The 72,089-nt window shown below is 42.0% G+C and overlaps 1 protein-coding gene across 3 annotated transcripts; it reads left to right on the top strand.

Annotated features, from left to right (window-relative positions):
- Positions 1-36,070: 36,070 nt before the first annotated feature.
- ssuh2 (ssu-2 homolog) lies at positions 36,071-70,451 on the top strand. 3 transcript variants are annotated; one of them, XM_004914134.4, is made up of 13 exons: positions 36,071-36,373; positions 54,331-54,416; positions 55,860-56,093; positions 56,680-56,758; positions 58,558-58,687; positions 59,191-59,251; positions 62,478-62,602; positions 62,729-62,791; positions 64,034-64,116; positions 65,165-65,254; positions 66,940-67,045; positions 67,514-67,621; positions 69,800-70,445. In XM_004914134.4, exons 2-13 carry the CDS (start codon positions 54,335-54,337, stop codon positions 69,938-69,940), a joined length of 1,302 nt encoding a protein of 433 aa, XP_004914191.1. In that variant the 5' UTR covers positions 36,071-36,373; positions 54,331-54,334; the 3' UTR covers positions 69,941-70,445. The 3 variants fall into 3 exon arrangements, with proteins under 3 accessions (XP_004914191.1, XP_002936286.2, XP_031757018.1); XM_002936240.5 differs by lacking the exon at positions 36,071-36,373 and adding an exon at positions 49,291-49,376 and having other exon boundaries at positions 69,800-70,451; XM_031901158.1 differs by lacking the exon at positions 36,071-36,373 and adding an exon at positions 53,111-53,174 and having other exon boundaries at positions 69,800-70,451.
- The last annotated feature ends 1,638 nt before the right edge of the window (positions 70,452-72,089 follow it).

The following is a 72,089-nucleotide window of genomic DNA, read 5'->3' as shown; positions in this document are numbered from 1 at the left end:
TGGTTGGCACATCACATTGAAGTTGAGCATTTGCGAGGGAAGGGACCTTTATTTAAGGGAAAACAGCTTTAGGCTGTAGTTTTGAGTTAAACTGCACTACAATGTAGTGGCCTTTTCACATGCACTATTTATCTGTGAAGCCAAAGCAGATTTGATGAGTACTCATGGGCAAATTAACTTCAATCAGAATGCAATTTAATTTCACCTTTAATGTCTTCCTCCTTGGAGCACAGAGAGCACCAACAGCCAAGCCATAAGCCCCAGCTCCTGCGTAGCACATACATATACACCTGTCAGGCTTCATAAATATCTTATATAGACAGCCCAGTGGGACCAATTTCCAAATGTAAAACAGGAGTGATGGGGGGGGGGGGGGTCTAAAACAATGTGGGACACACATTTGTAAATGTCATTCTATGAAATTTGCTGGAGAGAATAATGAAGTCCTAAAAGGTTTATGAAATTAGTGAAGCGTGTGTGGAAATTTCACGTCAAAGAACAGGATCTGGTAACCTTTAGCCAGTGTGAAACTGTGGGGTGTTTCCCCAGGTACCAGGTTCGGACTCGGAGTGGGGATTATCATGCACAAAGGACATTAACACCTTACTGAAAATCCTAATTACATGAATTTCCAGTGTGTGTGTGTGTCTACGTATTGGGTTATGTACACATACTGTGAGGTGACAGAAATTGTATCTGCCAGATGAAAACGTACAGAGGGCCTTCCCTTCCTAGAGTCCAGTTACTCCTGTCAGGGGCAAACAGTTGTTGTTGCTGTGGGAACCACACATGACTGTGCATCGTCAATTGAGTCGGCTTTTTCTTTTAACCTGAAAGGGTTCCCAAACTACCCCGGGAGGCAATAAGGACAATCAGGTTGGGATAAAAACAGGCCACAGCTTCATTAACAAATTACTGTTAAGATATTACAATAACAATCAACATTGTATCAACATTATATCAACATTATATCCCCACTGGGAATGCTTGCCCACCGGTTGATCACCACCAACTGGGCTACCTGCCATGCCGGGATAGAACTACCTTTTCCCACATTCCCTATACCCCATTGTCTCCTCCTTCTGCCTGCTAACTTCCTATTCCGGCCATCCAGCAGTTATGTCTGACCTTCCGCACCCAGTCAAGGCCCTTCCTGAGCCCCATTCTATCCATTTCATATGTAAATATTCCCCACCATTTGGCTACAATGATTTGGAGTTAATTATGATATTCTGGAGTGATATCACCTCTGATAATTGATGGTTTCTCCACTTATTGGGTAATGTCATCAGATTTGCAAATTATGTAACAGATTCAATTTAATGAGAAAAACTTATGTCCTACTTCTGTTCCAGATTCTCCCATAGAGCCAGATGCAATTCAGTAGAAAACTTATCTCACTGTGTATTACATAAAAAAAAAACTGGACCTGAATTAGAAGAAAAGTTTTTTCTCAAATTGAATTTTGTCCACAAGTTTTTAAAAGATAACCCATAATATAACTTTTAATCCTTGACTTAAATCTGGCCCAAAATGTGCTAAACTACACCAGTGCAGTTACCTGTAGCAACAAATCAGATCTTTACTTTAATTTTCTACTTTGTAGTAGACTGCAAGTGAATCGGTTGCTATTGGCAACTGCACTTGTGCAATTTAGCAGCTTTTGTCTTAAATTAGCATTTAGGTCTAATAACCAATTAGCAGGTGTAATTTACTAATCACAATCAGATGTGCAAGTGGTTGTTATTGGTTGCTAAATCTAGCCCAGTGCATTTCTTATTTGTGGTTTACTCTTTCAAATCAACTAAGGAAACCTGTACTGTACCTTTAAACCCATGAATGATGAATTTGAAAAGGGTAAACAGATATCTTTAATATCGATCCCACTGGTTTCAGGATGTCATTTCCCCTTTAACTGGGAAGCAGACTCACGTCATCAGCAATTTGCTTTGATTTGGTCAGGTAAAGGGCAATAGCTGTAATAAAGAGCTCAGTGCTGGATAATGGCCCATTGATCAGAGAAGGGGTCAGGCTCTGCTCGGAGAGTCACTTGGTATTAACGATAGAGCAATAATTATTTGCAGGTCTACATGGTGTTATTATGAACCATAGGAGAAGCTTCAGAGCCTCGCGGATAATTACTCTGTGAATGTGATTTTCTGGCTAAAAGAATATCCGTGGAAAGTATTGGTGATACTTTCTTTCCTTTAATCTATTTCCACCTGCATATTATGTTCCCCCCTCCTGAGATGGGATCACATAGAGATTGAACGCCCTTAAAGCAACATGCAAACCAGGAAGCATTACATTTTCCTGAAATAGCCATAATTTTAATTCCACTCCAAGTCCTAAGTGATAATTGTAGTGCCTATCTGCTCTCTAACTAGGAAAGATCTGTAGGGATGTGGGAATAGAGACACCCAATGAAAGTGACGTAGGCCATCTTTTTTCTAGTGCCTCTTGGTGGGTACAGGTATTTTTTCAGTTGAATGTTTCCCTAGGATGTGATAGTGGTACAGACTGTATGGGAGTGCACAGGGCGGCATTACACACCAACAGAACCACTAGTATATAAAGGATTGGTTGTGAAACGTTGGTCTTTGATATCTTGTGTAGGGGTTTATAAAAATTGGGCCCCTAGGATGTTACCCCAGGATAGACCCCAAGGTTGGATGGTACTTTATTAGTGCAATACCTTTGGTGCTTGGCACTTAAATAGTTACAGGGAGTATCCCTGCAGTTCAAGGTTATGGCCACAGGGTGGTATAATCGGTATAAAAGGCTGTGCAGCCATGTGCTGACAGGTCTTCCTGCCTGGGACCCTCTGGCTAGAGGCTAGTGACAGGCCAGGGCATAGTTAGGGAGCTAACTGGTATATGCCGCTCTAGGAGTGGTAGACAGGATTATCTAGTTGGGCAGCTGAGCCCCACCAGGAGATACCGAGATTAAGATCTCCCAGCACTAATAGCTGGAGTCAGGGACTAAAGAGACAGGAATAGGAGTTTGCCTAATCCGGGGGATAGCCGGGTGATATTTCCGGAGTGAGGTCTCCAGGGGGTGTCCGCTCGGCGTGAGTACCGGGGATAGCCCTAGAGAGGGTATTCAGGCGTGAGTACCGGAGGGAACCCCAAAGGGAGGGTCATTTGGCTGGAGTGTTGCCGGTATCCCAGGAGAGAGGGACTCCTAAGGGAATAGAAGGTCTCCTGAAATATCCTATGTCTCCTGTATGCAAAAGCTGTCTGCCACTCTTCAAATAAACACAACACTTGGTTCAGCATACTTCAGAGTGTGTGTGTATTACTCCTGGAGGATCTACACTACCTGGTAAGGATATACCCCAGTGAGGGGGCAAGGTACTAGGAGTGCTGGGAGTCCCCAAGGAGGAGTACTATATTAAGTTCTCAGGAGGGGAGTTATAGTTCTTTCTATCCCTATCCTGGGTGGAGGCACGCCCAAGTATAAAGAAATATCTGTTCCCCCACAGTAAGCGGGGCTCAGGACTCCTGAAAGCGCCAAGTATAGTGACATATCAGCAGGTAGTGCCACAACTAATTAAAAAGTGGGCTACACTTGGTATCAAAAAGGATGGTTGATGCAGGTTTAGAGCTTGAGACATTGCCTTGCAAGTAATAGGTCTAGTTGACCTTTGATTCTGTAGAACATATGCAGTCAGGATTGTGTGGCAAGTAGCCAAGAATATAACAAGTAGTGGTGGCTGGGCCAGTGCCCTGAGAATACACAAATCAAAAAGAAATAGTTGTGGGGTAGAACATGAATAGCTAAGAGAGGGGTAGGGTATTATAATAGTAGACTATTTAAGACCTCAGATGCAAGTTCTATAGCACTGAGGGGTGAATAATCCTGACTGTTAGTGCTGCCAAGAAGCACTTACGCACGGGGGCAGTAGTGGGCCAAGACCTTTCCACCCTGTGCCAGTTTGTTTAGAAAAACACAGACCTGGCAAATTCTCCTAAAGAAACGTCAGTTGACTCTTTTCTGCTCCCTAGTTTAATTTTCTGAGCAACATGCCTAGACTTTCCTTTTTTCACTAACTTTATTTTCTTTCTCTTCTAGCCTGAACAGCAAGTGGCGCTGATGTTTCAAATTAATGATATCAGCTGTGCAAATATTAAAAACTAGAACAAAATAATTCATGTTCTCAGTAAACAGGTTTTTTTTTAAAAAAAATTTCAAGACCTAACATGGCCTTAAATAAAGCAATTATGGAGTCTTCACTACTGTTTTCTAGTAGCAATATATCTCTTTAACTGCCCAACACAAAAATCCATCTGTCATATTTGAGCTTTGCCAACCCCCTTTCTATGGAATTTCCAAATGCAATCTATACAAACACACAGAAAAGAATGTTCTATGACGCTCTGCCCATATAGTATACTGTCTATTTAAGGGGTTGATACATTGAAGTCACAACATACTTATAAACAGCATAGAGTTACCCTTTAATAACAATGACATGACATTTATAAATATTTATTTAGCGGACTGGAAAATTAGTCACAAGAGAGGAGTATAACTACAAACCAAGAAGATGTTATTCTCTGCAGCACAGGGCCAGGGCCCAGAGCATCTCAGTATTGTTCTACTCCCAGCATATTATGTGAGGTGTATTAGCTGAATATTACATATAAGGAAATGAACATGTGATTAATTGTTAATTTTTGTATTAGGAATCAGTGACATAAAATGAGAGCGTTCTACTAATCTCTGATATAAATGTGCCTGGCAACTTTGTACATTGATCAGATATCAGTATTTAGGGCATCATTTATTGATCTAGAACCAGCAAGTTTTGCAGCACCTTATGATGATTTCTAAGAAACAGAATATATATATATATATATTATTTACAGAAATAGGATTGGATAGATGTACTCACAAGAATTTACAATCTAAAGGCAAGAAAAATTACTTTAAAAAGTTTTCAGTTTAATCAGTTATAGAAACACCTCAAACTCCAGCCACATTAAGCAGCAATATCAAGCCATGAAAAAAATTAACGATCAAAAACAATTCCTGAATTGCAGCAAAAAGTTACACTGACCCCTAGTGTTATACTGAAGAATTGCCCAAGCCCCAAAGCTTTCAACATGGAGTTGACAGTCACATACAAAGCGGGGCCAAGTTCCAAACCTTTAAAAAAAGGGAAAAAGAAATACATGAAAATGCCTGCAAGAGTTGGTTCCATACGTTTGTCTTTATTAACAGCCAGCAAACCACAAAGTCAAGGCTAAAAGTTATAGACTAATGGCTGGGCTTTCCTTAGTAGTAATGAACCTTAGCGGGGACACATAATTAAAAAAATTGCACTGTAGCTCCCTATTTGTTGACTGCAGGATACTGAAATAATATTCTAGTCCAACGCTAACAACCTCGCCTTCATCTTGCTTGTCCCCCCGCTGCCACTCTTCCCATCACCCTGCTGGGCCTCCTGCTACCCTCTCCATCACCCTACTGGCCTGGGCCCCCGCAGATCTTCTGCTTGTGCAGTGGGTAATGCTTTCAATCTACTCATTATCTGCAGTGCTTAAACTGGCATGAGGAGTTCATTTGTTTATTGTCCATTTTTTGCAGTGATCTGGCTTTTCTGGGGTTAATGTGCTCATTACAGACGTGTCTAAAATTAATATACTGGCATGTCTGTGGTTAATGCTTATTGTCCATTTCTGCAGTGATCTTACTTGCATGTCTGGGTCGTTATGCCTACAGGGTGTGGCAAAGAGCTAATCACAGAGCGTTTTTTGGGGCCTCAAGATTCACTTTCACTTAGGCCCCATATTTTGATGAGTGGGTGTGGGGTGGCATAGGTGGGTGTGCTTATGTGTTTGGTGGGCCTCTGGGGTGAGATCCTCTGGTGGGCCCCAGGTACCCCAGTCTTGCCCTTATACTGTACACACTATTTTACACTTGCAGCCCCCCACATTACTAGGACTGATGCCAAAAAATGATACTTAATGCCAATGTTATTTATAGGAAAGACAGATCACAGATATAGGAAGATGGTATGTACAGTCCTTCCAGCATCATTGATAGCCTTAAAAAGATACATTTCTGGGGCAAAGAGGAGAATGGAGGCTTTGGTCTCCATAAATTGTGACACTCAGGAAACTCCTAAAGGCAACTGTGTCTATGATTCATATAGGAGATTCCTTTATTAAACTCATACATACATGACAGTAGTGGGCTCCAATGCTTTCAGATCCCTGAGACCCGCAATGCTGTGGGATATACCGGAAGCACAGGACATGTGTTAATCCACAACCCTCATATTCATAAAGTTTTCTGAGAAAATCTTCAGTCGTTGTTTATTCGTTTCTGGGAGGGGACCAGCCGTCTCCCTGTTACACCAAGCTGGAAATAACAAAATATTCCGACACAATCACAAAATGTTACTTTGGGCTGTGATGAAATTAGCCTGGGCCTGCGTTCCCGCAATGCCCCGGAGAGTCCTTGGGCAGTGTTTGTTTATTTACACGGGAAACATATTAATCCTGGGATAATTGGGAAAGGATCCAATGTGCAGAGGTCCTTACAGCGTCCGTCAGCTCTCTGTGCTGTGCCCAAATATTGCAACAGGACATTTGATTTATTCCTACTAATTTTATGACTTGGCATAGGGAGCAGAACACTGATAAGTACTCATTGCAAAATCCAAGGGTATATGAAACAAGCATATATATTCAAGGCTGTTTGTAGGGTAAGTGAAAGTAGCGGCCCCTGCGGTGCAATGTAGAGAAAAGCACAAATGACATTTAGATTGTGTTAGATATCAGTTCAACAACAGCTGGTAGTATTTGTATTAGTTCATCAACAGCTGGAGGGGCTGCTGGTTAGATATCTATAATTATGTATAGTCCCGCATTGGGGATTACACAGGGATGTACAACCTGCAGCCTTCCAGCTGCAATTCTCAGCACAAACACGCAGCTGGATCATGTAAGTTGCAATGCAGCAACAGCTGGAGGGACACAGACTGCACAACCCCAATGTATAGACCTAAATACAAAATAATGTTTTCTTTACCAGGGACCCTTGCTCTTTCTGCCGTATCCTGATACTGGCCCTTGAGACAGTTTTTCTATTGCATTGATTCTGGCTTTCATTATATAAACACTTGTGTTTAGACATAATGGGCCAGATTCAATTTGATGCGAAAAGAGTAAATTCCAGATTTTCCCATACAGCCAGATGCAATTCAGTGAGAAAAACCCATCTTACTATTACATGGACCTGGACCTGAATTAGAAGAAGACCTGAATTCTCAAATTGAATCTCCCCATAATTTTCATGTGATAAACTATAAAATAACATTTTCTTATGGAACTGAATCAGGCCCAACATGAGCTAATATTATCATCCATATAGTATTATAGCACAGGGGAAAAGGGACTGTGGCTGTGGGATAGCAGGTATAGTAGGGAGAGATGGAGCCTATAGTAGCAGTGGGGGGATAATAGCCTCTGGGAAGGGACTGGGGCTGTGGGATAGCAGGTATAGTAGGGAGAGATGGTGCCTATAGTAGCAGTGGGATAATAGCCTCTGGGAAGGGACTATGGCTGTGGGATAGCAGGTATAGTAGGGAGAGATGGTGCCTATAGTAACAGTGGGGGGATAATAGCCCCTGGGAAGGGACTGGGGCTGTGGGATAGCAGGTATAGTAGGGAGAGATGGTGCCTATAGTAGCAGTGGGGGGATGATAGTCTCTGGGAAGGGACTGTGGCTATGGGATAGCAGGTATAGTAGGGAGAGATGGTGCCTATAGTAGCAGTGGGGGGATAATAGCCTCTGGGAAGGGACTGTGGCTGTGGGATAGCAGGTATAGTAGGGAGAGATGGTGCCTATAGTAGCAGTGGGGGGATGATAGTCTCTGGGAAGGGACTGTGGCTATGGGATAGCAGGTATAGTAGGGAGAGATGGTGCCTATAGTAGCAGTGGGGGGATAATAGCCTCTGGGAAGGGACTGTGGCTGTGGGATAGCAGGTATAGTAGGGAGAGATGGTGCCTATAGTAGCAGTGGGGGGATAATAGCCTCTGGGAAGAGACTGGGGCTGTGGGATAGCAGGTATAGTAGGGAGAGATGGTGCCTATAGTAGCAGTGGGGGGATAATAGCCTCTGGGAAGGGACTGGGGCTGTGGGATAGCAGGTATAGTAGGGAGAGATGGTGCCTATAGTAACAGTGGGGGGATAATAGCCTCTGGGAAGGGACTGGGGCTGTGGGATAGCAGGTATAGTAGGGAGAGATGGTGCCTATAGTAGCAGTGGGGGGATGATAGTCTCTGGGAAGGGACTGTGGCTGTGGGATAGCAGGTATAGTAGGGAGAGATGGTGCCTATAGTAACAGTGGGGGGGGATAATAGCCTCTGGGAAGGGACTGGGGCTGTGGGATAGCAGGTATAGTAGGGAGAGATGGTGCCTATAGTAGCAGTGGGGATGCTAGCTGTACATCTAAAATGGGCATAGTTGTTTAGTAGTAATGCATTAAAAGTGACAATTTCCATAGCAGTGTAGAATTTAATGTGGCACATTGTGATGATATACAGTAGTTTTAGTAAATGTAGACCTTCCCTCCACATTATTAATGTTTGTACACCCCGAGGTCAAACAGCCCTACTAAGTTTGGAAAAGGCAGGCAAAGGTCGGGGGAACCTCAGTGCTCCCATGCTGTGTTTGCTGCCCAAGGCCTGAGGCAACATTACAACATTTGGGACTGCTTCATATGCCTGACCCTTAGATTTGTTATTCACACTCATTGTATACATTGTACTATAACATACCAAAAGCAATATATATATATAAACACACTTGTGTATACATTCCTCTGGGGAGTTCAGTGAGCTTCTTCACTTTTAGACTAATCCAGGATATGGTATTCCCCCAGAGGAAAATGGGTCATATTTCTTTTATTACTTTGTGGATGTTTCAGAGACTAAACTGCAGAAACCTTGAACTTATGCACCCCTTCCAGCTGTTCTAAAAAGGGTTTAGCACCCCCTTTCTGCTTCTAAAGCTGCCTATACATGCGCCAATATAATCATGAGAAACAAAGTTTCTTACAATTTTCAGATTGTGTGTGGGCTCTGAATAATCTGACTATGAAGGTTTTTAATACATAATACATAGTAACATAGTAACATAGTAAGTTGGGTTGAAAAAAGACATACGTCCATCAAGTTCAACCATAATGCCTATATATAACCTGCCTAACTACTAGTTGATCCAGAGGAAATACATTTAAGCCCTACGCGTTTCATGCCTATACCTGGCAATTATAAACCAAATGATTAAGTGCCCAGTATAGGTACGAAACGCATAGGGCTTAAATGTACTATGATGTTTTAAATTCTTAATAAACAGCACATTTTTAAGCAGCATATCTACGTCAGTCTGGTTTTGTTTCCAGCCCGCTTGTCAAGTTGTGAAACTGCCGGGTACAACAGCATTGTATGTACAGACAGGTGGTGTCGGAGTTCTGAATAATCGTTCAGCCATTTTTCTTATCATGATGCTATTTAGGCTTCTATTGGTACCATGTTCAGAAATACACCAAATTTGAGACTTCTGCAGTAGCAAAGTGCAAGGGTGGGCTGGGGGATGGCTGGGAATATAGGAAATGACCTGATACACCAGTAGGCCAAGACACTCAGTGCTGGGGCCAAGGGAGATACACTCAATGGGTGAAACACCCGGCACTCTGCTCAATTGTCTTATGCTTACAATATAAAGATACTCTGGAGCCATCAATTAAATAATCAAGATTTCAAAGTTGCCTTTCAACGTTTTTTACAGGGCTTGATGACACCTTTTTAATGGTGTGTAAGCAAGCTTTGCCCAACTGGTTTAAGGACGTGCAAAGGCTTTGCACACTCAAATAAATAAGCAAAATTGGCCAATTAAGCTATTTGCATTAAACTACAATGTAATAAAACTTACTTCATGAAATCTCACGGAAAACCTGAATTTCTTGCTTGTCCCACCTGCTATGTCACCAACTTTGTGTAATTCACATGATGAGATGCCACACATGGCCACGCCCCTTATGCCAATGTGCTGCGTACTTGGAAACTAGGGGCATCACAGACATGCCTTTACTTCATAAACACACTCATTTACTGCTGTCTTGGTTATTGCTGTCCCTTACTAATTGTTTTTCATGTGACCAAATGGTCCGTCCATTCAGAATAAGGCAGCTAGGCACATTGTTTTCCAACTAATCACTTTACCAGTGCTTTAAACCTCAACCACTTTCTTGTTTCAGAACTAAAATTAAAATGTTTAGCACAAACTTATAAAGCTGTCACTAAGGAAGCCCTTAGCAACATCGCTTCATTTATCTCCAGATATCTTCACTTGGCATACTCCTGCTTCACCACTCCCCAAACCCATGGCCTGTGCCACGCCTGCACTTTGGAATTCCATACATTGCTCATTCTGACTCTTCCCCAGATCTCCAGGTGTTCCCTTAAAACATACATATTCCTGGAAACTTATCAGATTCCCTAATTGCCCTTCTTCCCTAGTTGTATAGATGATTCCTCCTCTAGCTGACAAGTATCTGGACTATTTCACTGCCCCATGTAATATCTCATTACATACCCGTAACATCCTTTCTACCACACTCCCAAATGGAATTCCAGTTTTGTTCATGACTTGTCAATGCATCCCTCCCATCTCTTGCACATTCTGTACTGTACCTTTGCCTTGCTCATGTGATGTTAAGCCAATATGGGCCCATGTGTTTTTATCTTTACAAGCAAGCTAGAATGTGGGTTATAAATAGCAACAAGCAACAGGCTCTTTCTATTAGTGTAATAAGTAAAATCAAATTACTAGTTGGTTGCTATGGGTTACTAGATGCAGCAATCCTAAAGGAGATGGGAGCTGATTAATTCCTGTCTGAGTTTCCTGAGTATTTAATTCAGCAGTAATATGTGTTCACTCTGTTAACTTTTCATGGGGAATTGGATTGTTTATCATGGTACAGTTCATTGCACACAGATAAAATATTTTTCTGTAAAATGTCATAGATATAAGCAAGTGACATGTTCAAACATATACGTTGGAAGCTAAAATATACATGTTATCATATTTCTACTTTACTACTATTCTAAGGCAAAGCAGAAAATGCATTGAATTTATGGGAGAGACTAAATTATGGGTAGAAAGAGTCTTGGAAAGCTCAATAACATAACACACGACATGATGCTGCAGGTAGAAGGAGAGATGGTGCCTATAGTAGCAGTGGGATAATAGCCTCTGGGAAGGGACTGGGGCTGTGGGATAGCAGGTATAGTAGGGAGAGATGGTGCCTATAGTAACAGTGGGGATAATAGCCTCTGGGAAGGGACTGGGGCTGTGGGATAGTAGGGAGAGATGGTGCCTATAGTCGCAGTGGGGATAATAGCCTCTGGGAAGGGACTGGGGCTGTGGGATAGCAGGTATAGTAGGGAGAGATGGTGCCTATAGTAGCAGTGGGGGGATAATAGCCTCTGGGAAGGGACTGGGGCTGTGGGATAGCAGGTATAGTAGGGAGAGATGGTGCCTATAGTAGCCGTGGGGGGATAATAGCCTCTGGGAAGGGACTGTGGCTGTGGGATAGCAGGTATAGTAGGGAGAGATGGTGCCTATAGTAGCAGTGGGGGGATAATAGACTCTGGGAAGGGACTGGGGCTGTGGGATAGCAGGTATAGTAGGGAGAGATGGTGCCTATAGTAGCCGTGGGGGGATAATAGCCTCTGGGAAGGGACTGTGGCTGTGGGATAGCAGGTATAGTAGGGAGAGATGGTGCCTATAGTAGCAGAGGGGGGATAATAGCCTCTGGGAAGGGACTGGGGCTGTGGGATAGCAGGTATAGTAGGGAGAGATGGTGCCTATAGTAGCAGTGGGGGGATAATAGCCTCTGGGAAGGGACTGGGGCTGTGGGATAGCAGGTATAGTAGGGAGAGATGGTGCCTATAGTAGCAGTGGGGGGATAATAGCCTCTGGGAAGGGACTGTGGCTGTGGGATAGTAGGTATAGTAGGGAGAGATGGTGCCTATAGTAGCAGTAGGGGGGGGGATAATAGCCTCTGGGAAGGGACTGGGGCTGTGGGATAGCAGGTATAGTAGGGAGAGATGGTGCCTATAGTAGCAGTGGGGGGATGATAGTCTCTGGGAAGGGACTGTGGCTGTGGGATAGCAGGTATAGTAGGGAGAGATGGTGCCTATAGTAGCAGTAGGGCGGGGGGTAATAGCCTCTGGGAAGGGACTGGGGCTGTGGGATAGCAGGTATAGTAGGGAGAGATGGTGCCTATAGTAACAGTGGGGGGATAATAGCCTCTGGGAAGGGACTGTGGCTGTGGGATAGCAGGTATAGTAGGGAGAGATGGTGCCTATAGTAGCAGTGGGATAATAGCCTCTGGGAAGGGACTGTGGCTGTGGGATAGCAGGTATAGTAGGGAGAGATGGTGCCTATAGTAGCAGTGGGATAATAGCCTCTGGGAAGGGACTGTGGATGTGGGATAGCAGGTATAGTAGGGAGAGATGGTGCCTATAGTAGCAGTGGGGGGATAATAGCCTCTGGGAAGGGACTGGGGCTGTGGGATAGCAGGTATAGTAGGGAGAGATGGTGCCTATAGTAGCAGTGGGGATAATAGCCTCTGGGAAGGGACTGTGGCTGTGGGATAATAACCTCTGGGAACCATGATTTTGTGAATGCATTTAGTACAAGTTTCAACTATGATGCCTTTTAGTGCTCTCCTTGCTTCCTACAACAGTTGAGAGGTCATACAAGGTTTTGCCATGACCCTGCCATTATCAAATGTTACACTTTACAGACACACAAGGCTGCTCACCATTGTGCCACCTTGCTGTCCATAGGACATGTCCCACTTCCCTTCCACACAGACACAGAGAAAAGCCCAGACCAATATTAATGAAGTACTAAACCCTAAAAATTAGTATAGCTAAAATGCCATATTCCATATAATGAACTTACTGCACCAGCCTAAAGTTTCAGCATCTCAATAGCAACAATGATCCAGGCCTTCACAGTTTTCACAGGAGCTCCCCATTCTGCAAAGTGTCTGTGACACTGCACATGCTCAGTGTGCTCTGAGCAGCTGTTAAGAAGCTTAGCTTAGGGGTTATTGCAAATTATCAAGAAGAAAATGAGGTTTGTCCGTAACCTAAGCAGGTGTTACAGGGCTGATTATTAAATTCTGATTTGCACTGGCCTCAGAGCTGCCATTTGTATTCTATATATACAGTTTAGTGTGAGTGGGTCCCTAAGCTCAGGTAAGTGCCAGCAGCACACAACATGTGCAGGGAATCAGCAGAAAAGAAGATGGGGGGCTACTGGGGGCATCTTTGTGGGCACAGATCTTCCCTGCTAAAGGGCATGAACCTCAGACATGAAACAATCTCCATGACTGAAGACATAGAAGGGATAAATAACCTGTAAATTAAAGAGAAATACTGTGGAGGTGGTGGGGAAACAAAAGCAGAAAAGAAGACATGATGTTAACAGCAAAAGTAAGATGAACAAGGTAGGCTGAAAATGATAACAGGTAGTGGCCAATAGGGAGAAGAAGAAGAAAGTGGAGATAAAAAATGGAAGACATGAGAAATTGTTATAAAAAGGTCCTAACAATGGCTGTCAGGCCAGGAAAGAAAGAAAAAGCTGAAGAGAAGGAAGATGAAGCACAAGAACAAGAACAATAAATAATTTGAAAGCAAACGGGAAAGCATGAAAAATTCTAAGTGGAAGACAGGACACAAGGTGATAGGAAAAGATAAGGTAAAGAAGCAAATGGAACAGAAAATGAAATATCCAAATGAAAACGAGTGAGTACATGGGAATAAAATATAATTATAAGTAAAAAGAAAAACACTTCAATAAGAAAATATACGATGAAGATATTCTCTGTTTCATGAGCTTGTCATAGTTGTATTGAGATAAAGCATAGTTAGGGCACCTTCATTGTATTATATTCTTACAATCCCTATCTAATCATTTCCCACAGACAAGACAATAACAGGACTAAAGGGAGACAAGGCCTTGATTAATTACACAGCCTAATCCCACATAACTGCCCACTCTGTTTCCGCCCCTGCACCATCTCGGTACATTGGTGACAGCACATAATTATAAAAAGTTAGCTAAGCATGAAAAGGAAAGATTTCCCATCCCTAGCACTTCATAGAATTAACATCTAACCTGCACAAGTATATGGCACAGTGACAGGCAGCAACCTAAAGTAACATTCTGTCAGTCTAAATGAAGTTGGGCAAAATGGCCAACAATACCTTGGTAGTTATGGTGGCAATGGGAAACCTCTGTCCCTCCAGTTGTGTAAATAAAAATTGTACGAGCAATCAAAATGAACATACTAGGATGATGGGACTGTGCAGAATAATGTGACACCATCTCAAATAATGTGTACGTTGACTTGGAATAAGCCATTTTCAAATAAGGGATAGCAGTCCTCCAAACTTCTTGTTTCCAACCATTGGCAGGGGGCATGAAAGTTGTCCTACTAAACCAGGGATCCCCAACCTTTCTTACTCGTGAGCCAAAGTCAAATGTAAAAAGACTTGGAGAGCAACACAAGCACCATACAAATTCATGGAGGTGCCAAATAAGGGCTAAGATTGGCTATTAGGGGCCTCTATGCATCCTATCAGCTTACAGGGGCTTTATTTGGTAGGAAATCTTGTTTTTATTCAACCAAAACTTGCCCCCAAGTCAGGAATTCAAAAATAACTCCCTGGTTTGGGGGCACTGAGAGCAACATCCAAGGGGTTGGGGAGCAACATTTTGCCCCCGAGCCACTGGTTGGGGATCACTGTACTAAACAGACCCTAGGGTTATGGTTAATGGACACAAGAATGCCTTTGTGGTTCAACATATGGTTAAGGTCCATTTACCCATAAGCATTTACCCATTGTTGTATAAGTCACACTGCTACACTCCCAACAATAATTTGGGCTGAAAACCAGTGTTCCCCCAAGTTTGGCCCTAATTCATTTTCAAGACTTCCAGGACTATGCACAATAGCATGTAAATGTTCTCCCCAAATCTCACTCCAATCATCTTCCAAACTGCTCCTCTACTGAGCCATTACTTTGAGCCCCCCAAGGGGCTTAGCCTACTTTTTGGGAACCATTTGGCTTGTAAAAAAGTTGGGAGAGTAATAGCCCTTCACACTGCTATATTCATAACAATCCATGCAATTTCAAAATCCTTTGACTGACTTGTGTCCAAGCTCTGAGCCCACCTTGATAAAAGGAACGGCCAGGGCCGCCGCTCCCTATAAGCAGAGTACTCAGTCTGCATAGGGCACCAACTCCCAGGGGGGCACCATCCCAGCTGCTCAAAAAAATCTTTTTATATATTATAACATACCCCCAAACACTGTCCCGCCGTTTTTTATAGCGCATCCCGCTGTCCCAGATAGTTCAATCAATGTCCCGCATTTCCGGGACATTCATTGAACTATCAAGCACAGCGAATTGCGCTGGCTGTACCCTACCATCGGCTTCTTCTGCTGCTCTGCAACTTGTGCGGCAGTGACAGGCCCTTATATAAGGTTGTGCTCCGTGGTACGTGTGACGTCATACGCATGGGGCACAACCTTATAAAAGGGCCTGTGCCTGTCGCTGCCGCAGAAGAAGGAGCGGCTGTGTATGGCGGGGGTTATTGTGTAAGGGGGGCTACTGTGTACGGGGGGCTACTGTTTATGGGGCTACTGTCTATGGGGGCAATTGGGGGCACTTACTATGGGGGCTATTGGGGGCACTGTGTGTGGGGCCCCTATAGTAGGTGTTTTTTTATTATTTTATTTTTACTTCCGTAATATTTGGGGGAGGGGGCACAAAAGTAAATTTCTGCTTAGGGCACCCATTTGGCCAGCAGCGGCCCTGGGAACAGCCAAATAAAAGAACTGTATTTTTGGGGGGAAGTAATGGGGGCAAACTGGACTCTGTGGGGGGGTCCAACTGCGGCCAACATAAGCAGTGTAATAAAAATATAGGGTAGCTTATCCTGCCCAAAAGGTGACCAGTGCTATGTATTCAAATATAATTATGAGTTCTCCATAAAGCCTTCTATTAATAGCCTCCTCATACAAAAAAAATCCCTCTAGCCCTCTGGTTACTAACGGGACAATGTTTTATTAAAAGTCAATTTAAACCTAAATGCTTCTCCCCCATATTTGTATTATTAAGACACTAGAGTATTATTGCCTGGTGCTAAGTTGCCCTTAAATATTTCATATATATATATGTACCTAAGGTTAATTTTAAAGGGTAATCACCTACCGTACTGTTCCATTCTCATAATCTGTTTAAAGGGCAATCTAGTTACTTAATTTCTTCCTCCCCTGGGGTCCAACATTTTAATCTTGGAGTGTCTTTTTTTCATGAATTTAGAAGGCTGTGCCGGCGGATCAAATGCCGATGATTGCTCCTGTATAAATATTCGCCGACGCGCAGGGTTTTGCATAAGGAGTTTACAAAGTTGGGAATAGCAGGGAAGCAGCTGTGACATTTGCAGTATTAATGTTCTCGTATCACTGCTGATTTAACTTCAAAATGAAATGAAACATCACTATTAAAGGGAAAGTATCTTAAAAAGAACATACAAATGCTAAAGTTTCTATTTACTTTCTATCTCCCAGATGTAAGAGACAACTGGATACAGATCGTTTGTAGTGATGAGTGAATCTGTGGTTAACGCATGACTTTCTTTATGTGTGCAACTTTTGTGACACAACTGCAACTTTTTTTAATGGGCCGTGACTTTTCTGCGAATTTTTTTCTAGCCAAATTTTTGTGACTGTTTCACGAAAAAATACACCAATGGCAACATGGGGAATCCATGCAGCGAATCTATGGCATCACTAATCCATTACAGTACAGGTATGGCATCCCTTATCCGGAAACCCATTTTCCGGAAAGTTCATAATTACGGGAAGGCTTCACCCATCATAAGCAAATAATTCTAATTTTTAAAAATGATTTCCTTTTTCTCTGTAATAATAAAACAGTACCTGTACTTGATCCCAACTAAGATATAATTACCCCTTATTGGGGGCAGAACAGCCCTATTGGGTTTATTTAATGGTTAAATGATTCCCTTTTCTCTGTAATAATAAAACAGTACCTGTACTTGATCCCAACTAAGATATAATTACCCCTTATTGGGGGCAGAACAGCCCTATTGGGTTTATTTAATGGTTAAATGATTCCCTTTTCTCTGTAATAATAAAACAGTACCTGTACTTGATCCCAACTAAGATATAATTACCCCTTATTGGGGGCAGAACAGCCCTATTGGGTTTATTTAATGGTTAAATGATTCACTTTTCTCTGTAATAATAAAACAGTACCTGTACTTGATCCCAACTAAGATATAATTACCCCTTATTGGGGCAGAACAGCCCTATTGGGTTTATTTAATGGTTAAATGATTCACTTTTCTCTGTAATAATAAAACAGTACCTGTACTTGATCCCAACTAAGATATAATGAATCCTTATTGGAGGCAAAACAATCCTATTGGGTTTATTTAATTATTAAATCATTTTTAACAGACTTAAGTTATGGAGATCCAAATTATGGAAAGATCTTTTATCCGGAAATCTTATCCCAAGCATTCTGGATAACAGTAGTGATACCTGTACTATCATCCCTATAAGCAAGGGTTACAGCCATTCAGGACAATGTTCAACAGAGGAAAATATCATTCTACAGGTTCATTGGTTTTTAAATTATTGTTAAATGTAAAAACGATTGTTTCAGGAGAAGCAGCAGAGCATGGAATATAAACAGCCATACGGATTCTGCTTTCAGTTGCGATTGCAAATTACAGATTTATGTTGTTATGCAAAGAAACTGGATTGAGATCCTTTTAAAGGAAATAGAAACCCTCCAAACAAGTTGATGTAAGATTGCTCATAGTGCCCAGCTGAGCATATTAGTTATACTTTGAAGTACAGAAAAGGAATTTGTATATTTTCTTCTTTCTATTTTATAATAAAATCAATCCTTCCTGCCCTTCTTCTGCCCTCCCTCTCTCTCTCCTCCTCCTGCTCTCCCTCCCTCTCTCTCTCCTCCTCCTGCCCTTCCTCTCTCCTCCTCCTGCCCTCCCTCTCTCTCTCCTCCTCCTGCTCTCCCTCCCTCTCTCTCTCCTCCTCCTGCTCTCCCTCCCTCTCTCTCTCCTCCTCCTGCTCTCCCTCCCTCTCTCTCTCCTCCTCCTGCCCTTCCTTCTGCCCTCCCTCTCTCTCCTTCTCCTGCCCTTCCTCTCTCTCTCCTCCTTTTGCCCTCCCTCCCTCTCTCTCTCCTCCTCCTGCCCTTCCTTCTGCCCTCCCTCTCGCTCTCTCCTCCTCCTGCCCTTCCTCTCTCCTCCTCCTGCCCTTCCTTCTGCCCTCCCTCTCTCTTTCTCCTCCTCCTGCCCTTCCTCTCTCCTCCTCCTGCCCTTCCTCTCTCCTCCTCCTGCCCTTCCTTCTGCCCTCCCTCTCTCTTTCTCCTCCTCCTGCCCTTCCTCTCTCCTCCTCCTGCCCTTCCTCTCTCCTCCTCCTGCCCTTCCTTCTGCCCTCCCTCTATCTCTCTTTCTCCTCCTCCTGCCCTTCCTTCTGCCCTCCCTCTCTCTCTCAGTCTTCCTTCTGCCCCTCCTTCCTCTCTCTCCTTCTCCTGCCCTTCCTTCTGCCCTCCCCTCTCTCCTCCTCCTGCCCTCCCTCTCTCTCCTCCTCCTGCCCTCCCTCTCTCTCCTCCTTCTGCCCTCTCTCTCTCTCTCCTCCTGCTCTTCCTCTCTCTCCTCCTCCTGCCCTCCCTCTCTCTCTTCTCCTCCCCATGCCCTTCCTTCTGCCCTTCCCCTCTCTGCTCCTCCTGCCCTTCCTCTCTCTCCTCCTTCTGCCCTCCCTCTCTCTCTCCTCCTGCCCTTCCTTCTGTCCTCCCTCTCTCTCCTCCTCCTGTCCTCCTTCTCTCTCATCTCCTCCCCCTGCCCTTCCTTCTGCCCTGCCTCTCTCTCTGCATCCTCCTGCCCTTCCTTCCCTCTGCCCTCCCTCTCTCTCCTCCTCCCTCCCTCCCTCCCTTCCTCCCTCCCTTTCTCTCCTCCTTCCGCCCTCCCTCTCTCTCCTCCTCCCTCCCTTTCTCTCCTACTTCTGCCCTCCCTTTCTTTCTTCTCCTCCTCCTGCCCTTTCTTCTGCCCTCCCTCTCTCTCCTCCTCCCGCCCTTCCTTCTGCCCTCCCTCTCTCTCCTCCTCTTCCTGCCCTTCCTTCCTTCCACCCTCCCTCCCAATCTCTCTCCTCCTCCCCCTTTTATTAATTTTTCTTTCTATAAATGAAACCTGCATTGGCATATCTTGGAACAGCTATTTTAGCCTAGTAGACCAATGTATAGATTGGAAAGCAGCCAGAAACACGGCATTGTCGAGATGTCAGTCATTGAAAGTGGTTTTGAGAATGGGGAGAGCCTTGCGCTGTACCCCTGTTCCTTAGAATAGACAATTGCTGTTGGATGTTCCTACCACATACCTGAATGCTGCTATTTCCCCTAATGTATCACACTATGTTTCTCTTAAATTGGGGAAAGACTGACTTCCATTACTTGGGAATGAAGATATGTGCGGCTTGTAGCATATAGATTATTTTAGCAGCTTATTAATAACTTCCATCTTGTAATTATCTCTGCCTAAATTACTGTTTCTGTTTTGTTAACAATTTCCTTCTTGCTAAATGAATGTATTGACTTGAATGCTCTAGTGCCATATGTCCCTAAAGCGTTGCTTCCACCCTTATGCACCCCTATCATAACTCCCTGAGCGCTCTGATAAGCACTTGTGCAATTTGCATTAATTATCTATTTTTGTAGATTCCAGGATATTAAAGGCATACTGTCACAGGAAAACATGTTTTTTTTCACAACCCATCAGTTAATAGAGCTTCTCCAGCAGAATCCTGCATTGGAATCTGTTTTAGCCAGTTAGTGGAATGTGACAGAATAAGGAAGAATTCTCTGCATAAGAAAAGAGATCAGAATCTCAGATAATTTTTTTAAGTCTTCCCTGAGCAGAGCGACAGTTCTAATAACAAATAGAAATTAGCAATAAAATGTTGGTTTTTGGTTGCTATGGTCCAACAGCCAGATGCATTTTAAACTGTATGCTAATTAACTTACATTAATTGTTTTTTTCACAGTTTCAAGAAATTTGCAGTTGTTGCAATGCTAATATAATGAGTTTGAAATACAAGAACCAACTGTTGTTCTCTTCAGCCAACCGCAAACTTTGGCAGTATAAGGGCGTCTCTAATATATTAAATGGGAAAGACTTTTCACCGGGTTAAACATAGAAGGGTAATGGAAAATCTTAAAAATTCTGTATAAAAAATAACTGTAAGCGTATACCCCTTGTATAGAATGCAAGGTGTCGCAAAGCAAAACCCTTATGGTTTGATAGAAGGTTTTAGTGTCGAGGTTGGTAGGAAAAAATGTGCAGTGAGATTAAAGTTTTGGTTGAATAAAAACAAGATTTCCTACTAAATAAAGCATAGAGGCTGCCTAATAGCCAATCACAGCCCTTATTTGGCACCTCCATGAACTTTTATGGTGCTTGTGTTGCTCCCCAAGTTTCTACATTTGACTGTGGCTCACGAGTAAGAAAGGTTGGGGACCCTGGTCTATGTCATCTGAGACAGGAACCTCAGGCATTTGCCTGAATCCACAGATTGCCAATCCGGGCCCGGGAACCAGCAAGTAAATGCTTCCTTTTTAATAGGCTTAATTCTAATAATTTAACAATTGATGGCCACTATAGCGGAAATGTGAAACAGATTTAAACATTAAGTAAACAAGGGGCCTGGACCAGATGGAATTTGTCCAAGTGTACTCCATGATTATTAATTTTCCGGGATTCTCATCTGGCATAGTGCTACAAGATTTGCAAATTGCTAATGTGGTGCCTTTATTCAAAAGTGGGATCCCCCTCTCAGCCTGAAAACTATAGGCCTGTTAGTCTGAAAGATAGGAAAGCTTTTCGAAAGGGGCATTATGAGATATATTACATGGAAACATTGCAAATCACCATACTATGAGTTTGTGCCAGCATGGATCTTGCCACACACACTTAATTGCCTTTTACAAGTAGCTGAGCAAAAGCCTAGACATTGAGGCAGGGAATGTCATTTATTTTTGCTTAAATAAAAATAAAAAAAAGAGGACCAAAGAAATTTTCATTTAGCGAACAATCCATATAGAGTAGGTATCAGAAGGACCCCCTAGTGACCAAAATAGGGTAATACATGTACCAATTATAAACTTATGTGCTACTCAAAACAGGGTAAAACTTTATTCCAGTCCATTAAAACAACCCCATGTGGATAGCCTAGCGCGTTTCATGCTTACCCAGCACTTAATCATAGGCTCCTGTGGGAGGGAGGCTTTTTTCGAGTACCACAGAAGTTTCTAATTGGTACTTTTGCTAAAGCATTTGATATATTACTACACAAAAGGTTATTGAATAAATTAAGGAATATTTGTCTGGAACATAATATTTGTATTTGGACAGAGAACTGTCTGACTGATAGATAACAGAATTGGTGATAAATGGACATCTTCTGATTGAACCAGTATTGTTACTGGAGTATTGCAGCAATTTCTTCCTGGCCCTGGCTTTTTAACTTGTTAATAAATGACCTTGCGATGCCCATTGTTATTACTGTCTCTGTTATCACTGATGATAGTAAATTGTGCAAAACTATAGGTTCCATGCAGGATGCTGCCGCTTGTACTTAGACAGAGAACTGGCTGAAGGATAGATTGCAAAGAGTGGCGATAAATGGAACATTTTCTGATAGTCAGTGATGTTAGCGGAGTCCCTCCGAGGTCCCAATTATTGTTGATGATAGTAAATTGGGCAAAACTATAGGTTCCATGCAGAATGCTGCCACTTTGCAGTGAGGTTTGGTTAAATTGGAGAATTGGGCAGCAGACTGGCAAATAAAGTTCCATGTAGATAAATAAAAGATTATGCACTGTGGCAATGCTTATTGGTAAGAGGGCACTCAAGTGATTTTTATTTGAATTAGTTTCCTTTAGGCTGGTAAATAATTTGCTATCTCCTAGGGAAACAACGCAGGGATAATTGTCCAAAGAAAAAAATAGCCACAGACTAAGTTTAAAGTAATTGGGCATAAAAAAGGAATAGTGTAAAATCTTGGCAGTTGTTATAAAAAGACATGTTTTCAGATGGATCATCCAATGTACTTGTTGTAAAGGTATAAAAGCTAGCTAATTCCATTCCAATCACTGTCTGGCTCTGATTGCTAGTGTTGTGCTATGTGCTTGAGTATTTCCATTAATGAACTCTTTAGTAGAGCAGGAGCTCCACCTAGTGGTATTGTACAGGTAAAACCTAATGTACTGGTTTCCAATGCAGTACAGGATACAGTGCTATAAGAAGAAGTGTCCTGACATAAATACCTTTGTAACAGAGCAATAGATTTATTTAATGACTACACAGAAATACAATAACATTTATACTGCCGTTTGATATCTCACTGAAGCTCAGGCAACGCTCTCTATGTGTAAGCGTGAAGAAATAAATATCAAATTGTACTTGTACTGGTTTTCCTTTGGTTGGAAATACAAGACATCACATCCAGAATTCCCACGGCAGAGGCAGTTGAAACAGTGAAAAATGGCTGCTATACCCTTGGCAACAGAACAAAGCATTTCTTACTGGACCTATGCCGGAGTGGGCTAAATACACTGCCTGGAATCTACTGCCAATCTTTATAAGGTTTAATCTGCTTCTCAAAAACCTGTGTTTCTGTAAAGGTTTCCAGACGGTACTAAAATCTTGAAACTCAACTATGTTTGTACACAAGTGCAAAATAGAAAATACAAAAATGATGATGTTTTGCAACCATTATTTGTGTCCTCCTCTCCCCTATTTGTACGTGAATCAGTGTTGAACTGGATCTCTAAAAGCCCACTAAAGAACCTGAGGCTGATGACCCACTCCCACAAACACTATACCTAATAAGGATAAATTTTAATTGTGGAAATAAGAACGGACGCTGTGGAACGCCAGCCTTATGCTGCACAGTATCAGTTAGCAGGTAACTCCAGTAGCTTCTTAGGGCAGTGGCACATTGGGAAATTAGTCGCCCGCATTAAATTCAGGACACAGATAGACGGGAATCATCTTTGTCATTCAAAATTTATAATGAATTGCTTATCCATTATGTCTACAATAGGAGGACTTTTTAATGTATCACCATACCCCACCCTAAACAGCACACTGACCCATTTTATGTCCAGAAATAATTCATGGTCATGTGTTCGACTCCGTTATAATCTGTGTAAAGTTGGAGGGACTCCAGCCATTGGGCATCTCAGTTATTTCTGTATTTACACACACATATCGACACTCACGGTGCCGATCAACTGTCCCACCACTACGAACCATCTTTCCTACAGCGATATGACAGATCCACATACCTTATTTATTTCTACACACAATGTAATAGTGTGCTAAGTACTGCTTACAGGACCCATAACATATGGGGTCTCTTTGTGCGTATGGGTGCACCATCCGTGACAACCTGTGTAAGAATTACATATGACACTGTTTTTTATAAACACTTTATTTTTGACGCCCTATACAACACACACGGTGCAATAGTGTGCGTAATACTGTTCAATGGACCTTAACAATAGAGGTTACTCGTGACGTATGATCGCACCATCCGTGCGTTACAACCTGGGCTTGATTCTGCCATAATATTTTTTTGAGAAATTTTCCCTCCTTTAGTACCTGTGTCCAAGATACGTTGAGAATGACATGATACCTTGTAATCTCCCTACTCTGGCATACCAGTAACCCCGCTGCCTTTTACATCATTGGTCCGCCTCCCATAGTATTGAGCCCTTCGCCATCTGACAGCACCTGCAAAGGAGAGTCGCGTCTATAAAGTTCTTGGCGATGGCCGAGTACTACTGATCGGCTTTCCACGCTAGCGAACGCACTAATCGGTGCCGTTGCTGTTGCTCTGTATGGAGCGCAGAGTCCCCTCCCACGGCCATACCATCGCACCGTCGTCTTTCCTTTCTCATTACCTCACTCTGTCCTCTCTACTTTGTCTCTCCTCAGTTACTATTTTCCATCTTTCTCTTTGACTACTTTTCTTCCCATCTGCCTTTCTATTCCCCTTGTCCTAGCTTTACTACAAATAAGCGGACTGATTCCCCATAAGGCACACCATATAATGCATTATTTGACAGCCAGTTCAGTCATGTCAGGCAATACATGCAACACAGGACAGTCACATCAGTTACTTACTCATTTTCTGCAACTCCTTGATGTATATTTGCCCTACTGTCCCTCATTATTTTTTTATTCCTTGGGCCAGTTCAATTTTGTACATTTTTAAACTTATAACTTGGGGATGTCTTTGCGACATGTGTGAGTTGCAGTTCAGCACTAGATACATAAGCGGGCTTTTTTAATACACACCCACTTTTCCTTTCCCCTGACAGTCCTTTTGTTTGTGTTCTATGCCTAATCCATATTATCTTATCTTTGTTTTGTTGATTCAATGTGTTTTGAGAGCGTTTTGTTCACACTGTATGCTCATGTATTCACACCTATGACGTCATTGTTTGGCGCCAAATTCGTTTTTTTCATTGCACCAGTGTTTGTTTCACATTGTCTTTGAGAAAGGCTGTGGATGCAGCCGAAACGTTAGATGTTGATTTGAATAAACACCTCTACATTTTCTGTAAGACCTGCGAGTGTGGAACATTTTCTCTAGCTATATATAAATAAATATTAATAGATGGTAGCCGTCACTCATGTTTAATCCAGGAACAAAATGTAATTGAAGTTTGACGTTTTGGCATTCACAAAGGCCTTTTTCAAAGTGCATATGCCAACAAAGTGTGACCATATAAACACCCCGTGGCAAGAAAATACAGTCACTATCTGAAAGACTGAGCTGTATACCGCTAATGTCTCACTTTTAAACCATAAAACAAAAATAAAGTGACATTCATGAAGGTGGAGTCGATCATTCAACATAGGTATCAATTTGTGGACCCTTTATATATTGTGTAATTGTGGTACCATCAATTTATAATGCATTTCAATGGGTGCTATTTTTCCTGATTTTAGACTAGGGTGCTCTGAGCAGAGACTGGGGAAAATACTGCTCTCAAAATGATTCTTGTCTTTTTCCCTATCCCTTTCCCAATGATCCTATTGATTCTCTGTTATGATTAAACTATTTCAATAAATAATCATTTAAGTGTAATTCGTAGTTACTGAATTACTGACTCGGTGTTCAGTATTTGCACAGCCTGTTTATCAGTTCTAATACAGGTATGGGACCTATTAACCAGAATGCTTGGGTTTTCCGGATAAGGGATCTTTCCATAATTTGGATCTCCATACCGTAAATCTGCTAAAAATCATTTAAATATTAAATAAACCCAATAGGGCTGTTCTGCCCCCAATAAGGGGTAATTATATCTTAGTTGGGATCAAGTACAGGTACTGTTTTATTATTACAGAGAAAAAGGAAATCATTTTTAAAAATTAGAATTATTTGCATATAATGGAGTCTATGGGAGATGGCCTTTCCATAATTCGGAACTTTCTGGATAATGGGTTTCCGGATAAGGGATCCCATACCTGTACATAATAATACCAATTTAGGTTCTCTAAATTTTTACTAAATAGTAAATGAAAATTAACTACTGCTTTTGTAAATGGTGTAAATTAGGGGCGAAACGTTCTCTATGGGGCTGATTTACTAACCCACGAACGGGTCGAAATGAGTCCGATTGCGTTTTTTTCGTAAAGATCGGTATTTTGCGATTTTTTCGGCGTCTTAGCGAATTTTTCGTTGCCAATACGATTTTTGCGTAAAAACGCGAGTTTTTCGTAGCCATTACGAAAGTTGCGTAAAATCTTGCGATTTTTCGTAGTGTTAAAACTTGCGCAAAAAGTTGCGCTTTTTTCGTAGCGTTAAAACTTACGCGAAACTTCGCACCTTTTAAGTTTTAACGCTACGAAAAAGGCGCAACTTTTCGCGTAAGTTTTAACGCTACGGAAAAATCTTAAGATTTTACGCAACTTTCGTAAAGGCTACGAAAAACTCGCGTTTTTACGCAAAAATCGTATTGGTAACGAAAAAATCGCAAAACATACGAAAAAGTCGCAAAATGTTCGTTTTCAAGTCGGAACTTTTCCAATTCGGGTCGGATTCGTGGGTTAGTAAATCAGCCCCTATGTGTTGCAAGTAGCGACAGGCATGTATCCCTTGAAAATTCATGGCGCTGTATTTTTGATCCCCACCTATCACTAGAAAGGACAAGGTGCAATCTGATGATTCCTATTTGCTTTGAATGGCGGGAGTTTTGTAGACTTTTTGTCCCACTTGATCAGTGTGATAAATCACTGGGTTGACAAAACACTACGAAGTTCCCTATGTGCCATTGCTCTAAAGCTCAGTACAGCTATGGGATCTATTACACGGAAACCTGTTATTCAGAAAGCTCCAAATTAGGGGAAGACTATCTCCCATAGACTTTATTTAACTCAAATGATTAAAAATGTTTGAATTGATTTCCTTTTTCTTTGTAGTAATGAGTTAGTACCAATCCTTAATAGAGACGAAATGTTTAAATAATTTTTAGGTAGACTAAGGGGCACATTTACTAATCCACGAATCCGAATCACGAATGGGAAAAAATCGTATTGGAAACGGAAATTTCGGAAGATCGCAAATATCACGAAAATGCTTACGAAAAAAATCGTATTAGTCACGATAATATCGTATTGGCGATCCGAAAGTCACAAAATTTTCGTACCGAACAATTGTAAACAGCGGTAAAACCTTTCCGATTTTTTCGTGCAAACGTCCGAAAAAGTCGTGCGGCGTACGAAAAAATCGCGAAAATACGCTCGGAGCGTTCACATGAACGCTCGAGCATTCGTGCTTTTGTAAATGTGCCCCTAGAAGTATGGAGACCCAAATTACAGAAAGATCCCTTATCCCGAAACCCCAGGTCCCTAGTCTTCTGGATAACAGGCCCCAGAGTTGTATTTTATATATATATATATATATATATATATACTCATGTATACAACAAATGATGATTAATATCATTTATTAAGCTGCCATTTAATCCACTGTTAGCCACTTTCTGATGGTATATATGCCAAAAGGTGAATGTGTGACATAAATTTGCAATATATATATGTAAATCAAAAACTGTTAATAAAGTTGGTATAAGGTCTGTATATGTTGCTGAGGTGCATAGGTATACCAATGTATGTGCTTTTATATGGTCAGGGAACTCCTTGGGGACTTATAATATCCCTATACTGTATATATAGAGGGGGTACTTTTTTGCTTCTTGATGTCATTTCTGTAATGACTCACTGAAACTTGAGGATATTAGACTTTACCTCAAAGTACTGTGACCTGTATAAAAGCACTCAGCCTTTATATAGTTATGAAATGCCACAGTGACTTATAATATTTAGTGATGAGCGAATCTGTCCCGTTTCACTTCACCATAAAATTCGCAAAACGAAAGAATATTTGGGAAACGGCAAAAAATTTGTCTCCCGTGTTTTTTTTTTTGTCGTCCATGGTTTCTTGATGCCCCCTTGCCCAACTTGCCGCAACCACGGCCAATTTGATGCACAACAAAGAAAAGATTCTGCGCCCAATTTTCACGGAAGTTTCGCAAAACAATTTGCCAATGGCGAAATGCGGATATTCGCTGCGAATCCATGCCTGCCAAAAAAATTCGCTCATCACTAATAATATTCTTATATTTTACAAAGTACAGGTATATGATCTGTTTTCTGTAAAGCTTGGGAACTGGGGGGGGGTCTTTGGATAAGGGATCTTTTTGTAATTTGGATCACCAACCTTAAGTAAGACCAATGGAGGTTACTGCAAATCAACTTTATTGATTTCTTTTGTAAGATACCTTGGAAAATGTATTTGTCCCTTTATGGGAGTAGTTAACACATAACAGATGTTGTCAAGTTCAGGTTCATTACAGGTTGTTGTCCATCAAGTTCCAACTTTTATACCTATATTAAACCTGCCTAACTGCTAGCTAAAGAAAAAGGCAAAGTAAAAATCACTTTGGGGGGTGCCAAATGTTAGGTACTCTCTACACCAGCCTGGGGTAGCTGTGAGCCAGCGATCCTCTGCCTTCTCTCTTCTATTTTTGGAGCCCCGGGGTCTGGCGCTAGCGCAGTAGACTGACAAAGCCATTTTTTTCAAAGGTTGGCTTTTCACTCTGGTGGCACCACTTGGGGCCGTAGTAATAATGTCACAGGATGGGGAAATGGGCAAAGCAAAGGTAGGTTTGTGCTTATAATGGGTATTTGGGCAACAGAGAGGGTCAGGGAAGGAAGGGAATCATACGGTATTGTACATTTCCCAGCAAGTACATTGTAATGTAATACCAGCCCTGGCCCTAACTAGCAATTTACCGGCTAGGCCAGTCAAATACCAGAAAGGCAGCAACCCTAACTCTGCACTGGATAGAAAACCTTAGCACGCTGCCCTTCTTGTGTCGAAAATTTGCCTTTTAGTTTTGATACATCTGCGCCCACTCATGAGCGGATTTCCTTTAAGGCTTGGGAAGGCTAAGCCTCCCCAAACCTACCTGACAAAAAACATATATATATATATATATATATATACAGTATATCAAACAAAAAAATAGTCTTTACTGACTAGGGGAGGTGTCGACAGTCAAAATAAAGGTGTGCATAACTTATAGGCCATTCACAGTGTGCAAAGTGTATTTCAGCTCAGTAATTCCACAGTTGCCCAGTATTATAGCCACTGGCCCTACAGGTTTACTTGTTTCTCCTGCTCCTCATTCGGAATCCTCATCACCCCTCCTGCACTTTTGCTGGATTTACTGTTGCTGACAGACAGGAAAGGTCAGTAGAATGTAAGCTCTTGGGAGCAGGACCCTCCCCCTAGTGTCTCCAATCCTCATCCAATGTAACTGTAGCCCATTTGTTGTGAATCGTTTATATGTAACCGTTAACTGTTCTGTCTTTTGTATCTCTTTATTCTGTAAATCGCTGCGTAAACTGATGGCGCTATATAAATAATAACAATAATAATAATAATAATAGTGTTCAAGTGCAGCCTTCCCCCCCTTGTTCACCTTATAATCTTTGAAACTGTTTTGTTCTCTACAAGCAGTACGTCTCCTTGATCGGTTTGCCAATAATAACCATTCTCCCCCCATTCTTTCGAAATATTTCACTCCTGTCTCTTGCTGCTCACATTCTCAAGAAAACCAGCAAACAAAGCAGATCTGTTTTACAAAAGGGAGGAACTATGCATAAGGGTATATTTATCATGCTGTTGCTCATAGCAGCCAATCAGACCTTTGCTTTGGTTTTTTAACTGTTAAAATCTTATTGCTGATTGGTTGCCCTGGGCAACATCACTGGTAATGCTTCGCTCCACTTTTTACACAGCATGAAAAATATACTAGGGATATTAGGGCCGGCTTGATACTCGCGGGACCCGCGGGTCGGGCAGGTTCGGGCCAACCTCTGCACAACATAGTCAGGTCACAGGCGGGTTTCGGGTCAGACACTTTCGCTTGCTCTCCCCGCCCACAAGCTTACACCGCCCTTTTTGTGACATCATTGGTGGGCGGGTTGATGCAGGTCTATAAATAGAGGGAATTAGCCGGGTCAGGTAGGGTTCCGGCTGGGAGCGGGCGGGTTAGGCTCGGTTGCGGGTTGTGTAAAACTCGACTCACATGACTAAAATAAACCCCTTAGTGTAAACTTTTGCCTTGCACCTTAGGTTACATTTATGTAATTTATGTTTATTTAAGGTTTGAAAATATTTAATGATGACTACTAATAAAATTCCTTGAAAGCATTTACAAGGTTTTTGGTGAGGCAAGTTTAAACACAATGCAGAAATCTGAGTAACTTTGGCCCACTTTAACATGTATGTACCAACGGATCAATGAAAAAAATGTTTGCAATAAACATAAAGGGAAATGAGAGAGTTGATAAAGAGTTAGTTTAAAGGCTCACTACAGAGAAATACGTTTTTTCCAGAAATCTTCAGTGAGCCAAAACATAAAAGGCTCTTTGCTGTGACTCTACTATGAAGACCACTGCAATAATACACTTACAAAGTTAAAAGTGGTTTCACTGCACCTTTTACTTACTGACTTATCCAGACTTAATGCAATGCTTGTGTAGGGTACCTTTTCTAACTCTGTGGTCCCCTAGTATATGGACAGCTATGAAGGGTCCTTAATGTAATGGGAAGTAAGTCTCATGTCCCTGGGTCATGGCATGATCCATTGTGCAGTTCCACAGTTTGTGGTGATCCATTGTGCAGTTCCACTGTGGTATAAAAGGCTGAGCAGCCATGAGGATGGAGGCCATTTTGTAAAGTAAACAGGCAGAGATGTACTGTGGGAATCTGGGAATAGGTAGGTCCAGAAAGAATAATCAGCTCCTGTTATAGGTCACGCTAGGTGTGATAGACAGGCAGGGCTATTTAGTGAGCAGCATTTTGGCTCCAACCAGGAATTGTAGTGGTATTATAATCCCGGGTATAATACTGCCCAGAGTAGGGTAACAGTGTTCAGACCTAGGGTTAGATAGTGATCACCCAGGTTCCACAGAAGCATACACCTGAAAGCTGGGAGTTAACCCATTGTGCCCTGCAGCTAAAGAGTTATTGTGGCCATTTGTTGTAAGTACTGCCTATTCTGTGAGATGCTACTACCTACCTATTCTGTGCTATAATTAAATTGGCTGTACCATGGGATCCCCAGTTTCACCCATTGTAACCTGTACATGGAGTCAGAGAGGGTGGAAATCTGCAACTGGAGGTCTACAGGAAACCAACCCACACAGACCAGTACCTGCTGTTTAACTCCCACCATCCACTAGATTACAAACTGAGGGTTATCAGAACCCTACACCACAGAGCAGACAAAATCCCCAGCAGCATAGAAGCTAAGGAGAAAGACCTGGAACATCTCAGAGGTGCCCTTAAAACTTGCCAGTATCCAGATTGGAGACGATGAAGCAGCAATAACACAAAAACTATTGGTGAAGGTGGAAAAGCATGACAGGCCCATATGTAGCTGGGGTGTCTGAAAAACATAGAATGATTTTTAATAAACACCTCATCCTTGTCTGGCTTAACTCCAGCAACACACCAAGACATCAACTTGTTTACCCAAAAGACCCAATCCCAAAGCATAAGAAGATTAACATGGTGTATGCAGTGCAGTGCAGTGAGTAGTGCTCCCACATTTTTATGTGGGAGAAACCAGACAACAGATACCCCACTGTATCGCGTACATATAAAGGAAAAAAGACACATGTTTGTGCAACATCTACTGAAATAAATTGTCATTTCAGTGCTAACATTATTGCTGGCACTCCTTGAATGACCTGCTGCACCTGTAAAACAACTGGCAGTATTTCATGACCATCTAGGGTTCTTAAAAGGCCGCAGTTCAGCCAATTTAATAAAAATGTCTCTATAATTAATCCATATTAAAGCAGTAGGGCCTGGAAATTATACATTTACCTTTAAGTGGATTTAATACATTCATTGGAATGATAAAGCTCTACCTTCTTAAGCTGGCCATACACACACCGATATTATCGTACAAAATGAGGTTTCGTATGATATTCAGTGCGTGTATGGTGGATCGACGAGACGAAAGCCTTGGATATTGGTCATCTCGTTGATCGGGTGGGACAAGGCGTTTAGGGCTGAATTTTCAGACAGAGGCAGAATTTCTATTGTTTCTACCTCCATATCTGACGATTCAACCCTGAGCATCACTGAAGGGTAGTAACGATCTTTCCTGCGACCAATGGTCATAGGAAAGATTGTAATTGTAACATGTATGGCCACCTTTATCCTCCTACTAGTGCCTTCCCCAAAGCCTAGTGAAGTCGCTTGGATGTCCAGTGCAGAGCAATCATGTTTTATAACCATCTAGTGAGATGTTTAAGGCAACAATGGCTTTCTTAAGAACTTGACTAGAATTAAACTTAGAGACCAGTAATCTGGTACAAATTAATAAACAGCTACCATATATCAAGGGCCTTTTTGCACATAATAACTGCTGATTCAAGTTTCAAAGCCAAGAGAATTCTTGATCCATGAATGTGTCTTTGCAGGCCCATCAGTGCAGAGGGAAAACCTCTTTTATCTCTAAAACCTCCTCCTCCCACCTTTCAATATAAAATAGGAAAGTCTAAGAGCATGTACAAGTACAAAGAATTCCAGTTTTTTTTTTTTACATGGGAGATAACCGGGGAGAGGGAGACCTCTACATGAGTTACATCTGGGTACTGCAGTTACATTACATTCCCAAAAGTACAGGCAGGTTGCTGATAACATTTACCCTAATGTGTGCGACTGTGAAAGGGACTGTAACTGGGACAGGGACTGACGTGAATGATCTATAATCTTTGTAAAATGGTAAGAAACATTTTGACAATATATAAAGAATAACAAGAAATGTTTACTCACCCTGTGGAGGTTCCTAGTGGGCTAATAAGAAATGGCCATGGACATACGTGTGGACCATAAAATAAATTAACCAATACATCCTCCAGTCTGAAAAATAAATACATTATAGACCACACGCCTGATCTGCCCAGTAATGGCTGATTAAAACACCCCCCGTGTAGATATTGGTGTTTTAGGTTTATACATATATTTTAGTTATTATCAAGGAACAAAGATTTAGGACAGGACACAGGCACAGAACAACTGCACTTGTAGGAGGATTTTAGACATCAAGACCAGAGGTCATTCTATTAACTTGGGCCTTAGAATGTTTACACAGAACAAGGAATGCATCTGTTGTCTCCTGTCACACGTATCCCTAGTGCAAGGTTAAGAATGTCACAAATTCTCAGAAACACCAACTGCACAAATACCATTTGGGACACTGTGCTGTAGATTTCTTTTACTAGAGAGATACCTTTTTGGGCTATTGTGCTGGGACAGTGAGACACTTAATCCTTTCCTAAAGATGGACAGAGAGACACAGTTCTGCTAAAACAAGGCTAATGATTGGCTGCCATGGGATCAGCCCCATGTAGGAAGAAATGGTTAAATGGCAACATTTTTGTACTTGAATTTGTTCCCTCACGTCCTCACGAGCTTTCAGGATGTGTGAGCTATTATTTAATACTCTGTATTGTAATACTCTGTATTAATGTATACCTTTAATAAAGCTGTCTGGTTAATATCCTTTGTGAATCTGAATGATTCAGGTCAGGCCCAGGGGGAATTTCGGGGCTCGATTTGAGTAAGTATTTATTTAAATCCAAGAGTGACTTACTCACTGTGGGCGAGAATCATATATCCCTATTGGAGGATCATTGGAGTATAGATATGAGCCATAATAGAACTACGACATTATATATATAACTCCGACACCCCAGATTTAATCAAATGCTCCCACTTTCAGGAACAGATAAAATCAGTCTTTTGAAAACAATTGTGGGATGTGGTTGGGTAATTTGTACGCATTTTATGGGAACCTTTCTGGAGATAAATGAAATTATAAATTGATACACTAGCAGAATCAATAGCCTATCTAGGATATTTATCTGACACTTTGGGTGCTGTCATCTGTTGCAGTGACCTATTACACCTTGCCAACCAGTAGCCTTCATTTGCTTTTCAATTTGTCATAATCGTTTAAGATGACTGAAGTCCTGCCAAAAGCATAAATATTAGCATGTATGTGTAAACCAGGGCATCTATCTGGGGTTGCTATTGGGGGAACTTATATCTGGCAGGTGAACAACACAGGCTGGTAAGCAACACTTCTGTTCTTCTGGTCAAGCAGGACAATATCTGGGCCCTGGTGGGGCTTAAGGCCCCCATACACGGGCCGACTATAGCTGCCGATATCGGTCCCTTGGACCGATTCGGCAGCTAATCGGCCCGTGTATGGGGAGAGCAGAGCGGCCTGGCCGACTGATATCTGGCCTGAAATTGGCCAGATCTCGATCGGCCAGGTTAGAAAATCTGGTCGGATCGGGGACCGCATCGGCTCGTTGATGCGGTCCCCGATCCGACTGCCCCATTGCCGCCCACATAATCCGGTCGTTTGGCCCCAGGGCCAAACGATCGGATTATTTTTTTTTTTACCTAAATGCTCCCCGATATCGCCCACCCGTAGGTGGGGATATCGGGGGAAGATCCGCTCGCTTGGCGACATCGACAAGTGAGCGGATCTGCTCGTGTATGGCCACCTTTAGAAACAAGGGGCAGCACTGAGATATAGCCAATAGCATACACTGTATATCCCAGTCTGCCAGTTATGAACCTGGCACATTTTAGGATGTTAAATTGTAAATTGAATTCCTTTGGTCCCTGCAAGTCTGTTACAATGGACTTTTCTCAATCTCTGTGATTAATACCTCATGTTTCTTTTGACAGAAGATAAATGGAATTTAAAAAAATGGAACTGCCATTGTGTGTAAAAATTTTTCTCCCGCTCAAGAAAATAAACAAAATATAAGAAAAAACAAAAAAGCCCGAAGTACAGGTTTTACACGAAAAGCGCTCCCTCTTAGGGCAGTGACACAGGAGGTGAGTCAGGGCAGTTTGTACCAGATCAATAGGATGTCGACAAAATGCTCAGAATTGACCATCATTCATTCCAATGATAATAGAGCAATTTGAATGACAACTGAAAATTATTTGACCAACAAAACACACCCCATGAGCCATTGCTGATAACATTCATCAGACAAGTAAAAAAAAGTACAAAGCTCTCTGCGAAGGGCCCACTCATTGCTTAGGGGCCCCCAACAGCATTACGAGGCCCAGTTACAGCAGCAGAAGGGACACTGTGAAGGGGGGGTATGCATTTTGCTTGGTGTTATGAGACTAGTAGTGCAGTAATATGACAAATAGTTCCCATCTTTGGTTTTGGAAGATGCTGGAGGGGAAGGCCTTTACCCTGACTGGGGCCCCAGTTGGTCTGAAGCTACCCCAGTCCAGCAGGCCTGGACACAGGCAAAAAGGCGTTGTCTGTCAGCCCCTTATATATAACAAATATTTTCCGGCGTATAAGACGACTGGGTGTATAAGACGACCCCCAACTTTTTCAGTTAAAATATAGAGTTTGGAATATACTACCACCCCGAGGCTCGCAGAACCGAACCCTCCGCTCCCCCCCAGCATCCTCCTGCTTCCCCCAGGGCACCCCCAGCATCCTCCGGCTCCCCCCAGGCCCCCTCAAGCATCATCCTGCCCCCCCCAGCATCCTCCAGCTTCCCCCAGGGCCCCCCCAAAGCATCATCCAGCTTCCGCCAGGGCCCCCCCCAAATCTTCCTCCAGCTTCCCCCAGAGCCCCCCCCAAATCTTCCTCCAGCTTCCCCCAGGGCCCCCCCCAAAGCATCCTTCAGCTTCCCCCAGGGCCCCCAAGCATCTTTCAGTTCCCAGCTGCCTCCTGCTGCTCCGGTGGTGTCCCCCACTATGTGCCGCAGCTCCCCACCCAGGAGGAGCGGCTATGCAGCACATAGTGGAGGACACCACCGGAGCCTGAGGAAGCAGGGCCCGGAACGATTGTCCCCCCCCCGTGCCCCCCTGCCAGGAAGCAAGGTGCAGGTAAGTACCTGGCAAAATACGGTACTTATGCTTTAACCCTGGTCTCTATTATTATTATCAGTAGCAACTATTTATAAAGCCCCTCTGTACAGGGGGGTAAAGAGACCAGGCACGGATTTGTGGCAAGGCCACAAATGCCCAAGCCTAGGGTGGTACAAATTTAGGCCGCCTGGTCGCACTGAAATTTTGCTTACATATGGAGCTATGGGGACCAGACGCGCAGAAATTTAAGTGCGTCCTCTCCCCACTGCTCCATATGTGAGTTAAGTGGCACGCACATGCAGGGTGGGGGTTGATGGTGGGTGGGCGGAGAAAGGGGGCGGCCTCAGGGCACCCTATTCTTAAATCCGCCCCTAAAAGAGATCCCTGAAAGAAGGGAGTATGAGACATAAAGTGTGGGATTGGGCTCCCCTGGTTCAGAGACCTGAAATAATGTAGCATAAATCATCTGATTAAGAAACCTAACTTCGACTGCATTGTTTCAGGAGCCAATAGCTAAAGACAGAAACAATGTACAGTTTCAGACTCAGAACAGAAGGGGTTACAAACAGCAAATAGTAGCCCCACCCACCCTCTGAAAAAGCCTCAGCACATTGTTGGTGTCCGGTATCTCAACCATAACAGCTTTTCCAAGACGCACAGCAGCTCCCAGTGCAACATAAAAGATCAGGAATAATACTACTGAGGTATGTCCCATCATATTTACATATACATTATACAGGGCACACATCGGCATGGCTGCAAGAGGGTGAAGAGTTCTGTCCCCTTTGCCCTGTACCGGAGCATTTAATGCAGATGCAACTACTTATTTCCCTTTAAAAAGGTGCACTTTGAAAAGAGCAAGCAGTTTCCACTGCTCCCCTATCATGCTCATTATTTTAATAGCAATGTTAAATGTATAACCTGGGGCCGTAGAGACCCCAGAACACTATATTCTGCCTTTTTAATGCTTTCTGTGTTATGGACCATGTATGTATGAATGTATGTATATCTTTATTTATAAAGCGCTACTTATGTACGCAGTGCTGTACAGTAGAATACATTAATATAAACTGGGTGTTATTAAGATAATAGATAAATACAAAGTATAACAATAAATACAAGATACAGTTGCAATAAGTTAAGGTCAAAGACACAAGAGGATGGAGGTCCCTGCCCCATAGAGCTTACAGTCTAGATACATGGTTAAAAATTACCAAGAGGGGAACGTTGGAGGGTAGAATACTGCTCCGTTGCAGCCTGCTGCATGCACTTTCATGGTTACTTAAAAACATGTGTGTCCAATATATAAGGGTGGGGCCACTATCAAACGCATGTCATTGGATAATATTTACTTAAATCACTGTGACTGGCAATTCCAGGCAGACTAAAAATAAAAAACACTGCACATACTATGTGTCCATTAATGTAACCCTCCTGCTGCCCTCCTTCCCCTCCATGCTTGATTTCTGCCGAGATTCCTCAGGAAGCAAATGAGATTAGGTTGCATTGTGTGTATCAGGATCCCAAACACCGCATTCTCCCTTCCCCCACTAATGGGCCTTTGGCATTTAAATAATCTCATGGGTGGGACTCATTTATGGGAAGAGCTGGAGAGGGGAGAGAATGGGCAGGAAATAATGGGTGTATCTTATCCTCCTAAGCCAAAGGCTAAATCCACATGTAGTGTATTCTTGGCAAGCTGAAAATACAACCCATTATTGTAAAATCATCCTACTTGTACCTGCACTGGGGAGCATTGAATGGAGCCAATATTTTATTATTATTAAGCGCCAACATATTCCGCAGTGCTGTACAATAATATCCGCCAAAAACCATAAGACTTTTTTGGCAGATATTGGTTACATGTGCCCGCACCCAAGCGTATTCAATGCTCCCAAGTAGGCACAAGTAGGATGATTTTACAGTGGTGGGGCATATTCTCAGCAAGTGTTTTTTGTCTTGCCAAGAAGACGCTACGTGTGTAGCTATAGGTAGTGATGAGCGAATCTGTCCCGTTTCGCAAAATGGCGAAAAAATTGTGAAACAGTGAAAACGTTGCGCGTCAAAAAAATTGCCGCCCGCAGCTATTCTTTTGTCGCCCAGCTATTGTTTTGTCGCCCGCAGCTATTCTTTTGTCGCCCGCAGCTATTCTTTTGTCTCGCGGCTATTGTTTTGTTGTGTGGCTATTGTTTTGTCGCCCGTGGCTATTGTTTTTTCGCCCGCGACAATTTTTGGATGTGCGTGAATTTTTCTGCAGCAAATTTTTTCATCCATTTCGCAGAACAATCCACCAATGGCGAAACGCAGAAATTCGCCGCGAATCCAAGCCTGGCGAAACATTTCGCCCATCACTAGCTATAGGCAATGAAGGCACTTGCTCCCAATGGGATTGATTTGTCAATAGTGCTCTTGTTATGGGGTCAGAGAGGAAATGAGCTCAGGATGCTATTTTTGCTGCTTTATGTAATGTGGCACCTCCCATACTGGATTGATTTTTTGTTTTTTTGCATTGCCTATTAAAGTGGGACATGCCTTTGCAGATTAACATGTGCCCACAGGCATCTGAACAGAAGGATTTTACATGGGATTCAGTGTAGTTTAGCTGCATGACGGATACAATATCCAGTATAGGAAATCACAAAGGTGGAGTAAAGTAAAGCAAACACGGATTAACATTCCTGTCCTGCATAGGAGCATGAAGCAAGATTTGCACCTGCTGAGCAGCAGAGTTGTCTGTAGTGACTGTTTGGCCTGGGCTAACGCCCATGCATCACAGTTTGTCCAACCAGTGGCCCCTTAGCTATATAGTTAGAGGGTGCTGGCTCTTCCACTGCATCTAAACTGAAGAGACAGAAAGACACTGGGCAACATTGATATAAAGTGTTAATGGAGTAATATGTGGAGTTCATCCTTTTTAAAACGCATGCACAAGAGTATATAAGATGGATTAATAAAACATATTCTTATTCGTTTAATTCTTTACAGGTTCTTTTTATGGGGTAGAGGTGATGGTATGGAAAATACTTTTAGTTATATTATAGAGCAGTGGACCCCAACAAGAAGCTCAGGGTTGGAGGCAAGTTTTAGTTGCATAAAAACCTAGGTGCACATTTACTAATCCACGAACGCTCCTAAGGCGTCCAAATGCGATTTTTTCGTAATGATCGGTATTTTTGCGACTTTTTCGTCGCCGCCACGACTTTTTCATATATGTTCCCCGACTTTTCGTCACCTAACCGAAATTTTCAGATTGAACGTAAGAACGTCCGTTATGCAACTGATCGTTCGTTAAGTGCACTGATCGAGCCCATGCAGACATGCACTGAAGGATCAAAGTCACAAAGGTTTTCCCGGCGTTTACGATCGTTCGTTCCATACGAAAAATTTGCGACGTAAAGTCGTGAAAAATACGAAAAAGTTGCGATGGCAATGAAAAAGTTCAGAAATTTTTGTTTCCAATACGAATTTTTGCCGTTCGGGATTCGGATTCGTGGATTAGTAAATGTGCCCCCTAGTGTACTGTCAGAGTCTCCTATAGGAGGGCTACCAAATAGCCAATCACAGCCCTTATTTGGCACCCCCAGGTACATTCTTCATACTTGTGTTGCTTCCCAAGTCGCTGTGGCACTCTTGCCCATTAAGTTGAAGGACATGGGTATAGGTTGGGTGTATATTAAGGTTTTGAAGGAGTTTTTCCTGACATGTACATTGCTAGATTACACCATTTTCATTAAACTCTGTATTTTGACTGTATCTGTATTACATTACATGGCTTTAACAGTAAATCAGAACTAAATCCTATTCCCGCTAGCACAGGCCCACAGTGCATCAGCGCATCATTTAACCCTGTGTTTATATTATCACCATACGATGATGTACAAAGTGTTGACTGAATTGTTATGCTCTTGTGTGGGGAGAACATTAAATTGTGTACACAACAGTAACTGAAAGATATTTATCTTCTATAATAATCACCATAATTGTATTGTGATGCACAATAAAGATTTAAATGGAAGGGGTGTTCTCCCCTTTTGGAAATCAGTGTCTATCCAATTGCATTCAGGTGTTGCACCGTGGATTAGGCTGTGGGGGTTAATAGTGTTAGAGTAGAATGTTGTGCAGCAAATGGATTGTCAGTAGGGATGGACCCAATGATTTTTGCCGCGCAACAGTAAAAGTCGCTTTTAACGCTCACGTCCCCCATGTCAAAGAAAGTGGCTCAGGACTTCGCGCGGCGAATCATTTTGCCCATCCCTAAATGTAGAAGAAAAGAGTACACCTTAAATCAATAGTTAGTTTAAACAGATGGATTTGCTTAACTTAAATTACATTTTGTAGTTCTTCAGAGATCAGGTCATATTTCTAGATGCACAGTTTTAGCCTGAGTCATTATGCTTTGTAGTATTATTAAAACCTTAGGCTAATGCCAGACGAGGCGTAGGGCGGATATTTTTGGCAAGCCTAAAACCGTTTGCTGAAAATTCCGCCCTACGCCTCCTACATGTGCCTGCACCCGAATGAATGAGATACGCTCGGGTGCAAGCACATGTAGCCGATATACGCATGAAAAAGCAAGATTCGCATTATCTCGCGTTTTCACGCATATATTGGCTACATGTGCCTGCACCCGAACGTATCTCATTCATTCGGGTGCGGGCACATGTAGGAGGCGTAGGAATTTTCAGCAAGTGCTTTTAGGCTTGCCGAAAATATCTGCCCTTCACCTCGTGTGGCATTAGCCTTATAAGAAGCAAAATTTACACATATTGTTTAATATGTTCCCCTTAATTACTTGGGATTCCTTTTCCCCCTCTAAAAAACTCGTCCTCCAGTCCAGCAGCCAATGAAGGGATGGCATTCTATGAAAACCAGCAAACTCTGTTCTAGCTGTGCACTTTGCTGTTTTTTCACCTAACCTCCTCTCCTGAGCTCAGCATAACCATTAAAGTGCTCAATCCAAGCAGGACTTTTTTTTTATCAAAGTATGTTCTGCCTGTGTAAGTCTGCATTCATCATTGCATGAACTTTACAGTGCAGAGGTGCCGTTTGCAGATGTATAATTGTCCCTGATGAGGGAAAATGGCCACAGGGTAAAAGCTGCTCTTCGTTTAGGCAAATGTAATGGTGCTAGTGAACAGGGGGGAGTATATGCAGTACGTATGATGCGGTGTAGGTGGAGGAGATGTGCCCAACTTGTATACATAGTAGGAAAATGTAGCGTTTATATGTCCTTTACATTGCTCTTTATGCACACTCGAAGTAAAATGTAACATTACCGAGCCATTGTCCAAATTACTTGTTTGGCCACTTCCAGCCACCTTGGGTGCCCTGGTCACTGGGTGTGGCCCCTTTTGCTGTTCTCTGGGCTGGTTATTTGCTTTCTCATACAAACATTTACTAGAGGATCTCCGTTCCCATTCATAGTGATTAGGTCCAGGCCAGACTAATGCTGTATCATTAATAGTGCAATGATGAGCTGAGAGGCATTGGGAAAGAAGATACATGAATTAACCTTATCCTCTAATCTGAATTGTGCAAAGAGGATATTGCTTAATATTGCACACTATTGCAGCCTTAATATTGCACACTATTGCACACTATTGCAGCCTTAATATTGCACACTATTGCAGCTCATACTTATGATGAATTCCAGTAGTTAATAAGCACAATTTACTCTTTTTTTGTCATTTTTCCAATTTACCCCAATTTCATTGGCCTCCAGACCCCTCCCAAACTGCTTTATTGAAAACATGAAAATCCAAATTGTGCTGCTGTATTACATTGTGCTGCAGCTGCCACCTTGGTCGTCGTCAGTTCCAGTTGCCTGGATTACCGTGATTGGCAACAAAAGCAGGCGCTCTGCAAGCTGAATGCTGGGTCACAGTGCCTAAGATTGTTTAAAATATTACCCCATGCGTATAACTGTGGTTCACAAACTCAGGCGCTGGCCATCTTGAGCATTTCCTGGTGAGTCCGTCAGGAGCGAATTGATAATTACTGGGACCTTGGGCAGTTTGCCTAACAACAAAATTGATTAGAGATGAACAATTGTTTGTTGTTGTAAATATTTTTCATGTATACAGCAATGTTTTCATATATCTGTATCTGGCCCCCTGAACCAACTCTGGACCTCAAAAGATGGCTTAAACCTATGAAGTTCAACAACAACTGGCCTATAGGATATAGTAGGCCATCTAGTAGACCATACCAGGACATACATAGGATATACTGGTGCACAAAATGCAGTGGTGTAACTACTGTGAGGCTGGGCCCACCCCCAATGGGGCCCCACAGGGGATTCTGCAGAACAATCTTCTAGGTGGGCGGGGGGCTTGTACCTGGGCCCATGGGCTTATAGTTATAGCTTTTTATGTTACAGTTCATTCTAGGAACACTTGCGGCCCCCTTTGTGCTGTGTTCTGAAATAGCCCTGTCCTTACCTTCCACTCCATATCTTCATATCTTTTTTGCACTTTGCACACTGCACTTGGGGTCACAAATGTGCCAATTAGTTTGGTATTTGCTTTAGTTAGTTAGTGCTGTATTAGTGAAGTGCGGGTGGGGGGAGGCACATAGGTGCGCCCCCATCCATCCCCTACCTGCTCTGTACCCTACTTGTCATTCACATGAGCAAGGTACAGTAGGAGGTGCAGCTCACATGGGCCCTGGCCTTGCCACCTACCTTAGGGATTGGCTGTGCCTCCTGGCGCTGCTCTTGTGCCTGAGGGCAAGTGATCCTAGAATGAGCACTAAGGGGGCGCAGTCTTGCCTGGGTCATTTCCTATTGACAAAATTCATATTAGTAAAGGGACATTTTTTTTTTGTGTTTACCAGATTCACAAAGTGTATAATTCATATTCGCACAGTTATATGGACCCACATAAGCCATCAAAATCCTAGGGATGAACCTTAAACGTTCCTAAGCCGTCTCCACATGGTGTCACAGTGTGATGTCTCTCATCTCTGCTACCTTGCCTGTGGATCTTGTCATTGTTATTTTTTTTTAATTTTTAACGTTTTTATTGGGTTTTGTGACAATCCAACATTTGTGTCAAAATAATATCTGAGTAAGATTTACAGAAGTAAAAAGGCATGTCATGCAGTATTGCAAATAATTAACATAATATGTTGTATACGACATAGCATTATACAATTCCAATATAAAAAGCATCAAAAAGGGTCTGTCCGTTGTCAGGGTGATTTGGTTGCTGGATTGAGTTATTTTTTAACTGGTTTCGGTTTTGTTTCTCTTTTGGTCTTTGGCCTGCAATAGGGACATGGCTCGGCAGGGTCTTCACCCATGCATTTGTTAGGCAGTATATGCAATATAATCAGTTAACCTTGATCTTTTCCTAAGTACATTCGCCAAAGTCGCCAAGTGGCCCAGTGGTTTTGTTTAGCTTTATGGTAGTCGGTGTGCAAGTCCTCAAAGTTGCAAATGTCCTCCATTTCCTGAGTCCATTCTGTAATGGTAGGTAATGTTGGGGATTTCCATTTTCTAGGGATTAATATTTTAGCCGCATTGAGTGCGTATTGAGTGAGTGACTTCTTATATGTTGAAGTCGGCTGGGTGTTGTGATGTAGTAGTACTGTTGCTGGGTCGTTACGGATGTCTAACTGTAGTTTATCATTGCAAATCTGTAGTATTTCAGTCCAGTATTTCTTTATCTCCGGGCAATCCCATAATATATGTATGAGAGTGCCTGGTGACTCACCGCATCGCCAACAATTGGCCGAAGTTCCAGGAAAATTTTGCTGAGTTTGGCGGGAGTGTGGTACCAACCGGTGAGAATTTTGTAATTGTTTTCTAATATTCTGCAGCTCCTTTGTCCCGTGAAGGATTTAAGTATTATTCCTTCCAGATCTTGTTCTGTGAATTGTATATTTAGCGCTTTTTCCCATTTTAAAAAATGTAGTGGTTTCGGGGAGGAGGCAGTTGTTTGTGATAATAGATTTTGATATATAGTGGAGATATTGCGTGAAGGAGGCGTTTTTTGTCGGCATAGCTTTTCAAAGGTGGTGTAAAGTTGATCTCCAGTGTTGCCTTTAAGGATGGGTGAGATGAAGCTTGTTAATTGGTGTTATTTGAAGCGTTCTGAATTCGGTAGAGTAAAGGTGATTTGCATTTGTTCCCATCGGGGTAAAGAGGCTTTAGGACACAAATGGAAGATTTGTGATACTGTGTCTTGTTGCCATGCTGCAAAGTAGCCTTTTTGTAGACCAGGAGGGAAGGCAGGGTTGTTTGTTAGAGGGATCATTAATGAATGTTCTGATGTTAGTTTATATTTATGTTTGAGTGAGTCCCATGTGTCCAGTGCATAGTCGAGCAGAGGATGTCCATTCCGTAGAGACTTGAACATGTAAAGGTAAACAAAGGTCCAGGACCGGATGGGATTCATCCCAGGGTATTAAATGAGCTGAGCGCTGTGATTGCCAAGCCTCTTCACATAATTTTTCAGGATTCGTTGAGGTTTGGCATGGTGCCGAGAGACTGGCGGATTGCTAATGTGGTGCCATTATTTAAAAAGGGATCTCGTTCTCAGCCTGAAAACTATAGGCCTGTTAGTCTGACATCAGTAGTAGGAAAGCTTCTGGAAGGGGTAATAAGGGATAGGATAGTTGAATACATTGCAGTTCACGATACTATTAGTTTGTGCCAGCATGGTTTTATGCGTAACAGATCTTGCCAGACTAATTTAGTTGCCTTTTATGAGGAGGTGAGTAGGAACCTTGATGCTGGAATGGCAGTTGATGTCATCTACTTAGATTTTGCTAAAGCGTTTGATACAGTACCTCACAGAAGGTTAATGATCAAATTGGGGAATATTGGCCTAGAACATAATATTTGTAATTGGATAGAGAACTGGCTGAAGGATAGAGTACAAAGAGTGGTGGTAAATGGAACATTTTCTAATTGGGCCAGTGTGGTTAGTGGAGTACCGCAGGGGTCAGTCCTTGGTCCTTTGCTTTTTAACTTGTTTATTAATGACCTGGAGGTGGGCATAGACAGTACTGTTTCTATTTTTGCTGATGACACTAAATTGTGCAAAACTATAAGTTCCATGCAGGATGCTGCCGCTTTGCAGAGCGATTTGACAAAATTGGAAAACAGGGCAGCAAACTGGAAAATGAGGTTCAATGTTGATAAGTGCAAAGTTATGCACTTTGGTAGGAATAATATAAACGCAAACTATCTACTGAATGGTAGTGTGTTGGGGGTTTCCTTAATGGAGAAGGATCTAGGGGTTTTTGTAGATCACAAGTTGTCCAATTCCAGGCAGTGTCATTCTGTGGCTACTAAAGCAAATAAAGTGCTGTCTTGTATAAAAAAGGGCATTGACTCAAGGGATGAGAACATATTTTTGCCGCTTTATAGGTCCCTGGTAAGGCCTCACCTTGAGTATGCAGTGCAGTTTTGGGCTCCAGTCCTTAAGAAGGATATTAATGAGCTGGAGAGAGTGCAGAGACGTGCAACTAAACTGGTAAAGGGGATGGAAGATTTAAGCTATGAGGTTAGACTGTCGAGGTTGGGGTTGTTTTCTCTGGAAAAGAGGCGCTTGCGAGGGGACATGATTACTCTGTACAAGTACATTAGAGGGGATTATAGGCAGATGGGGGATGTTCTTTTTTCCCATAAAAACAATCAGCGCACCAGAGGTCACCCCTATAGATTAGAGGAACGGAGCTTCCATTTGAAGCAGCGTAGGTGGTTTTTCACGGTGAGGGCAGTGAGGTTATGGAATGCCCTTCCTAGTGATGTGGTAATGGCAGATTCTGTTAATGCCTTTAAGAGGGGCCTGGATGAGTTTTTGAACAAGCAGAATATCCAAGGCTATTGTGATACTAATTTCTACAGTTAGTATTACTGGTTGTATATATATAGTTTATGTATGTGAGTGTATAGATTGGTTAGTATAGGTTGTGTGCTGGGTTTACTCGGATGGGTTGAACTTGATGGACAATGGTCTTTTTTCAACCCTATGTAACTATGTAACTATGTAGGCCCTGGCGATGTTTAGGTAGTAGCCACGGTAATAGTCTGAGAGGTTGTTCCGCAAATGATTGTTCAATGAGTATCCATTCTTTGTGATGCTCATAGTATGTCCAGTCTACAATTCGTTGTAGAACGCAGGCCTGATGGTACAATTGAAAGTTTGGTAGTCCTAGGCCCCCTTCTGTTTTGGAGCGATGAAGGATGGTTTGTTTGATGCGGGGTGGCTTGTTATTCCAAATGAATTTGCGGGTTAACTTGTTTAGCATAAGAAAAAAGTCAGAGGGTGGTTTTAGTGGGATGGTTTGAAAGATGTACAATAATCTTGGCAACACATTCATTTTAAGAGTGTTGAACCTGCCGAACCATGATAAGGGCATTTTAATCCAGGCATTGATGTTAGTTTTAATTTCTTGGAGAATAGCTTGGTAACTAATAGAGGCCCAGTCCTTATGATTAGCCGTTAGAGAAATGCCTAAGTAAGTCAGTTTATGTGCGGTCCAAGGGAAGGAAAACTTGTCTTTGAGGGCTAGTACCAAGGTATGAGGTAGGCTCATAGTTTATTTTGAAGTTGCTTATAGAGCTATATTGTTCAATTTCTGTTACAAGGTTTGGTAGGGTTGTGATAGATTGGGAAAGAGTAAAAAGCAAATCATCTGCATATGCGCAGATTTTGTGTTGGGTTGTTCCGACCTTAATGCCTTGAATATTTGGGTTATTGCGGATAGTTGAGAGAAAGGGTTCTAAAGTTAGGACAAACAAGAGTGGGGAGAGGGGGCAGCCTTGTCTTGTCCCATTCTGAAGCTGTATAGATTCTGAAAGGGTTCCATTTATTTTAAGTCTGGCAATGGGGTTGGAGTACAGCGATAGGATCCATTTCAAAGAATTTTGGCCTAGTCCTATGTGCTTTAGACAGTGAAACATAAAGTCCCATCTCACTCTATCAAAGGCCTTTTCGGCAACAGTAGAGAGGAGGAAGAGGGGAGTGTTGTTACGTTCTCCAGCCATTATAACGTTTTGTACTTTATTGAGATTGTTTCGTGTTTCACGTCGGGGAAGGAAGCCTGCCTAATCCGTGTGTATTATTTTTGAAAGGCCAGGCTTCAACTGTTTGCTAGCAGTTTCACGTCATTGTTAATTAATGAAATAGGTCTATAACTGGCTGGAGAGGTTGGGTCTTTCCCTTTTTTTAAAACCAGGCTAATGTGAGCTTCTAAGGAGGTGGGAGACCAAGTATGCCCCTTTTTTAATTTCATTAAATGCTTTAGTTAAAGGGGGTAAAAGTAGTGGTTTTAGTGTTTTGTAGAATCCCATTGAAAATCTGTCTGGGCCTGGACATTTCCCCGTCGGGGAACTTTTAATCGCCTGCTCTAATTCTAGAGTGGACATTTCTATTTCTGTATTGTCTATCCATTCTTGATCACCCTGTCCCATCTGGGAAGCTGCTATATAATTCTCATAATGAGTATGTAGAGTATCGGAGGGGGGTGGGGGTACATTTTGGTTTGTGATCTGATAGTGCTTCCTATAGAATTCTGTCAGGATTTTGTGAATCTCCTTAGGGGAATCATATATCTGGCCAGTTGATGATTTCATTTTGAATATATGGTTTTTTTGTTCCTTAGCTTTAAGCATTCTAGCTAACATTTTGCTACATTTATTACCATGATCATAGAACATTTTCTTTAGCAGAAATGAGGCCCTATTGGTCTCTGTTTGTAGTATAGATTTTAATTCCTGGCGGGCTATTGTTAGTTCTGTAAGAAGTTGAGATGTTCTAGAGGTTTTGTGTGATAGTTCCAGGTTCTTAATATGTAAGAGTAACTCCTGTTTCTTTTCTCTTTTTATTTTCTCACCCTGTTGTATAGCTATACCTCTAATAAAGCATTTATATGCTTCCCATTCTAGTATGGCATTACTAGCGGTATTAGTGTTATTTTCAAAATATTCCTTGGTTGCTTTGGTTAGGGTTTCCAGGGTATCCGGGTTTCTAAGTAAACTATCATTAATCTTCCAGGAAAAATGTTTCTTGGGTGTAATATTGAGTGATGGATCTAGGAATACTGGTGCATGATCTGACCAAGTAATTGAGCCTATAGTGACTTTTTGTACCTCATCTAATGCCTTATGAGATGAGAATATGTAATCTATCCTGCTATATGTATCATGACTATGCAAATAGAAAGTATAGTTCTTGTCTTGAGGGCAAAAAATTCTCCAGCTGTCTAACAGTTGAAGTGAGTGTAATTGTCGTTTAATTCGTTTGATTTGCGTGAATGGGAGGGATGATGCTCCTGCGGAGCAGTCTAGTTTAGGTTCCAGAAAAGTGTGAAGGAAGCGCATGTATAAAGTGAAACAAAACAACTGATAGTGTGATAACGTTTTGAAACTTTGTTCAAATAACTAAACCAATCACCTTATTGTGTGTTAACCAAATTATTATGTCCACCACTGTGTGTAGTGACTCAAAAGGCTCACCAGAGGGCGACAGAGTCAGGCTCAACAGTAGGAGACCAGATCGGATGTAGGCAAATCCCCAGTTCAAACGGAGAGAGGAAAAACGCCAAAATAGTGTAAAATCATTTAATATAAAATATCTGCTAAAAATAAAACTACTTACAGACTGTAGAAAGTAATCAGGCAAATAAAACTCAACGCGTTTCGCGTACCGCGGTACGCTTCATCTTCTTACTTACTTACTTACCGCAGCAGTATCACAGCCATTACAGTACCCCACTGGAACTTTATCTAAAGCGCTGAGGACCGTGGTATGTTTCATACCTTTGTGCATCTATAGTTTAGGTTCCAATGGGGTATTCAGGTCCCCACCTACTATTAGAGTCCCTTCCGCAAATAGCAGCAGTATGTCGTGTATCTTGTTCATAATATCCACCTGTTCTTTGTTTGGCAGGTAAATTGAGGCAAATGTATATATTACAGAGTTCAGTTTTCCCTTAAGGAATGTATAATTCCCTTGGGGATCTGTTTTAGTAGCTAAGATTTCTAGTTGCAGATCATTAGCTAGGACAATAGCTGTGCCTCTAACCTTAGTGAGTTGTGGGGCGCTATGTATTATTGTGGAATAATGTCTGTCAAACCATTTCGGGGGCTGGTCTATTTTGTAATGTGTCTCCTGTATTAATGCAACCTGAATCTTGTTAGTTTTTAGTTCTTGGAGCAAGGCCCTCCTTTTCCAGGGTGAGTTTAAACCGTTTGCTATAATTGTATAAACCTTTAGGTTTGTTGATTTGGGTGGAAATTTGCCTGGTTGAGGCATTGTAAGGTAGGATTCCTGCCTGGGGGGTGTTAGTTAGGATTAAGGGATTGGGGAGTGAGGGGATGTAGAGGTGTAAGTACCTTAGGTAAGGAGATTAGATCAGGGAAATAACTGGGGAAACTAAATTTAGAAAATTTAAGGGATAGGGGGGTGGGGGAGAGGGGAAGTGTGAGTATCCGAAATGAGGGAAGTAAAGTGGGGTAATAGATGAGGGGATGTTAGACCACTAGAAAAACTGGTTTGTCCAGTTATTTCTGTTTCCGTGGTATAGGAGCGTAGTCCTCTGGGGGGGTAGGAGTTGGCTAGGGGTCGCTTCCGGGCTCCGTGTCACAGACTATAAAGGGGATGTCTTGTAGAGTCTGGGTCAATCTTGTCTGATTAGGGAAGTCTTGGCTGGGGATGTGTTAGTTTCTAATTGTCCGCTGTCCAACCGTGAAAGGTAAGGTACCGTCATTTAGTATATTAACATAACATAGCATATTAACTTCAAGTAATAGTTGTTGATCTCGAAATAATAGCATGTAATGAGAAGGGGAGCAGGAAAGGGGAAAAAAAAAAAAGTTGGGGGGGGAGAGGGAAGGGGGGGGGGGGTAAAATCAGCGAAATTGTTCCCCTGTGATTACGTAGAGTTAGATCAAGCACATAAATGTTTAAATCTTTAAATCTTAGTTATGACAGTAATGATTAAGTACCAATGTCAGAAGAGGATAAGTCAATCATATAACCTAGTGGGCTTAGTCCCCTGTGGCTAAATAAAGGTAAACCAAACTTGTAGTTTTTAAGTCTTAGTTATAACATTATAACAGTTACTAAGTATGTATCAGTATCAAGAGGGGATAGGCCATTCGCATAACCTGGTGGGCCTAATCCCCAGTAACTAAATAAGGATAAATCAAACCCATAGATCTTTAATTCTTAGTTATGACGGCAGTTGGGTATGTACTGGTATCAGAGAGGGATAAGTCGTTTGTGTAACCTGGTGGGCCTAACAGAGGCCGATGTTTCACAGCCGAAGTTTCTCTAGGTTTCCAGATATGTCTCACGGGTCAATGTAGTTGCTCTCTCGTGGTTGAATATGAGGAGAAGCCGGCTCCTGGGTTATGGTTTAGATTATAGTTTAGGTTGGGTTTTTAGGTCTTACGGGTGGCGTTTGTCTTGAGGAACGCTTGGTGAGCGAGCTGGAGATTGCGTGTTAAGTCACTTTCTCCACTGTCTAGATGGGGTCACCTCTCGCCTGGGGAGCGGTGTGGTGGGGATCTCTTGTGGGTGGTTCTGAGGCTTTCCTCTGGTGTCCCCAACACGTAGTTTCGCCATTCCGCAATGTCTGGTATCGGTACGTCCAGATGTTGGCAAAATTGTTCAGTTTCCATGGGGTAACGTAAAGCGAAGGTTTTACCTCCTTTATGTGCTAGTAGGGCAAAAGGGAATCCCCATTTGTATGATATCCCCCGCTCTCGTAGCATCGAGTTTAGAGGTTTTAATAAGTGACGTTGGTTTATAGTGGATAGTGCCAAGTCTTGGTATAGATTAATTGTGTTCTCTTCAAAGTGTATCCCGTTTGTGTTGCGGGCCTTCTGTATAATTTGCTCTTTTATCTCAAAACGAGCTAGGCAGCACAGTACATCGCGGGGGAAATTGGCTCTCTGGGGGCCCGCTCTATGTATTCTCTCAATTTGTATTTCCGGGGTTTCAGTATCATTCAAAACTTCCAGAAATAGTTTATTCGCAACCTCGCATAGCTCATCCTGCGGTACCGATTCTGGTATGCCCCGAATTCGTATGTTACACCTGCGACTACGGTTTTCCAGATCTTCCGTATGTCGTCTTAGGTCCAGGATAGCTTGGTCATGTTTTTGTATAGATTTAGTATTAGCCAGCGTGTCTGCTGTTAGATGAGTGATACTGTCCTCCATTTCTCCTAGCGTGTCCCTTACATTGATTAGTTCTTGTTTAAGTGCTGCCGTTTCCGTGTATATAGTGTGTTTAAGGTCCCTACCCAAAGTTTGTAGGTCAGCTTTACGTGGCATTTGTGCAAGTATATTAAAAATCCCCTCCAGATTGCTGCCTACCTCAGATGCTGTATCTGAGACTGCCTGTGATTCTGGGCTGGTGCAGGGCCTTTCCATCAAGTCGCGGGGCCTTTCCGCCATGTTGTCTCTGTCCGGGGGTTCAGAAGTTTCCTGTGAGCGCGGGAAAAACTGCTTGATGCCGCCTGATAGAGGTAATTCTTTGTGCCTGGGATGGTTAGCGGTTGTTATGTGTTTGCTGTGTTTCCCCATCTTGTTTAAGATTGCCAGAAACTGCTTCTTTTGCTGTCTGTGCCACAGAGCTCAGTGTGAGTGCATCTTACTCCCGCGCCATGCAGCCACGCCCCCCCCCTGGTCATTGCTATTTACCCTGCTGCATTGTCTTGGACAATAAATTAGTTTGTTTGCTGCAAGAACCTTCTTTATTTTCATTTTAGCAGACAGCCTAAGTAAGTTGTAGTGCACTACACCATTTAGCCCTTTTAGATAGCAAAGGCCCATCCTGGTATGTTAGAGTTGTAACCCCTATTTGGCAGTATAAGTCAGTTATGTCCAGCTAGTGAATAGAGCATGGGGTACATGTGACTCGGATTCATAGGATGGGCCTTTGCTATATGGAAGGTGCTTATGGACTACATCTCCCACTGCCACAGATAAATAATGGAATGGATGCCAGGAGCTCTTGTGAACCAACTGATAACTGTTTATTGTCCAGGACAAAAGCATATAAGTGCAGGGTTAATATACACTCCTATGAGGTAGATGGGCATTCAGCAGTACAACTGATGGTAATGCAGATTAAGCAGTTGAAGTATGGTGCCCACCGGTTTATCCCTTCTCATAAAGAGGTTGGGCAGGGTAAGACAACCAACAGGAGTGACAGGAGGCAAGCTCACCAGTTTATCCCTTCTCTTGGTAGAGGTCGGGCAGAGTTAATTGCTGGCCTATGTTCCTGGCACTTCTGTGTCCCTAATCTAAGGCAAGTAAGCCTGTAGGAGACTACTCCTTTACTCTCCTAACCTGGATGGAGCAAGGAAGCTGCTCTTTCTAGTTCTGACTTTCTCACTTTCCTTGAAAGTGCTATTAGTTATTCTACCTGTTCTAGCTTTACCTCGTTCACGGGGTCTCTGTCCCTGACTTCACTAAAGGTAATTGTCCCCTTAGGGCCTAACACTTCTGGGCTGGTGTGGATCCCAGGCTTCAAGGAGCATCCACGCAGAACAAATGCTGCAGGCAAAGAAGAATCCACCCTTTTCCTAACACTATATTAAAGTGTGGTAGGGTGTGGTCTAGCCTTGAGCCAATAATTAGATATATGTTAATACCAGCTAGATACATTCAACCTCGCCTAGTTACAAGGAGAAAAGGAAAGGTAGGGTTTAAAACCATAGGGTCCCTACAGAGTCTAATGCAGGGGTGGCCAAAACATTGATTGCGGTCCACCAGTCGATCACCCGTGGACTGCGTCTAAGCCAGGAAATGCGGAAGTGTGGGGTGAATGCAGAAGTGCGGCGCTTTTACTGGGTATGCGTACCTACACTGCAACGTACGTGGGGAGGAGCCAGAGTCAATCACCGCGCGCAAATGTCTGGGCACCCCTAGTCTAATGTAACTAATGCTCTATCCAGGGTTCTAGTGGGCCCCAGCGGCCCAGACCCGACCCTTACCAGCACTCCCCCTCCCGTCAAATTTGCGCGCTGGGGGGAGGACGTCGGGTGGGGGGCCCTGCGAGGGGGGTTAGGGGGGCCCCTGGGGGGGTAAGGGGACGCGCTCGGCTGGGGGCACCTGTAGGGCCCCTGGGACAGGAGCCCCGGTGGGCCCTTCACCCCCCAGTCCGACCCTGGCTCTACCTCAAATCTAGCTGGACAGGTATTTTCTAGCCAACATAGAGGTAACAATATTTTGTGATCTCAAAATTAAATCCATAAATGTAAAATGTCTGTTGCACCAAAGGTGTTTTTTTTTTTTTGTATACATAAACAGAAGAATGATATAAAATACCACACAATGCATGAACTACATGCTATAAACTGAGCCCAATCTGAGTGTAATTCTGTAGTACGGGTTAGTATTTCCCAGCCCAGGCAGGAAGTATAACGTTCTCCATTATAATGACAAACGAGGAAGTGACTGACGTCGCTCAGTTTTTCTTCCTTTGTGCTTTGTGTGTCTGAAATGCTCGAGAGAATGGAGGAACACAAGCTGCTCAGGTAGACGGGGAATATTCTCAGCTTGTATGGCAGGGCTGGTATAAAGCTGGCAGGGTCAGTGCAAGGGACAGGGTGGCAGTTAGTACGGATTCATATACACAGTGATACAGACACACAGGGAGTTGCAGAGCTACAGTCAGCTGACACTCGCAGTTTCACCCCCACACTCCTAGTAGATCTTCTTAAACTTTTTATTGTAGTTGAAATTGCAGGGATTGGTATTTATGACGGGAATAAGTACAACCAGTATATAAGGAATATCAAACCTGTGTCACACCCTCCCTCCCACTGCTGTAATAAAGATTTTTATGACAGATTTCCACGCTTTAGCAGTGTCTGTAACGCATTAATCCTCCCCTGGTGTTCTGGTTAAAGAAGCAATACAAAGATTTCTAGTTTTCTAGTTTTCCAAACAGCAAGGAGTAGTTTTGCTTTCTCCTCTGTACAGGGGAAGTTCATGTTCAAAATTGCAAATAATCACAGGTTTCTGCACTGCGAATCTCAGGCTTGGAATTTCAATCTGGTTGCAAAGGTTTAAAAGAAAGATAAAGTCACTGAGGGGTGCCAAGTCATTGGTTACCCCTGCTACCCCTGGGAGCAATATCCTTCCTCAGCACATCAGCCCGAGGTACTGTTTACTGAGCTCTGTGCCACCATTGTGCTTGGGCACATTTTCTGTACAGCACAGGGTACTGGACATATGAAATAACGTGGTACTAATCAAACAATACCCCAAGCTGGTGTGTTTTTTTTTTTTTTTTTATTTAAAGAAGAGGGGCAGCCCAGGGTAACAGGTGAGCTACAAGGATCACTGGGGAGGAAGGGGTGTTTCTCTGGGACATACATGTAGGTCTGTCTATTTAACCCAGATGCTAAGTAGGCTGATCATTACTTAGTTTGGATATATACAGTACACTGGTAGCCAGACCGGCCAATACATGTCTTAATCAAATTGTCAGACAGCTCCAATGATCTGGTGCTTCAATATGATCGTTGGTTGGATAGAATTTTCAACATGGCACAATTTTGATCTTTTGATTTTCCTGTTTCCATAAAAAATGTTTTTACCTTTGCCATCCATTTCTATTTGCAAAGGGACCAGTGGAAGGGGAACTATTTATATATTTTGCCATTCATTATACATTACATTTTCCAGGAACATGGAAGGGAATTATTATGGATCAGTGGCCCAACCCCACCTAATGGGTCAACCATCCCAGCCCATGATGAATGCATATCCCGGTAAGCAATTACTAACACTTTCCATCTCATACAGATTCACGCTCTCACTAAACTTAAGGCCAGACCCGTACCTACTATAAGTCATGACACCCCCTGGAATTCAATATAAGTAATTCCGAAAAAGGAAAGGACACCCAGAAAAATATGGGAAAATACTTTTTGCTTTTATTCAGGTGACGAAACTCCGAAAGTGGCTTCTTATTTCCCTTATAGCTGGTAGTTATAAAAGCAAATACCTGTGTTTGTAGGTCCACTTTAGTCAGAACTAAATGGCTTGCACACCAGACAATGACTAAAATCCTTTATTCCATATCAATCATTAAAATGCCTGACATGTAGTACAAAGATTCTAAAATGGACCTGCATTTTGGACCTACAATTGACTTATACATTTTATTGGTTGAATTTGGCTATTAAGATTATAACACAATCTTTATCTGTTATTATCTTAATAACCCGTTTGTATAAATGAATTCTACTGTACAGCGCTGCGTACATAAGTAGCGCTTTATAAATAAAGATATACATACATACATACAATCATTTTCAGGAGATTATTACTGGTATTTTAATAAAGAATGTTACCCATTAATAGTCATTAGCTGCGTTCTTTCGCATTAGCGAAAAGGCAATCCTTGTACTAGGAGATTAATTAGCCACACAAAATAGTGCTATAAATCCCTCAAAAATCTATCCAGTATTAGTTTCTATCCCTGCCAGTTTTAGTTTCTATCCCTGCCATGTTCCATAGAAATTTATATATGAGTGGAACTTGTGCACTCCCTCGATGAAGACCAAGAAATCCGCAAGTGTCTACCATGTAAAATTAAGGGTTCATTTTCTCAAGTCAGGGACAAGTGAGTAGAAAAACTATTTAAAGTGGACCTGTCACCCAGACATAAAAAGCTGTATAATAAAAGTCATTTTCAAATTAAACATGAAACCCAAATTCCTTTTTATATTAAGTCATCCAAACCCATTATAAAGGCATTTAAAAATCCCAGCTGTCAATCATATATTGCCTGCCCTGCCTCTATGCCTTAGGCATAGAGGCAGGGCAGACAATAACTTTAGCTTTCCATTCAGCACTACCTAGATATCACTGCACATCACACTTTTCCCCTCCCTCCTCCTCATCTAATTGTGTAGCCAGTGCATGGGCATGGGCATCTGGTCCCCCATTCTGGCACATAAACAAGATTTTGGCATGATACAAAGCTTGCCTTAATAACAGTGCCACAAAATGGTGCCTGCCTGCTTGCTTTGATCGAGTAATTCCAAGACGGAAGGAAACACGATTTATATTTTTTATATAGCGTAAGTAACGTTTATTTTGCTTAACTAACAATATAGAAAATAATTTGGAGTTATGTCTTGGGGTGACAGGTCCCCTTTAATACCCATCTTTCTATTCTTCACAAATATTTCCTCTTCCCTTACCAGGAGTGAACACGATGTATGGTCCTCCACCTTCCCAGTCAATGGGTGCAGCTCCTTTTGTGGCTCCAGTGAGTCCATATCCAAATCTAAACAGCAGCCTGGCTGCACCCACTTATCCACCTGTTGGAATGGATAGCCCCTCAGCGCCTCTCCTTGGTCCAGGTGCAATTGGCCCGACAGCTCCTTCATCTGATATGTTTGGTCCTGTGCCTGGCTATGAAGGAATTGGTGATAACAGTAAGTGAAACAAATCATGCGTTCTTTGACTTCTTTGGTATTCTAGAATAAACCCTATAAAGAAGCTTAGGATAGCGGTCCTAGGTGAAGAATAGTATAGAGAACCACGTGAGGTGCTCAGTTTTCAAATCAATATTAGCCCTTTGTCAAATGGAAAACTCCACGCTATTTAAGTTAGTGATTAATGGAGAGTCAAGTATCAGGATCAGAGCCTGTTTTATAAATGGAAGCACAAGTCCCATCCATTTCCATTGAGGGTTAGAGAGCACATTCATATTGCAATCAGTACAATGGGAAATCATGTTATGTCAGTCTAGAAAAATGATCCATTTACATCTGTCAAGGAAGAATATAACCACAGCAGGTTGAATAATTGCTGTATAGATAATATATAATAACTGGATGAGGATAATTTGGATGAGACAGTGCCAACACCAGAGACAATTTTGTGCATTTTGCCTGACATGGTATAGCAGCATCTGCTTTCACTTTGCTGGGTATTCATTGCCTACATGTTTCTATTATCTTGGAAGTTATGGTATGTTTTTCTAAAGAGAAATGCTGATTTTTATTTATTTATATTTAGGTGGGAGGTTCCTTCCTCCTCCTCCTCCAGCCTTGATCCCAGGTCCCGCTGTACCATCTCCTGAAAACGCTGAATGGACGTAAGATTCTCTAGAATTACCCCTTACCATTTTTTTTAAAGTCCTTGCTGTTAGAAGGGTGTTTGCTTTTTATCTGCCAATAGTCTGCTTTATTCAGGCCTCTGAATGTAACAAGCTTGCGGTCCCAGCAGAATCCAATTGAGGAATGTAATGAAAGTTAGAAATTTAGTATAGCAGTAATGCTATCATGTTACAGGTGTGGGACCTGTTATCCAGAATGCACAGGACTGGGGGTTTTCTGGACCCCTGGATTGTTCTGTAATATTGATGTCCATGCCTTGAGTCTGCTAAAAAATAATGTAAACATTAATTAAGCCCAATAGAATCATTTTCCCTCCAGTAAGGATTAATTATATCTTAGTTGGGATCAAGTACAGGTACTGTTTTATTATTACAGAGAAAAGGGAATCATTTGCCCATTAAATAAACCCAATAGGGCTGTTCTGCCCCAATAAGGGGTAATTATATCTTAGTTGGGATCAAGTACAGGTACTGTTTTATTATTACAGAGAAAAGGGAATGAATTAACCATTAAATAAACCCAATAGGGCTGTTCTGCCCCCAATAAGGGGTAATTATATCTTAGTTGGGATCAAGTACAGGTACTGTTTTATTATTACAGAGAAAAGGGAATCATTTACCCATTAAATAAACCCAATAGGGCTGTTCTGCCCCAATAAGGGGTAATTATATCTTAGTTGGGATCAAGTACAGGTACTGTTTTATTATTACAAAGAAAAGGGGAATCATTTAACCATTAAATAAACCCAATTGGACTGTTCTGCCCCCAATAAGGGGTAATTATATCTTAGTTGGGATCAAGTACAGGTACTGTTTTATTATTACAGAGAAAAGGGAATCATTTAACCATTAAATAAACCCAATAGGGCTGTTCTGCCCCCAATAAGGATTAATTATATCTTAGTTGGGATCAAGTACAGGTACTGTTTTATTATTAGAGACAACAAGGAAATAATTTTTAAAAATTGTAATTATTTGATTAAAATGGAGTCTATGGGAGATGATCTTCCCATAATTCCAAGCTTTCTGGATAACGAGTTTCTAGATAAATCCCATGCCTGCATTTAAGAAAGAAATATATTGTGTGTTGATCTAGTGGCGTAACTAGATGTTACTGGGCCCCACAGCAAAGTAATTTTAGGGCCCCCAAAATATCCAGAGGTTGACCTGTTTTACCAATATATGGGGCCCTCCATACCTTCTGCCCCCCCCCTGAAGCCACAGGGTCTGCTTCCTCTGTAGTTATGCCCCTGCATTGAGCCGTACGTTCAGGTAAGTGACTGCGGCCCAGAGTATGTGCTGTGAATCAGTAGAAAAGAAGATGGGGAGCTTCTGGGAGCATCTTCAAATTTGTGTGTTCCTATTGGCTTAGGAGTTTTATGGGTAATACTCGCTATACAAAGGGGAGGTGAGTTGTGTTCTTCCTCTTCAGAGAATATGGAGCCTGATGGCAGGAGGCTTCAGTAGCAGAACCAAGAACCCTAAGTCATTTAGAACACCATACTGCAATCTAGAGCAAGGGATTTAGTGAATGAGAATTTGAAGTGACTAATAGGATATCTCCAGGATACATAGAATGACACCCACCAGAGAAGGGACTTCTGATATATGGAGGCACAGAGAAGTGAAGACACCACTGAATATGCAATACGCTAGGGCTGATACCTGTGACGAGATCAATCCCCTCCAATAATATATGCAGTAGGAAGGCACAAACATTAGTTAACAGATTTTTCAGCAGCATCTAATGTAGCCATTGTTGAATCCTTCTTCTGCAGGATCCCGTGTATCTCAGAAGATGCTGCCAAAGAAGCCTTTCTACAATACGCCAAGGAATCGTGTTGCTATGGCACCTCACCAGCACAAGATATGGTATTCAAGGAATTCACTTCCTTTAATACCTACAGGGTGAGTTCTCCTCTTATTTTAACCTTGGCCCCACTGTACTTGCAAGCCCTTTATTCTGTTGCTCTCCTGTCAGGCATTGGAACTTATATTTGGGCGGTATAGTCTCACTGGGAGAGGACTAAATGAATAGATGGACCATGTATTTTTGCACTTTGTCCCAGTGATATTTTTTAAGTTGCAACTCTGTAAACTGGCAAAGAGTTGTATCCACTACTGAGTAAAAAAATGGGCAGGTTGGGCACAAGACATGAAAGTCCCCTGCCATGTCCCTACCTTGTGTGTCATTGTGTTGCAAGTCAAGAGTGCTAGAGGATCAATTGAGTCGTGTTTTGCTATGCAACTACTAATGCTAGGGGTGCAAGTGGTTCATGTAGTCATTATTGCCCCAGCACTTGTGTCTTTAGCACTGGTAGAACCCCCCCCCCCCTCCACAAAAACAATATTATTTTGTGTCCTAGACTCTGATTATCATCTGATATTTTTGTCACCTGATTACTTTTCAGTATCGCTTGGAAACCTTCACAGAGTCGCGGGAGTTCAACTGGCAGACAAAGCCTTTTGATGGTCAGTAGCAAAGGCAGACTGAAATGAGTGTCCCTTTTCCACTCCCCAAACAATAATGATACAGATGGTGCAAAGTTTGTCTTGATATCACATAACTCCCCATAACTCAACATAGCACAGAATTTGTTTCAAAGGAAAATGGTAAGATATTGATCTAGTAAAACAGAGTCACAGTCTGAGCCATCTGAGCCAGGGTCTAGAAACAATTTCCTGCAACTGTAGGTATTACTGATACATGAATTGGAGTTAGTAAATCCAACATCCAACAGCTGGTAATCCCTCATGCAAGACCCCAGGGGGCGCAATAACAGAAGTGCATTTGTGCCTCCCATCACTCGGCCCTTTTGAATCTAGCACAGCCTAATGCAGGCCACTGGTCTTTGTGCTTTGAAAGGGAGTACAGAGGACTGCAGCTATTCAAATAATGTCCCACGCAGTGGGCAAAATGAAAACTAAAAGATTTGATTGCACTTCTTGGCACTTTGCACACTGCGTAGGGCATTGTAAATCAACACTATATACTTGTGCCAACACTGCCCACAGCTAAACGCACATTCTGCCAGTACAACTAGTAGCAAACAATATTTCAGTCCAGAGAAGTCAATATGATTTAGGGCAAAAAGGGCATGACATGGGCCCCCAGGGGTTTAATGTACATAGAAATGCAAAGAACATAAAATACTGGGGTGGGGGGGGGTTCTCAAAATTATACTGACCCCCCACCTTCTGTATCCCTCTTTTGCACTTTCAGAAAGGCTTAAAATCAGAACAAACTCCAACCTCCATCATATGCCAAAGGCTATACCTGAGATTGCTGTCCAACCTTATTTAGTGGGGTCACTAGTATAAAACTAACCTTTATACCATATATTTAATTATTTATATAGGGAATTTATTTCCCCCTATTGTAAAATGTCCCCCTACATAACTATGTAAGACTATTAGAGGTGATCTACCAGCTGAATATACAAGGAATTTGATAAAGTCATTCTTAACATTCATTGAATATTTAATTGAGAACTACATTTCCCATGATGCTCCTGGCTTGTTTGAAATAATACAAAGGAAAATACTCAAAACACCTATCCGTAAACAAAACAGACCTGCACAAGGTGTCTCCCACCCATAAATACTAAACAAAGCAAGAAATAGATTTTGTGCGTTCTCTGTTTGGATTAAAATATAACTTTTATTTTACATATAAAACCATTAATGAATATATATCACATGTGTCAATTAGTGCTAAATTAGTTAAAACCAATTATTAGTGTATGCACACCTTTTCTGAGTCCGTAGTTTACCTAATACAAATGTAGTCAAATTCAGGACAAGGCTCAAAAATAAGGGCCGGCAGCTAGAGGCCAGTTACATTTACTCACGTTTAATTACAAAGCGGGGGAGAATGGCAGAAGTGGTAAATCAAGCTATAAATCTGTTCATTGACACACCAATAAATAACTGTATCTAAAGACACACATGTACACACAGAGGGGAAATGAAGGACAGCGGACAAAGGAAGCCTCATAGGCACATACAGGGGAATAAATGGGATAGTCCAGCAATAGATTCAAGTAAATATATCAATAAATACTTGGGGAGGGTACCGGGAAAGCATTCACACTGTTATACTCCCGCCAGACTGCTTTTCAGATCTGAGGCCAAAAGTGCTCATTGAGCAAACCCAAACTCCTAACAACATCCACCACCCCTGTGCTGAATATGCCTTAATATGCCGGTCAATCGAAGTCAGAACCCACTCCCATGTATATTTAATCGCTGCCCCGACGCATACCTCTACAAAGCTAACAGCCACCTCCCCCCCCCGGATACCCCACTATGTTTGGCCACTAGGTGTCGCCAGAGGACCGCTTTGAAACTCCAGTTACGTCACTAGTTTTGCTGTTATAAGGAGTGGAGGACATGAGACATGCCCCTCATATGCCCCTGACGAAGTCACGTTGGTGACGAAACGCGTAGGGCGGGGCGGGCGAGATTCTGCTAGTTAGCCAGCTAGTTAATTGACCGGCACGCTTGTGCCGAGTGTAGGCGGCTCATGATAGCCGCAGGTAGAAGCGAGGGGATGGGTATTTGATGCACTTGTCTAAGAATGGAAGCGGCTTCTGATAGCCGGTGGCAGCACTGAGAAGGGGTATCCGGGGGGAGGTGGCTGTTAGCTTTGTAGAGGTATGCGTCGGGGCAGCGATTAAATATACATGGGAGTGGGTTCTGACTTCAATTGACCGGCATATTAAGGCCGTATTCAGCACAGGGGTGGTGGATGTTGTTAGGAGTTTGGGTTTGCTCAATGAGCACTTTTGGCCTCAGATCTGAAAAGCAGTCTGGCGGGAGTATAGCAGTGTGAATGCTTTCCCGGTACCCTCCCCAAGTATTTATTGATATATTTACTTGAATCTATTGCTGGACTATCGCATTTATTCCCCTCTATGTGCCTATGAGGCTTCCTTTGTCCGCTGTCCTTCATTTCCCCTCTATGTGTACATATGTGTTTTTAGATACAGTTATTTATTGGAGTGTCAATGAACAGATTTATAGCTTGATTTACCACTTCTGCCAATCCATTCTCCCCCGCTTTGTAATTAAACACGTGAGTAAATGTAACTGGCCTCTAGCTGCCGGCCCTTATTTTTGAACCTTGTTCTGAATTTGACTACATATGTGTTAGGTAAACTACGGACTCAGAAAAGGTGTGCATACACTAATAATTGGTTTTAACTAATTTAGCACTAGTTGACACATGTGATATATAAATTCATTAATATTAATGGCACAAAATCTATTTCTTGGTTTGTTTTGTTTGAAATAATGTTCTACCTTTGTGTTTTTGGTTTGATTTTTTTTTCTACTTTTTAAGAGTGTTCACGGTTCATTGAGTTATAAATGATAAGTTCTGATGTCAGAAGATGTGGTTTATAAAGATACTATTTACAGTTGGTTACATTGGAAAGTCCATCTATTGTAGGTTGTAGCAGTATTTAAAGGAGTATTATGACCATTTTAAAGGTAAAAGTGTGCAGGCCAAGAACATACTTTAGAAACAGATCATGGAGGTAGAAGGTGGCTGCTAATATCCTCATCCTAAAATATTTGACATCAAGAATATATCATATATATAACATCACCAAGCACCGTTTATATACATTTTGCAGTTTTTTCATGGGCCATGTATATAATAATAATAAGTTTACCATCCTGTTTTATCCTCCAGGTCATGCAGCTGATGTAGGGGTGCATGGAACCCCTCCACAGCCTTGGGATATCCCTGTGCAGTATCCAGCTCTCTTTAAGGACGATGAGAAGAAAATGCCCGTTCCCGGCACCTCCTCTATAAAGGTAACTAAGCAGTAATTAGTATCACTCCTGGCAAGAAGTTTGGTATATTGCCACTTCAGGCTTGCCATGCTGATGTTTGTGCAGCTTCTACCTATATAATATTAATACATTTTCTTTTATTCACAGACCTGCCCACAGTGCATGGGCATAGGCAAAACCACTTGCACCAAATGTGCGGGAACTGGCCGGGTAAGTGGTGACAGATGGGTGGGTAGAGGGACTACATCTCTGTGATTATGTGGTATAAACAATAATCTCTAATACCTATAATGTCATCTGCTTGATGTATGGGAGGCACTTTTTAGTAGATTCCTGTAGCATCTTAGTTTAGATCCTTATTCTCCTGTATGATACAGCAGTGGGGCAGGTTGACAGGAGGCAAAGTCCCCCATGGACTGTTCTCCGCTCTAGAACCAGCATTCTGTGTACTTATTATTATTATTAACATTTATTTATAAAGTGCCAACATATCCCGCAGCGCTGTACAATAAGTGGGTTACATACATTGGACATACAGAGTAACATATAAAGCAACTAATAACCGATACAAGAGGTGAAGAGAGCCCTGCCCAAAAGAGCTTACAATCTACTGAATCTTTTCACCTGCCCCGCGCTGCCATCCTGGCACTTAATTCATTCCCCACTGCATTACTCATGTTAATATATTTATAATACAAAATAGCCATGGCTGACTTGTAAGATGCTCTGTATCCCAGTTACAGTACATGGTGATGCCATCAGTTTTAATTAGTTCTTAATTACGTCACATGACTCATGAGTTTTATGCCTTTTTTATGGTTATGAAATTCTGTTGTGACTTCTAGTATTTTAAAATAGGGGGAATGCTATTCCTTATTTTAGAAATGAGATGTATGTTCCAGTAAAGAGACTTATAAGAATCCCATTGGGATAAATAAGCTTTTAGAACCTTTAAAAGGGTAACTGACTCTCAGTTCTGTTGTGAAATTCAACTATAATTGTATTATAAGCTCAGGGCCAGACAGCCGTGAAAATGATGAAACAAATCCCTAGTACTGCTTCTACAGACACATGGACACACGTAATATAATATTACAGTAATACATGTGATATTCCTGTTACATGACTTTCCTAGCATTTGTAAAGGTCTTACTGCCTCAGCTTGCAGATTCTGTGTTGCAGTAACATGCTACTGTTCTTTAAATTGTGCCTATACCCTTTCTAATCCTCCCTTCCTGCCAGTATAATAAACATTTTACAATAATCCTGCATAGAGTGTGACCAGCAGAAGCAGCGGAACCTGATAAAGCAGCACAAAGGACAGCTATTAAGCCTGCCGATGCCCAGCACAGAGTGCAGTCTAGCATATACTGTATTTACCACTAGCAGTGAAGCAAGAGAATGTTGCCCCTTTTTTAATATCTTTTTATTTTTTGTCCAAAAACTATACAGGTGCAGTGCACTTGGTGTCACGGGACAGGACATCGTGATGGTGAAGACTCATGCTCCACCTGTCAAGGCCATGGAACTGAAAGGTGGGCATTAAATATGGCACCCCGGGGCTCCTCCATTCCAACCTGTCAGATGTGCTGGGTATTCTAACAAATTCTGAGATATTTCAAGTGTAAAATAGTTTTTACTTTTTTGCTCATTGGGGTAGTCCAACCTGTGGTTTAGATCCATGCCCATTACCACTCTAAGATTTAGCAAGGCACTTGGGTGGCTGACCCATCCCAATCTCACTGCTGCCCTAACAATGATCTTCTCAAGCCTCACTGCTCCCGTTTCAGGCCCAAAGTATATTCTGCATATTCCAGGTCCCACAAATTAACTGGTTAGTCAGGTTGCTGACATTCAGAGACCTGATTTTGTTCTTTAAAGAAGAAGGGAAGGTAAAAACTAAGTAAGCTTTCTCAAAAAGGTCTGTGTAAATACAGCCATAAGCACTTACGGTAATGCTGCACTGAGTTCTCTTTCAAAAGAAACAGGATTTGTTGGCTCTTTGTTTTCCTGTGCCAGAGACACACAGCTCTCTCCTCTCTCCCTTCTCCCTTCTCCTGCTCCCCCCTCCCTCAAGAATGCTAAGAACTCACTCCCCCCCTTAGGAATGTCTGATCTGAGCCAATCAGCAGGAAGCTTCCTCATAGTCTTACTAACTGAGCATGTACACCGGTCTTGGTCATAATGCAGGAGCGAGGCATTATGGGAATTTTCTTTACAGAGCTCAGCATTTTTTTTCCTATGAGGCTTCTGATCATCTGAATGGGAGAAATATGGGGAGACATAAGGGCACTATTGAGAGAACTGAAGATATGCCTGCAGCTTGAGATTAACTCTATATTAGCCTTTCCTTCTCCCTTTAAGCATAAGGGCAACTAATTTCTTGACACTTGAAAGATCTGAGGGATGTCTGGACTAGGGAATTTCAAGTACTTAGATGCCCCACCAGCCCAATAAATAGTGACTGCCTATAGCATCTTACAGCAGCCAATCTGGGCTTGGATGTGTAGCTGAGCAATAGGTAATGAACCAAGAGTTGCCTATTTTGCATTGTATTTGCTTTAAAGACTTTTCCACCTACAGCTGCAGAACATGTAGTGGCGCCATGCAGTGTTGCCAAGGATGCTCTGGCAAAGGGAAAGTTGTGAACTTCATTCAGCTGACCGTCACATGGTAAAGTCTCTACGAGTTGATATATCCCTATGTTTAGAATCATTATCAATGTGGGTTTCTTATTACACTATGTTTCTGTGCAAGTGGGGAAGCTAGTGGGCACATCATCCTAATACTCCTACAATAATTTAAAGGGATTCTGTCATGACTTTTATGGTATAGTTTTTAATACTATATTACACTGTTTATATAGCAAATAATTCCCTTTACCATTTAAAATGTTATTCTTGAACCAACAGATGTATTTTTTTAGCTGTAATATTGGTGTGTAGGCGCCATCTCAGTGCATTGTGCCTGAGTCTGAGCTTTCAGAAGGAGCCAGCGCTACTCATTAGAACTGCTTTCAGGTAACCTATTGTTTCTCCTACTCCCATGTAACTGGAGGAGTCATGACTTGGATGAGCCAGACTTGGATTTTTACTATTGAGTGCTATTCCCATATCTAGCACTAGGCATGGGAGTATTTTTATCAATAAAAGTGTCAGGGAGCTGTTATCTGATTACCTGCCCAGTGTTCTTCTGATTGGCTACTGGGGAAAAGAAAGGGAGGGAGTGATATCACTCTAACACTGAGTGGCTGAAGTGGTAGAGCATAGAGGTGGCCATACACCTTCAGATTTGCTCGCTTGGCGATGTCGGGTGGGCGATATCGCGAGAATCCAGGCTAATTCGAATTATAACGACGGGTATAGGCAAAGACGGTTCAGGGACCGCATCAACGAGCCGATGTGGTCTCCAATCCGACTAGATTTTTTAACCTGCCCGATTGATATCTGCCCGATTTCAGGCCAGATATCGGTCGGGCAGGCCCGTCGGTAGTGCCCATACATGGGCCGATTAGCTGCCTAATTGGTCTAAGGGACTGATAACGGCAGCTAGAATCGGCCCGTGTATGGGGACCTTAAGTCACATAGCTGGGGGAACATGGAAAAGTAAGAACATCTAGCCCCATATCCAATTTCAAAATCAAACATAAAAAATGTTTGTTTCCTCTTTTGAGAAATAGATTTCAATGCAGGATGAGCAGCTCTATTTACTGAAGCATTTTGAGAAATAACATGTTTTCTTGTGACAGAATCCCTTTAAGCTTTGCAAATATATTTTCACAGCGCAACACAATTCTAGGTTTTTAGAACAAGATATATAAACAAACATACACAGAATAAGGATGATTAACATTCATTGGTTGTCCATTGTGCAGAAGACAGATATAACTGAAACTATCTAGATTTCCAGCTAAGTTGGGATGTTAATTACCACTACCACCTGGTTAATTCATTGGGTGGTTGGGGGGAAATGATAGTTTGTTAAATGCTTTTGGTACAACAGCTTTACATTTTAACTTAATTTTTACTTAAGTGCCATGAAACTCTTTTATTGTGGAACCAGAGGTTTTTAGAGAGTATGAAGGATATGCAACAGCCAGCTAGAAATCTCTGAAGACCTAAAAATCACTGCTGTAGCTACTGCATTTGTATTATTGAGACTCCCCTAGTCTATCCTGCAGCCATCTCTGTTCTGATGTATAATAACACTTACATGATCTTGTAATACAGGGACAGTGTGCCTGGGTAGCAGGGGGTTTACAGACATGTAAAACAATATATACTGGTGTAGGACAATAAGTGTGTGTGGCAAGGCACCAAAAGACCTTCATTCTCTTTCCATCTTTTGTGTCCACAAAGGAAAAATAACATATTTGAGTTTGTTGCTGATCACAACTCAGATTTTCAAACTGATCTCTTCAAGAAGGTGACAGGAGAGAAGCTCTTCACTGATGAGCAACACTTGGTAAGAAAATGTAATCAGTCAAAACGTACTTAGGTTATTCCAAAGAGATTAGGGGCCTTTTGTGTGGTTAGACCACAATCCCCATCTTTCCCTGAGTTTGCCCTTCAACATAAACCAGAGTATCCCTTCAATATACAAAAAGGAAAGATGTGTCTTCTGGCATTGCCCAGTTCTCACCCTGTATATTGCAATACAAATCCATTCCGTTTAGTCACAAAGGAAACTCTTGTTGGCTGCAAGCTTTCATCAATCTAGTGTATAAAGTGGAGTTCTAGAATCCAGGTAAATCCGATATATACTAATATGCATCCATAAATATACAAATGTAATATGTGCTCCAATCTGAGGCAAGTCCTGTCTCTATATATGATATTAATGAATGCCAAACAATGTATTGTAACAGAAAATAAGTGATTACCTTGGCAAGAATGGGAAATTGTTACATGTTCTTTTTATTTCTAATCTTAGGTATCTCCACTAGTAACTTTCCCTAAACAATCCATTAACAAAGCTTCTCAGGATGGACAGAACGAACATTATAACACATTTTCCTCTACAAGCAGAATACTAAGACAAGTAGGTGCCATGAAAGTGTATTTTATTTATTTTTTTATTAATCTTCTTTTAAGATTCTTTGTCCTTCCTTGTGTATTCCTCACAAGTCAGGGCGGAACTAGCAGTGGGCAGAAGAGGCACATGCCTGGGGTACAATGCTGGGGGGCTGTCAGGTACCTCTTATTTCTGCCTGCTATAGTTCAGGGTCCTAGAGAATCAATTTTTGCAGTGACTGCAGTTGTCAGTGGTGCCGGATTTAAGCTGGCCATACTCTATAAGAATCACTGGTTGGTGAGTGACCCAATTTGGCTACCAACACAATGTGCCTAATGGGGAAAATGCAATTTGTTGGTGTCTGGGCCATCTATCTCATCATAATGGGGGTCTAGGGAGACCTGTCAGGCCTCTATATTAGCAGTCTATGGACAGCTTAATAGCTTTGATAGGAAAAGAAAATTGCAAAAGTGCTTGGAAGAGTACCCTGAGCAATTTTACATTCATCTTTAAGGTTTACATAGCCTTTAATGCTTGATTGCAGTCCTTGCAGGTCAAAAGGTATCTGGAACACATTAGAATTAGGGTAATTTACGTTTTAGTATGTTTTAGAATGTCCTTTCTTTAGCAACTTTCTAATAAGTCTATTTTTTATAGTTTCTGAATTATGTGCCTCCTTCTTAAATGAGGGTCACTGACCCCTGCAGCCTAAAAACAATTGCTCTGTTAGGCTATCATTTTATTAATATTGCTTTCTACTGAGCCCCCCTACTATGTTTATTTATATTCCAGTCTCTCATTAAAGCCAGTGCATGGTTGCTAGGGTTAACTGGACCCTAGGAACCAGATAATTGATACATTTCCAAACTGGTGAAGTGCTGAACAAAAAGCTAAATAATTAAAAAGCCACAAGAAATAAAAAATGAAACTAGTTGCAAACTACCCCTTTATGGGCAACAGAAGAATTCCTTATGTCATAACTGATAACGTGTGGATATTTTTCTATTTTTGTTTTGGCAGTTTGGTTGTTAATTGGTATAGTGGCCAGTCACCTGTATATGTTATTTTAACAGATGAGTGTGTGATTTACTTTCTTTATTTTTGTACAGTTATCATTTATCAGATTTAGTATGTACTGTAGAATGTGTTTGCGGAGTCCCTTATCCTTTAGTCAAGTGTTGCTCTATATAATTTCTTTTTGGATAATGCACCAACCACCCTTGGAAAGTACGATATTGGTGATATCTGGGGTGGTTGCTTATTTGGTCTGTTAGATAATGCAAGAGAACTAGCCTCAGGGACATTTAGGCCAATGACACATGAGGCTACTCGTTGCAGCTATAAAATAGCCAATACTGATATTTGTCTCTACATGTGTTGTAGCAGAGTCAATTCTCAGTATTGTCTATGGCAGGGGATTCTGCCATTTTGTAGCTACGACAAGTAGTTCCGTGTGTCATAGCCCTTAGAGTAAAGTTGTGGGGGAGGAGTAATTTGATGCCCTAGATGTAATGTAATGGATGACTGTTATTGCCCTGTATATGTGAGCCCATGGTGAGGTAAGGGCTGTGACAGACGGGGAGATTAGTTGCCACGCGACAAAATGCCATCCCGCAGGCTAGAATGTAAATCGCCGGTGGGATGGCATACGCGGCGTGGCAATTTGCTAAACTTGCCTTGAGAGGAAACTTTGGCGATTTTGGTGCCGCGTATGCCATCCCACCGGTGATTTACATTCTCGCCGGTGGGCTGGCATTTTGGAGAGATTAGTTGCCCGCGACAAGGGAGATTTGTCACGCGCCGACTAATCTCCCCGTCTGTCACAGCCCTAAGGGCCTGCCAGATAAAGTCCAATAAATGCCTGTTTCTTATTAAAATACATTGACTGCTTGGATCTGCCCCACCTGAGGGGTCCTTGCTACCCTGGGGCAGCCAAGTTGGTGCCGCCCTACTCACTCCCCCTGTGCTTTATTTATTGCGTTGGAGTGGGTCATGGGGGTCTGTCCCCTATCCCAGCACAGTGGCTATGAACAAGGACTGTACTGACTGTATAGATAATGTATCAGCGGGTAGGTACCAGGCTGCTTGGTACTGAGACAGTGGTTGACAGTAAATAACACAGATAACAGCCTAATAGCATATGTGTGTAACTGTAGAAAGGTATTTGTCTGTAAGTGAGACTGACCATTCTATTTCCCCCCACAGAGACAAACCATTGAGTTGCTGCCACTTACTAAAGTGCATTACACCTGGAAAGAGAATCCATATTCCTACTTTGTCTACGGCAGAGAGAACAAAGTTTACACAACAAACTATCCCCAAAAGTGCTGCTGCGTCTTGCTCTAGAACTTCTACTGGATACTGCCTTACATCCATTTGTGTTTTGTAACTCAGCATTGTACCTCAATTAATTAAAAAAAAAATTATATATGATATACATGATATGTGTGTGGAGGGGGGGTACTAACTAAAAATCCACATTTGTACTCTACCAATCCATATTTTTTTATATTTTGTATAATTTAAGATTATTATTTACATTCTCTTTTATTACAGAGATTAAGTGCAAAAAATCATTGTACACATTTCTCACATGTGGTGTCTTTAAATGCTAACCTTTATGCAAATCTGGCACCAATGGACAGTCTCGATACCCCGAGTACCACCTTGGTAGCAAAAAACGGGCACACACCTGGACAATACTGCCTCTGGAAGGGCTCAGGCCTACTCCCTTGTCCATAGTACCAATATGGATACCAATGGACTATAACCAAATAAGCACTAATAATACTAATAAGTGTAACTGTCTTTTTCCTTTAGTTTGTTGTTTAATAAAAATATTTTAAAAAAACAGAAATGTGGCCTCTTTCCCAGAATTCCTGTGTAATTGTGCTCACCATAGTTTTGCACCTGTCAGGGAACATGAGCATATTGGATAGCTTACAATAACAAAAAGGCAACTAAATCTTATATACAGTAGTATTTGCTTTTCTATGCTTATTGTAACTCAATACAGGTGTGGGATCCCTTATCTGGAAACCCGTTATCCAGAAAGCTCTGAATTAAGGGAAGGCTATCTCCCATAGACTCCATTATAAGCAAATAATTCTAATTTTTAAAAATGATTCCCTTTTCTCTGTAATAATAAAACAGTACCTGTACTTGATCCCAACTAAGATATAATTAATCCTTATTGGGGCAGAACAGCCCTATTGAGTTTATTTAATGGTTAAATGATTCCCTTTTCTCTGTAATAATAAAACAGTACCTGTATTTGATCCCAACTAAGATATAATTACCCCTTATTGGGGCAGAACAGCCCTATTGGGTTTATTTAATGGTTAAATGATTCCCTTTTCTCTGTAATAATAAAACAGTACCTGTACTTGATCCCAACTAAGATATAATTACCCCTTATTGGGGGCAGAACAGCCCTATTGGGTTTATTTAATGGTTAAATGATTCCCTTTTCTCTGTAATAATAAAACAGTACCTGTAATTGATCCCAACTAAGATATAATTACCCCTTATTGGGGGCAGAACAGCCCAATTGGGTTTATTTAATGGTGCATGATGCAGTGCTTTATTTGTAAAATACCCAGCATTTCTTTAAAGTGGACAGAAGTCACAGCCTAAGGCTGCAGGACTTGCATATATAAACAGTGTACAAACTGGATTCGCTACTACATGTATGTTTACTAAAAATGCAAGAAACATGGCTGGAAGGTAAATATACACTGTAGAATGCTATAACATGTTTAAAGGATAAATAAAAAGCAAAGGGAAGTTTTAAAGTTGCACTGGAATACTCCCAGTCTGGGGCGGGCATAGGCGTTTACTATGACAAGTAGGCATGGCACCATAAGTGTGTTGAACCACAGCAGACTGTTGCAGGCTTCTCTCAGGCATACAGGGGCACATAGGAGCCAATTGGGAAGCAAATTTTATCAGTTACACAAATATCACAAAGCGGGAGACTTTCTCACTTCAGCACACTCAGCAAATTCTTTCTCTTCTGTCCCAAACACCCAGCATTCCTCACAGAAGCCTCCAGGACCCCTGTACACGTTACAGTGCCAAGCTTCACTCGAGCTGTCTCTCTGTGCAACTACCATAGTTTCCTCTAACCTACACCTGAATGCTCTGAATTCCCTAACTAGTGTACAACCTCTACCCTAAATTACTCACTCCTCACTGGGACACTGTCCTTGCTATCTACCCTCTCTATTGCTCTGTGATTCAGAAGCTGAAAGTCTGCTAAAGGGTGCAGGTCAGTTAAAGTGACCAATTGCTTCAGCTTTTGCCAAAATGGGCAAGCAAAACAGAGACGGTTTTGTGAAAGCAAAGTGTCTGCTGCTTGAAAAGAAATATCTGGAATATCAAAACTGTGATTATAAAAGTGTTTACTACAAAGAAATATGAATTGTGTAAATGAATATGGAACTGCTGCTGGTGTTAAACAAAAATGGGGCACAGACTGCTCCGTGCTTGGATA

Source organism: Xenopus tropicalis, chromosome 4 (genome assembly GCF_000004195.4).
Source record: "Xenopus tropicalis strain Nigerian chromosome 4, UCB_Xtro_10.0, whole genome shotgun sequence".
NCBI classification, from domain to species: Eukaryota; Metazoa; Chordata; class Amphibia; order Anura; family Pipidae; genus Xenopus; species Xenopus tropicalis.
Note: the sequence above shows the minus strand (reverse complement) of the source record. Positions and strands in the feature narration are given on the sequence as shown.

Bases quoted from the DNA above. Each gene is read 5' to 3' on its own strand.
- ssuh2 (XM_031901158.1), top strand. From the start codon at position 53,140: ATGCTCGAGAGAATGGAGGAACACAAGCTGCTCAG. The intron at 56,094-56,679 runs GTAAGTGAAACA...ATTTATATTTAG, and splicing joins TGAAGGAATTGGTGATAACA to GTGGGAGGTTCCTTCCTCCT. The intron at 65,255-66,939 runs GTAAAGTCTCTA...GTGTCCACAAAG, and splicing joins ATTCAGCTGACCGTCACATG to GAAAAATAACATATTTGAGT.